The sequence below is a fragment of the Dipodomys merriami genome, unplaced genomic scaffold (assembly GCF_024711535.1).
Source record: "Dipodomys merriami isolate MVZ:Mamm:240054 unplaced genomic scaffold, mDipMer1.0.p SCAF_4, whole genome shotgun sequence".
Taxonomy (NCBI): domain Eukaryota; kingdom Metazoa; phylum Chordata; class Mammalia; order Rodentia; family Heteromyidae; genus Dipodomys; species Dipodomys merriami.
Window position 1 is genome coordinate 11,402,409 of NW_027205603.1, and position 52,590 is coordinate 11,454,998.

A 52,590-nucleotide genomic window follows, 5' to 3' on the forward strand; every position below is an offset into this window, starting at 1 on the left:
CTTTTTAAGAGCCATTGATGTAGAACTTGAATATGCCCCAGGTAGGCTAGTCTGCCTTTTTTTGAACTCAGAGCTTTATGCTTTTGCTTGCCTTTTGTTTTTCACTCAGGGATGACTATGATCATAATTGTTGTTTTTTTTTTATACCATTTGAGCCACACCTCTACTTCTTTGTTGTTTAATTCAACATAAGAATGTCCTGGACTTTTCTGCGTGGGCTGATTTTGAACCACGATTGTATCAGCGTCAGGAGTAGCTCTAGGGTTACATGTGTGAGCCACCAATGCTGGCCAGCCTGAATCTTTCTCAATTACTTATGTGCCACAAGTCACTGCCAGTGCTACTCAGAAAAGTTTTGTCATTGGACTTGTAACTAAACAAAGTGTGCAGATTTAAGAATTTCTGAATTAAAATCTCCTTGTTAGCCATCTAAGTGCCTATCTTACAATACCAGAGATTGAACTCAAGGACTCACTCTTGTAAGAAAGGCCTTTATCAGACAATAACTCCATCCCCTCTTGCATTGGTTATTTTTGAGGTAGGGTTTTGCTTGGTGCCTGGGTGGGCCTTGGCTGGGATTCTTCCTTCTTGTGCTTCCCAGTGTCCTAGCATCGCAGGGTATGACAGGCACACACCACCATGCCCAGTCATTGGTTGAAATGAAGCCTCAGGAGCTTTTTTTTTTTTTTTTTTTTTTTTGCCCAAACTAGCCTCAAATTGTGATCCCTCAATCTTAACCTCCCAAGTAGTTAGAATGATAAGGTTGAGTATCTCCAGTCTCTGCCATTTTAGCCTTTTTAATGCCCTGGAGAGATTATCACTAGATATAAGGAAAATGTAAAATTGCAAAATGGACCATCTTCCAAAGATAACGGCTAGCACGCCAGACCTTTTAGCCAATAACATACACTCAACTACTTTTTCTCTTACTCTGTACACTGAATATATCCCAAGTCAGCGAAATTTCTGCGATATCTGGCACCAAGGATGAAAAGCAAAGAGTTAAGATCTAAATGCAACAATTCAAAGGCGAGGAAAGAGACTTGGAAGCACATGATAGCTTTATTATTCTAAATTGCCCATTTTAGCACAGGATTGTGAAATTGGAAATGAGATAGCAAATTCTACCTCTATCTGTACCAAAATGGCTCTTCCTGCCCTGCAGATCTGTAAATTGATGGGACAGATGAGTGAATGTGTGATTCTGCCCATGCTTAGCTGTATCCTCTCACCCAGGAAATAACCCTCAACCATGAGTTCTTAGGTCAGGTCTTAGAGGTTGAGCTCTTCAGTGAAATGCTGAGTGACAGGCCATGTTCATTCAGTGATTATTTTCTGTTGTCATAATGAATCATGGTGATAATAAGCCAAGAACCATCTCTGCAATGTCTAGTGGTAACTCTTAGTGATTGGACTGTATTTTTGTTTTTGCAGTGTGTGTGTGTGTGTGTGTGTGTGTGTGTGTGTGTGTGTGTGTGTACGTGTGTGCACATACACACACACCAGCTTTGGGGGTTGAACTCAGTGCCTGGGTGCTATCCCTGAGTGTTTGTGCTCAAAATTAGCTCCACTTCTGGTTTTTCTGGTTAATTGGAAATGAGTCTCATGGACTTTCCTACAGCAGCTGGCTTTGAACCATAATCCTAGGATCTCAGCCTCCTGAGTAGCTATAGGTATGCGCCACTAGTGCCAGGCTTGTTTTTGTATTTTTTTAATGACAGGATGAACACATCCAAATTCAGTTGTAGGTTAATTTCTTGTGTCTGTCAAAAATTCTGCCACACTATTTCACTGTTATAGTTTTTGTTGTGTAAATTTCTATCATGTGTGTTTAATATACATTATGATGAGATTGAGTTCAGAGAGAGAGTAATGGCCTCATTTTCATTCAGTGGCAAAGCTGGAGATATTATCACCCAAATATATACATACAGTCTATAATCCCAGCTACTCAGGAAGCTGAGGTTGGAGGATCACTTAAGCCTACAAGTTGGAGATCAGCTTGTGCAACATAATGGGAGCCCATCTCATTAAAAAAGAGAAGAATAAAGGGAAAGCTGCTTCTTCTGTGGCTTTGGTATTTATTTTTGAAATTGATGTTTGCATGAGTTTTAATATGCTCCTTCAGTGTATCTGGGCAAGTCCTTCTAGCTGGGAGGAAAACTACTGGGGACTTTTCTCTAGAGAAAAAAACAAAATTAGTGGTTAGATTCTAAAGGAGAAATAAAAGTTAGCGTTAGGTATTTTAAGTTTTCCTTTTAAAGAAAATCATGGAGGAACCAACATTGTACTATAAATTTAAAATAATTGAATTCAGTGCTCTTTAGTTATGTGCTAGTGCTTTATGAATTTACACAAGCTTACTCTTGGCTAATTCCAATTCTCAAGAGAGGATCATTCGTTAGAAGCATTCATCCAAAAGTACCTTAGCCTTTTCACTGAATATATATATTCATTGCTTTAAAAGAAAATAAATGAGTGACTTTGTATTGGTCACATGTCTTTGCAAAGAAAAGCATTTAATTTTTTTAAATAAACTTTTGGGCGGCTGAATATTCATTGTGAAATAAAACACCTTCCCAGTGCACCAAATATGCTTACAGGCTCACACATGTAATCCTAGCTACTCAGGAGGCTGAGATCTGTTAAGTATGGTTTAAAGCCAGTCAGGGCAGGAAAATCTGAGGGCCTCTCATCACCAATTAACCACGAGAAAGCTAGACATGGAGCTGTTGCTCAAGTGGTAGAATGCTAGTCTTGAGCCAAAACCTAAGGGACTGTGTTCAAGCCGTAGTACCAATACAATTTTTTTTTAAATACAAAAAAAGTAAAAGTCTAGATAAAAAGTTTAAAAGTCAAGGTGATCGATAATATACGTAAAATGGAAAATAAATGATGAGAAGATTATATGCAATTTCCTAACTTGGAGACTAGGCCAGAAATCAGGTCCTGGGCTTTTCAGGAGCCAAAGGAAAATGAGGGAAATGCTAAATCCATATTGTTTATGAAAAAACAAAAGCACATTTCATTAGAAGAAAAGCTGTCCTTCATTCCTCGGTTGGTCGGTCATGTAAGTTTCACACATGCATATCCTAAGTGAGACACCTTGGTCATGTGGGGTTTAGAGTTGATCAGAAAATATGTAGATATTTGCCTTCTGTCATATCTGATCCTCCTCCCAGGAGCAATTTTAGAGCTCAGTGATTAAGAGCACAGGAAGTGGAGCCCATTGGATCATCAAATAGTGAACCCTCAGCTATTGGCTGTGGAACCTAAGGCAAGTGGTTTGCCCCACTGGATCTCAACTTGTCCATCTGTGAAAATGTTTAGTTTGGCTCATGACTTCAGAAGGTTAATTAGCTCTGTAGCTTTTGGCCTTGGTGTGAAATAGCACACCAGGACAGTAGTGCCTGACACAGTAAAATAATTCATCCCACAGCCAGGTTACAAAAGAGCCAGAGAAGAAAATGGCAGAAACTTAGAATCTATTTTAAGGACTGGAAGACCTACCACTAGGCCCTACCTCTTAAAGGTTGGGCCACCTCCCCACAGCTCCAATCTAAGCTCCAATCTTCCACACATGGGTCTTTGGAGGGGTATCCTACACTCAAGCTACAGAAGACAGTCATAATTGAAGTTGGATGATTAATCCTTGACTCATACATAGGAGCTTAAATAAAGTCAAAGATGTGCAGAGATGAATAGAATACCTGGAATTCCAGGAATGTTGGATTCTGGCTGTTACTTAACCACCGAGCCTCACTCCTACAAGTAGCCTGCTGGCTAGGTATCTTTCCTATGCCTGTTTTACCACTCTTGCTTTGACTGTCTTCCATCCAACTTCACACATTGTCTAGCTCTTTTCATGCCTCTGAGCTGAAACTTACTTCGATGAAACTCTCGCCAATGTTTCCAACTTATTTATGCTCTTGTTTCCATTATGGAAATCTACATCTTGAGGACAGACTAAAACTGGATGTCTGTTGTATGACATTTCACACAAGCCCTTAATAAATATTTGTAGCCCTAAGTCCTTAAGTGATGTAGCAGTTACAGGGTTGAGAATTTACAGAGGAAGCTCTTTTCATTCATCATTTGAAAGCCTAAAGTTCTACAAAGCAATACATAATAAGGAATCAAGAAGTAAATGTTTTTTGTTCAAAGGAAGATTATTTATTTATGAAGGACAGGAAACAGAAGATACTTTGCTTAGGGTATCACCTGCTTAGATAATTGCCACATCCTTGTCAGCTTGACTTGCAGATAGATGGCATGTGTTGTTTCGTTTCTCAGTTTGTAAGTCAATCATTCAAACCCCAGGTAGATCTAGGTAAGTAACAAGAGGCAAGCTGAAAGGTAATCAAAACAGGCTATCATCGCCTGCTTAGTCAGCTATGAAGACATGCAGAGAAATGGATAGTTTTAAATAAAGTATATGTATTCATTATAACAGAAAATGAATATTTTTAATTAAAACACAGGCCTTTGGAGCAATAAACCAAGCATTAGGAAATAGAATGCACTGGTGTAATTAAGATAAAATAGATATGATCCTTTTAGTCATCTCTAGTTCTCTGTGGCCCTCCTGTAGAGTTCTATGGCTCATAGAACTTGTTGAATGAATAGATCTGCCTCTAATAAAATAACCAAATTGGAAGGAGTGAATCTTTATTTTGCACATGAAGCATAAAGCATACACACTAGTGATGGGTACTGAGATCTGAGAACCAAGGTTATAACTAGTCTGGGCAGACAAATAACAAACTGTTACCTTCAGTTAACCAGCCAAAAGCCAGAACTGGATGTACAAGTCAAGTAGTAGCATACCATCCATGAGTGAACAAGCCAAGTGACCAGGTAAGGCCATGAGTACAAGCCCCAGTACCAATATGGAGAGAGAAAGGGAGACAGAGAGGAGAGAGAGTCACAGGGGTGCTAGAGCATTTGCCTAGCATACACAAAGCCCTAGGTTTGAAAAAAAGAAAGAAAGTCCGCACTAAAGGTCAGAAAACACAAGCCATCAATCTGCTTCTGATCCTGTAGGGGAATTTGGGGACAGCATCAACCTTTATGAATCTCATTTGACCAAAATGCAAATAAGTTGAGCGACGAAGGAAAATGATGGAAGGGGGGTGACGTTGATCAAGATGCACAGAATTCATAAGTTGAATTGAAACACCTTTGTACAACTATTCAAAGAGTTTTTTTAACATAAAAAAATTTAAAAATAGAAAACACTAAAACCAAAACAAACCTTAGGCTGATCTTTGTGGTCCTGATCAGGTAGCAACTACGAGACTCCCAACAGATAAACTCCAGGACAAAGAAAATATGTGTAGTAATTCTTTAAAAGCAATAGACAGCAGACAGCAGAAGCCTGTGATCCTGGAAAGACAGGAAACATGGAAAGTGTAACACATGACAATGAAGTGCAGGTATCAGTCATCTCACTGAGCTGAGGAAAAAGAAACTGGATTCCAAGATTTTAAACCAGCTAGATTTGGGAGATCTCAAATATTATAAATTAGAGCATTTCTCAAAGAAGGAGCTGTGCTGAAATCATGTGTTGTCAACGAGTTCCTTAAATTCTTCAGTCTTTCTCTGAAGTCTCAGCTATCCATATGCAAGTTGAGACCCGGTGGGAGTGGGAGGAACAGCTACCAGGGGTCTCTGAGCCAAGAGCAAGATTCTAGAGCTGCTGAAGGTTGGAAGAGGGAGCTCCCCAGTCCTCAACGTTTTTTCTGATTCTGTAGCTGGGAATCTTACTATGATTGCTTGAGGCAAATGCTCTGGGTATCACCTTTGATTTATGCTGTCTAGCCCAGGGCTTTTGAGTATCTGATGCCCTGGTTAACTAGGGAAAGTGAGAGAGCCAAATAACCTGTAGTTCGTAATGAACATTTCCCTGCATGAACTCAGAGGTTACCTAAAGAGAAAGATACTGAGGAAGGTTCATGTCCTCGGAGAGGGTAGGAGTGTTATCTGAAGGTTTGACAGATGACCAGGCTGAGAAACTGGTCATGAGAACTGCAGGCAGAAGGAACCAGAGCCTCTAAGCAAGAGTTTGTTTGTGGTAAAATTGGAGTTCCAAAAGGCATTGTGAGGAAGGTTACATGGAAGGGAAGCTGTGGGAAAAAGGGTGAATGTGAGGTCCTACAAATTACAGGACAGGATTGATGAATGAATCAGGTTTGATTCTCCATTCATTTCCTTCTGATTTTCCTCCTGCTTTCATTCATTTTTTAGAATTCTCAGTCTTCCTGGGCTGTGCAAAGTAGAACCACTATGGTGTTGCTTTCATTGTTGATAACGACAGATTGGGACACTTGCTGTTTGTTTTTCTAAAGAAAAAGATAATGACATCCCATAGGGCTGATGGGGGACTCCTCTCAGTTTGAGAGATGCCATTTCTAAAACCCTTCTCTGCAAAGAATACTTGAAGGGGTCTGGGTTTCTTGTGAGGCTACAGATTCTTCCTTTAGAATTAATGTCTCGATTGAATTCCAACGCTGCTGTTATAATGTGAACATAAGCAACTTAACCTCCACGTGGCTGGGTTTTTTTCTATCTATAAACTGTGGAATAGGATATTTACAATATACCCAGCGGATGAGGAGTCTCATAAAACAGAGTAATTACACAGACTTTTATGTCGTGTGTGTGATAAAATAAAATTGACTCCATTTCTGCAGCCTTTAAAACAATGTGTAATGAAGTCAACGCACCATTTTACAATGACTAATGAAATCTCATTTAAATACCAACTTTAGCAATTTATAAAACGGAAAAAGAAAAATGCCAAGGACTTAACTAATATTTCTTTCTTTTAGTCACAATAAATGAACGCTATTTTCTTTTCCTCTAATGACCTCTTGATAGTCATAAAAGCCAACATAGTACCTTCACCAAAAATGTGTAAGTCTATTTAAGGTTCTGAGAGGTGAGTTTTCACTCCACTATCTGCGTAGCATGGCACCAAATACAAATGCTAACCTCTTTTTCATCTGCCATACAAAACTGATTGCCTTGGATTTCCAGTGGAATTTAGAAGCTTCACTTTTCAAACTTTGCAATTGCCATCTGATTAATGAAAAACGTTAGTTTGAATTTTTATATTTTGCACTTGCCTAATTTGCTAAAGATGTGTTGAAGGCTGGACTATTGCCATTTCCCCTGTATAGTTGGCCCTTTATAAATATCCTGCTTCACTATTGCCTCAGTTCAATCAAGTAGGCTATGATAAAAGCAGTTCTATGATTATTCCCTAAACCCAATGTTTATGTTTTTCCTCTGAATTCTTTAAATTATCATTAAGTAGTTGTACAAAAGAGTTTCAGCTCAACGTGTCATTTTGTGAGTCCAAGGCATCTTGGTTAATGTTGCCCTTCCATTATCTCCACCATCTCTTCCAGCCCCACCTATCCCCTCAATTTACCTCAATTCCCATTTTCACATGTGCACATTGAATAGTACGACTGCATTCTCCCATTCTTCTCTCCCCATTCACCCACCCCACTCCCCTCGACCCCATCTCACCCCCAACAACATATGTTCTGTCTTCCTGGTATGAGTTGTGTTCAACTGTTAGTTGTGCAAAGGAGTTACACCACTGGAATCCTCCCCAGCCATGCCATTCTTAAGTTAATATGTTTGGTATATATGCATATAATCCTATATATGTTTACATATATTTATAATTTTCATCTAACTTCCACATATAAGCGAAGACAAGAAGCCTTTGTCTCTCTAAGACTGATTTGCTTCAATTAACATCACCTTTTCCAGGTCTATTTGTTTCCTTGTAAATGACACAATATCATAAAATTCTGCTATAGATGTGAGTAAAATTCCATGATATGTATGTATATGTATATATGTATGTATACACATGTAGTATCTATACATACATATATACATATACAAAGAAGAGAGCATCTTTTCTTGATTGAAGGGTACAGCTGGGCTGTTTCCATAACTTGGTAATGGTAAATATGAATGTTCAATGTTTTGCTGCTTCATTTTGTTTTTCCACATGACCAGCCCCACACATCTTAGCCCAGGAACAGCATAACAATAAGTCCACCATTTACTCAGAGCCTAGCTCACAAACACAACTCAATCTGTCTCAGCTGTATATGTGACAAAGGTCCTTTAAAAAAAAAAGGCTTTGCCCCAAACTTTTGAGGTCAAGAACCTCAAGGCAATGCTATCATTTGCTCTTATTCCTCCCCATTCCCACCATGGTTCTAATGTTTAAGTATCAGGGATTACTCATTGCCTGCAGCTCATTAATCATGGTAGCTTTTGATTATGAAAAATGCAATCCAAAAAAGAGGACTCTGAGGACTTGGCAGGGAGACTGCCCATCTCTCGAACATGCCAGAATACCCTGAACTCTGCCAACTATGATTGCACTTGGCATTAGTTGAAGATGCTGAGAGATACGAACCTTCCTGAGTTCAGCCACCTGGAGCAGATTAAAATCTGGGTCTTGCGGGTAAGGAGGTCTGAGGGACTGGGAATACAAGGCTGTTTTAATCTTTTCCAAGTCAGGCTGTTTAGAAATATCCATACATCAACTGTTCATGGATCTCATACAATTTGCTTCTCAGGGGAGAATTCAATTACCAGTAACATGAAGTGGGATTAACTGGTAGTAGCGAGCCATCTGGACAGAGAAGATCCACCATCCCCTGAAAATATGTTCAGAGATTTGCCACCATGATTTTAGAAGAAGTTGCTGAAGGTACTTGAAGCCACAAATGATGTTTCCTTTGAAAGCCTTGATCAGGGCTGAGGATGTAGCTCAGTGGTAAAGCACTTGCCCAACACACAGGAGGTCCAACACTGCAAATAAATAAATGAAATGGAAATAAGCAAAACTTAAGAATCTTACCTTAATTTTGGGAAACAAACTAAAAGAAACATCTGGTGTTTCAAAGTCATATAGAATTATGAAAGCCTTGATCATCTGGTTCATCTGGTGAATTTAAAACACAACTTAAGAAGAATCTATACCTTTCATTCTGTACTGCAGGAGGGTGATATTGGGATTGTAGGGACCAGTTTGAATTCTGAATATACTGCAAAGAGCTCTTGGGAAGGTCCTGAAACTGTCTTGTATAAATTGGTGAAGAGGCCAGTAGCCAGGCAGGTGGGGGTAGGAAAGGGCTGTTACTAACAGGGAAACTACTAGAATTGCTTTCTAGATCTGATTTACCTTGAAGAATAAAGAAACCAATTTAGATCAGCCTCAGGAAGCAAAAGGGCTAAATAGTAGAGACAGCAAAAGCTATCATATTTTAATGGAAGGAAATCAATTGACAGAGTCTGGAGACAACATGAGATATACTAGACAAGAGAGACAGAAAGCCAGCAGCCACAGCCAGAGATCCTTGGACTGACCGAACACAGGTCACCTGCAAAGCAGCCAGTCTTCAGAGTCATCAAGATGTCTGTCGTCTGGACAGAGGACAAACCTCTATTAAGCAGCAAGTGCCAGCCAAATAACAATTAGGCCAAGACATCTCTGTGATACAGGAGCAGAACCAGACAAACCAGAAAAATGACAGATGATTTTTAAGTTGGTCGCATTAAATATTTACCATCTTTACAATTAAACAACAAACTATATACAAGGTATCTTCTTTAACTTGTAAATCAATGATGATATAACCAAACAATATTAATGCCATTAAAATAGATGCTATGCATGTTAAAATTTGAGCATCTAAAGCTTTCAGTCAAATTTTGGTAAGGCTAGCACAAGCATGATATTAAAACCAGACAGTAGTCCTTTATGAAAGAAAAATCACAAACTAAACTCAGTTTTCAACATAATTTCAGAAAATAAGATTGGCAAACTCAATTTAAAAATTGAAAATAACCAAGTAGAGTTGGTCTCAAGATTTAATGGTGGTTTATCAGTAATAGAAAATCAATTAATTAATAGGGCTGGGAAGGTGGCTCAGTGGTAGAGCGCTTGCCTTGCATGCCTGAGGTCCTAGGTTCGATTCCTCAGCACCACATAAGCAGAAAAAGCCAGAAGTGAGACTGAGGCTCAAGTGGTAGAGTGCTAGCCTTCAGCTGAAGAGCTGAGGGACAGCATCCAGACCCAGAGGTCAGGCCCTACAACTGACCCCCCCCCCAAAAAAAAGAAGATCAATTAATATACTACAATGTAATAAAAGAAAAAATATGGCAGTGGCTTTAGCTGCAGGAAAAGGCAACAAATAAAATTCAACACTCCTTCATTACAAGAACTCTTAGTAAACTAGGAATAATTCTAGTAAAAATTAATTATAGATATCAATAACAAATATTGTAAGTACTGGGGAAATCGTTAAAGACATGACTTTTAGAGTCAGGAAGGAAAACAAAGGACTCTGCTATCACTACTCTAGCCAACATTTATCAAATGACTAAGCCAGCATAATAAAAAATTAAAGATATAAGACAGGAAAAGAAGAACGGTAATGTGACAAGAAGATTGCTTTCTATAGAAAACTTAAGGAAGTCTTAGATTGTTGAATCTGCTAAGAGAATTTGGTGGGATTAATAAGTAAAACTTTGACATACTAAAATTGCATTGAAACACACAAACAACAAACAAGTTAGAATACACAATTAAATGCCAACATGACAGCAACAAGACTTAACAAATCTAGCAAAAGATGGATAATAGCATCTTAATGGTAATAGCATGAAGCTCTGAACAAGCATAAAAGAAAATCTATATAAACAGAGAGGTACAGCGTTCACTTAGTTATTATTTTCATAACAAAATTATTTTAAAAATAGCAAAAGAGCCAGGCAATAGTGGCTCATGCCTGTAATCCTAGCTACTCAGGAGGCTGCAGCTTAGATGATCACAGTTCAAAACCAGTCAAGGCAGAAAAGTTCAAGAGACTCCATCTCCAATTAACCAAAAGCTGGGAGGAAAGCATAACTCAATGGGTAGATCACCATCTCTACCACAAAACAATTGAGAGACAGCATGAAGCTCAGAGTTCAAACCCTGTTTTTTTTAATAAAAGTAATAATCTAACATATAGACTATCATAGTCTTTAATATATAAATTCAAGTAATATCCAATAGGAGGCTGAGTTCTGACTATCACAGTTCAAAGACAGGCCATGCAGAGAAGTCTGTGTGACTCTTATATCTATAAGTGGTCGTATGGCTCAAGTAGTAAAGCATCAGCCTTGAAAGAGACAAAAAAGCCAAGCAAGTGTGGAAGGCCCTAAGTTCAAGTCCCAGTACCGGCACACATATACACACTAAGGATTCCCAGGTACATATCCTTCCTCTCCCAATCATGTCAGTATGTATGCAGCTAAGAAAAGTGGCTTTGTCTCAAGAAAATTGTTAGAATAGTTCAAGGAGAAGGGGAAGGAATTGAAATATTAATTATGTTACATATGATAGAAAATGTTAAAAAAATAAAGCATGCACCCTAATATCAATAATGATTACTAAGATGGTATTAAGAATTTTTGCATACTCTTTTTTTTATCTAAAATAATTATGAAGTATTTGTAAGATGAAAAAAATCTTTTGAAATGAAAAGTATAAAAAATATTTCTTCTCACTAAATGACAGTCTTCCCAATTTTTATGCCTTAGAACAAACCATTTCCTAGTGTGTGCATTCACAGGTTTTATATAAAATCTTCCGTCTCTGCCTCTTTCCTCCCTACATTCTTTCATGAGACAATTTCATAAATCTAGCTAAGTCTTCATACTTGACATTTTAGTGGCTATAAAATGTTTCATTACATGACTGTGTCAAGATTTACTTAGCCATTAACTGGCTGCTAATGATTTTGGATTCATCTGACATTATGGAAAATGTAGTTGTAAAAATCTTTGCAAAAATAATATTTCCTTGGATATCAAGTCTGTTCTTCAGGATCGGCTTCCCAAAACAGATTTGCCAAATTGAGGGATGTAATGAGCTCTGTAGTCTAGGAAAAAAACAAAACAAAACAATGCTACTATTTTTTATAAGCAATGTAAAAAATATACTCCAAGTCCCCAAAGCTTTGCTAGCTTTGGCTTCTCAAGTATCTATTATTAATAAGTTAATATATGTGAAGTAATATGCAGAACTATCTTAACTTGAAATCCTTTAATTATTATAAAAATAAAACATTTCCCTACTACTTGTATTTCCCTTGTACAAACCATCTGTTCAGACCCCTTAAACCATCTGTCCAGCAGACTTGAAGCTTGCCCACATAGATAATAATAACTCTTTTTCTATAGAATATTAAATGTTTATCTGTGTGTTTATTTCAGAGCTCCCCTGTTCTTATCCTTTTTATTCTTCCCATTTGGAACTAGTCATTTGTTTTTGTTCTTTATTTTGTGATCTGTGTATATTTAAATTTGCATGTACCTTAACTTGTCAACCACATCATTTGTTAACATCACTTATTGTTTTCATTGTTAAAAATTCTTTTTACCCAAAACTACATATGTGTAGCATTGTTATTTCATGTATACATTTGCAAATACACACATATATACATACACATGCTACATTTAACTCAGATATTCTTTTGTTCAAAGGGAGTTATCAACCTGAGTCTTAGACTCTAAGATGAGCTTCTCTATATCAGTAATCACTTTCTCCAAATTTTGGATTTCACCGAAAGGAACAGTGAGCTGAGACAAACTAGGGTTTTCTGCACTGAGTCTTGTTTTAGACCAGACTCTCTTTTTTTCACAAGGTCGCAGTCTTAAATTCATTTTTTAATGCTACTTGGGATTTTACTTGAGAATGTAGCTAGATAGGTTAAGCTTCTACTATTTCTGAATATTTTCTTAATTCTAAACTTTAGGAGAGTTCACTAACCCTTCAGCCCATTAACAGGTACTTCAACCAGGTACTTAACCTCCTAGGATTTGGATCTGTTTCTTTATTACTCAGATATGAAATTAGACGAATATTGCAAGAAAAAAAAACACTACAGAACTAACACTCCTCATGAAAACAGATGCAAAGTTCTCATCTTCCATGGGATCCAATAATATAGAAAAATAATAATAAAGTGAGTGTTGTTGCAGGAGGACTAAACAAATAAATTGATTTAACATTTAAATCAACTTGGCATAATATTTTAAAATAAATCAAACTAGGGGCTGGGAAGGTGGCTCAGTGGTAGAGTGCTTGTCTTGCATGCATGAGGCCCTGGGTTCGATTCCTCAGCACCACATAAGCAGAAAAAGCCGGAAGTAGCCCTGTGGCTAAAGTGGTAGAGTGCTAGCCTTGAGCTGAAGACCTGAGGGACAGTGCCCAGGCCCACAGTTCAGGCCCCACAACCAGCAAAATAAAATAAAATAAATAAATAAATAAATCAAACTAAAATCAAAAGGAAACAAAGAAAAAGGTGTGTCTATACCAATAATGACATTATCACTGAGCATGGTGGTACTCTCCTGTAATACTAACACTCAGGAGGCTAAGGCAACAGAACCTCAAATTCAAGGCCAACCTGGGCTACACTGGAAGATTCTATTTCCAAAAATATAGGTTGGGGTAGTGGTTCAAGTGTTAAGTGCTTTCCCAGCATGCTTGAGGCCCTGAGTTCAATTTCTGATACCATAAATCAAGCCAGCAAACAAACAAAACAAAACGACAACCAAACAACCCCTCAACATCTTTTTCCAATCAGAAACAAAGCTAGGCCCCGCTTGGTATACATCTGTAATCCCAGCTACAAGATGTACTAGCAGAGACAGGATGATCCCAGCCAGCCCAGGAAAATTTAGCACCAGATTTCATCTCAAAATTACAACCAAACACAAAGAGCTGGGTATGGCTCAAGTAGAAGAGTTTGCTTAGCCTTCTCTAGGCCCTGGCCGGGTTCAGCCTTCTATACTAGGGGCAAAGAAAAACTTGTCAGCAAACTACAAATAGATGAGAATTTCCTCAGTCTGATACACAGTATCTATGGAGAACTTTCAGCTATTACCACACTTAATCATGACATGTCAGGCTTTTCCTCCTAAGGTCAAGCACAAGACAAGGATTTCTCTATCTCTATTTTTTTTCTCTTTTTTTTTTAAATTTTATTTTATTTTATTTGTGAACATACTGTACAGAGGAGTTACAATTACGTGGGCAGGATAATGCGTACATTTCTTACCAAGCATTGCAGCCTCCTCCTTTGTTTGTCCTTCACATCCCTTCCCAGCCTCCCCCCTCCCCCCAATCCCAATCCTTCTCCTTCCCCCCCTCCCCCCCCCCCCCCCCGCACCTACGTTGTAAAGCTAGTTTTGGACATGACAACTTGTACTTCTCATTGTTGCAACAGGTCCACCTGTATCCTTAAACAACTGGTTTTTCCCCATCTACTCCACAAGTTATACTGACATCAAATATAGTGAAAGCAGGGGTTATACTGTGGGGGAAGGATATACAAAGCAACAAAGAGATAATCTTATAAATGCGTTAGAAACACATGCATGAAAGAAAAAAACATTAAAATACACATCTAAGGGTTCATTTTCCTGACATCACATTATCTGACCTTTTCCGCTTGACTAATACATATACTAGATATTACAAATAAGGGAAACCGTGGGACCTATGTTTCTTTGGGCCTGGCTTACTTCACTTAATATAATTTTTTCCAAGTTTTTCCATTTCCTAACAAATGGGGCAATGCCATTCTTTCTGTTGGACGCATAGAATTCCATTGTGTATATATACCACATTTTCTTGATCCATTCATCTACTGAGGGGCATCTGGGTTGGTTCCATATCTTAGCTATGGTAAATAATGCTGCAATAAACATAGTTGTGCTGGTAGGTTTAGTGTGGTCTTGTTTGTAAACATTTGGGTAAATGCCCAAAAGTGGGATTGCTGGGTCATAGGGGAGTTTTATGTGAAGTCTTTTGAGGAACCTCCATACTGCTTTCCAAAGTGGTTGGACAAGTTTACATTCCCACCAACAATGAAGTAAGGTTCCTTTCTGTCCACATCCCCTCCAGCATCTGTTGTTGTTAGAGTTCTTGATTTTTGCCATTCTAACTGGAGTGAGGTGATATCTCAATGTTGTTTTGATTTGCATTTCTTTTATGGCTAGGGATGTTGAACATTTCTTCATGTGTCTATTGGCCATCCTTCTTTCTTCTTCAGAGAAGTTTCTCTTTAAGTCTTTAGCCCACTTATTTATTGGGCAGTTGTTTCTTTGAGGATTTGTTATTGGGTGGTTTAATTTTTTGAGTTCCAAGTATATTTTAGATATGAGACCCTTGTCCGTTGTATGGCTAGTAAAGATCTTCTCCCAATCTGTGGGCTTTCTATTGATCTTGGTAGCTATGTCATTTGCCCTGCAGAAGCTCTGCAACTTTATGCAATCCCATTTGTCCAACCTTTCTTTGATTTGTTGTGTTTCCGGGTCTCTATTCAGAAAATTTTGGCCTGAGCCAAGGAGACCTAGGGTTTCTCCTATTCCATCCTGTAATGTTTTCAGAGTGTCTGCTTTGAGTTCAAGGTCTTTGATCCATTTGGAGTTGATTCTGCTGCAGGGTGATATATAAGGGTCTAGCTTAAGTTTTCTACATGAAGTTAACCAATTTTGCCAGCACCATTTACTGAAGAGGCTGTCTTTCTTCCATTCTATTGTTTTAGCCCCCTTATCGAAGATTAGATGGCTATAGGTCTGTAGGTTCATTTCTGGGTTTTCAATTCTATTCCATTGGTCCTGAGGTCTGTTCTTATGCCAATACCAAGCTGTTTTGATTACTATGGCTTTATAGTAGAGTTTGAAGTTTGGTATTGATATTCCTCCAGCAGTGTTCTTTCCATTGAGGAGCGTTTTTGCTATTCGGGGTCTTTTATTGTTCCATATGAATTTTTGGATTACCTCTTCTATTTCCTTGAAGAATGAGGTTGGAATTTTGATAGGTATTGCGTTGAATTTGTAGATAGCCTCGGGAAGTATTGCCATTTTCACGATGTTAATCTTTCCAATCCAGGAGCATGGGAGGTTTTGCCATTTTTTAAGTTCTGTGTTGATTTCCTTTTTTAAGATTTTAGTTTTCATCATAGAGGTCCTTCACTTCTTTAGTTAAGTTAATTCCTAGGTATTTTATTTTTTGTGGGGCTATTACAAATGGAGTTGCTTTCCTAATGTCAGCCACACTTCTCTCATTGTTGGCATACAGAAAAGCCATTGATTTTGGGGGGTTAATTTTATAACCTGCTACTTTGCCAAAGTTTTGAATCAGCTTGAGTAATTTGGGAGTGGATTGTATGGGATTCTTTAAATACAAGATCATGTCATCTGCAAAGAGGGAGAGTTTTATTTCTTCTTTCCCTATTTGGATCCCCTTTATGTCTGCATCTTGTCTTATTGCTGTAGCTAGGCATTCTAATACTAGATTGAAGAGAAGTGGAGAGAGTGGGCATCCTTGTCTTGTTCCTGAGTTAAGAGGAAATGGCTTTAGTTTTTCACCATTGAGTATAATGCTGGCTGTAGGTTTGTCATATACAGCCTTTATTGTATTGAGGAATGTTCCATGGATTCCTAATTTTTCCAAAACCTTCATCATAAAGGGGTGTTGGATCTTGTCGAATGCTTTTTCTGCATCTATTGAGATAACCATGTGGTTCTTATTCTTGCTCCTCTTGATGTGATGAATAATATTAATTGATTTGCGTATATTGAACCAGCTTTGCATCCCTGAAATGAATCCTGTTTGATCATGGTGTATGATTTTTTGGATGAATTGTTGAAGTCGATTGGCCAAAATTTTGTTGAGAAGTTTTGCATCAATGTTCATCAAAGAAATGGGTCTATAGTTCTCTTTCTTTGATGAGTCCCTGCCTGGTTTTGGGATGACGGTTATGATGGCTTCATAGAATGTGTTCGGTAGTGAGCTTTCTCTTTCAATTTCATTGAAGAGTTGGAGGAGTATTGGTGTGAGCTCTGCTTTGAAGGCCTTGTAAAATTCCGCTGTAAAACCATCTGGTCCTGGACTTTTCTTAGCTGGGAGGTCTCTTATTGCTGTTTCTATTTCAATGCTTGATATGGGCCTGTTAAGCTGGTTTAACTCCTCTTGGTTTAGTTTTGGCATGTCAATATTTGCTAGGAAAAGGTCCATTTCTGTCAAGTTCTCAAACTTATTAGCATAAAGTTTTGAGAAGTATTCCCTTATAACGTTCTGAATCTTGGTTGTTTCCGTGGTGATGTTTCCATTCTCATCTCTGAGTTTATTAATTTGGGTGTGTTCTCTTCTTTTTCTGATAAGATTTGCTAAGGGTCTGTCAATTTTGTTAAGTTTTTCAAAGAACCAACTCTTTGTTTTGTTGATTCTTTCTATAGTTTTTTTGGATTCTAATTCATTTAATTCTGATTTAATTTTGATTATTTCTTTCTGTCTACTGGATTGAGGTTTATCTTGCTGCTCTTTTTCAAGGAGGTTTAGATGTGTCATTAAATTGCTAGTTTCAGATCTCTCCAATTTGTTGATGTCGGAGCTCAGAGCTATAAACTTGCCTCTGAGTACTGCCTTTGCTGTGTCCCAGAGGAGCTGGTAATTTGTGTGTTCATTTTTGTTGAATAGCATGAACATTTGAATTTCCTTTCTAATCTCTTCCATGACCCACTCTTGATTCAGCAGTGTGTTGTTCAGCCTCCATGTGATACCGGACTTTCTTTGGTGGCTTTTGGTGTTGAGTTCTAATTTTATTCCCTTGTGGTCAGAGAGAAGGCAAGGTATAACTTCAATGTTTCTGAATTTAGACAAGTTTGCTTTGTGGCCTAAAATGTGGTCTATTTTAGAAAACGTTCCATGTGCTGCTGAGAAAAGTGTGTATTCTGATGCTGCTGGGTGAAATGTTCGGTAGATGTCTGTTAAGTCTAGTTGATCTATGCAGCTGTTTAGATCTGCGGTTTCTCTGTTGAGTTTTTGCCGAGTTGATCTATCTAGTGGGGAGAGTGGTGTGTTAAAAGCCCCAACAATTAATGTCTTTGGATCTATATGGGATTTGAGGGAAAGTAGTGTTTCTTTGATAAATTTGGGTGCTCCATTGTTTGGCAAATAGATATTTAGAATTGTAATATCCTCCTGAAGGAGAGATCCTTTAATTAGTATGTAGGGACCTTCTTTATCTCATCTCACGATTTTTAATTTGAAGTCTATTTTATCTGATATTAGGATTGCAACTCCCGCCTGTTTATGGGGGCCGTTTGCTTGGTAGATTTTGTTCCAGCCTTTAACATTGAAAATGTGTTTGTTTTTACGGGCAAGATGTGACTCCTGCAGGCAGCAGATAGAAGGGTCTTGTTTTTTAATCCAACTAGACAGTCTATGTCGCTTAATTGGAGAGTTCAGTCCGTTAACGTTAAGAGATAGGACTGAGAGGTATTTGGGAGTTCCTGCCATGTTATCCACCTTCTTGGGGGCTGCGAAAACTGGGTTCTTCCTATGGTTTTTGGATTCTCAGTTTGGGTGCAGTTTCTTGGCCTTTGTTGCGGTCTTGTTGGTTTTCTATGTGTAGGACATCTTTAAGAATCTTTTGTAGGGCTGGTTTTGTGGAGATGTATTGTTTCAATTTTTCTTTGCTATCTCTCCCTATTTTTATTCAACAACATACCGGGTAGAAGGCATCTGCCTTGAAAAGGAAAACAAAGCTTGGGCAGGTGGTTCATGCCTGTAATCCTAGCTGCATGGAAGGCTGAGATTTAAGGATCATGGTTCAAAGCCAGCAGAAAAGTCCAAGAGACTCTTGTCTCCAATAAACTATTAAAAAAGTGCCAGAAGTGGTGCTATGGCTTGAATGGTAGAGCATTAGTCTTGAGCACCAAGAGGCTCAGGATAGCACCCAGGCCTTCAGTTCAAGCCCCAGAACCAGCAAAAAAAAAAGAAAGGAAGGAAGAAAAAAGGGAGGAAGGAAGGAAGGAAGGAAAGAAGGAAGGAAGGAAGGAAGGAAGGAAGGAAGGAAGGAAGGAAGGAAGGAAGGAAGGAAGGAAAAAGAAAAAAAGAAAGGAGAAAGAAAGAAAGAAAGGAAAAGGAAAACATAAAACACTTCACAGATCACCTGATTGTTTATGCAGAAAATCAGATTGTCCATTAAGATGTTATTAGAACTGAGTATAGCAAGATTGCAGAATGCAAGATCAATACAGAAAATCTACATATTAGCAATACACAAGTGTAAGTTGAAATCAATAAAAGATACAATATCAGAAACATGAAATACTTCAGGATAAATCTGTAAAAACAATGTGAAAGATCAATAAACTGAAAACTCTTGAACACTGTTTATAAAGACCACAATAAATTGAGACATATACCTTACTCACAGGGCAGAAGATTTATTATTGTTTTGATGACAATTTCCCCCAAATTTGTGAATAGAGGCAAAACAATTGCAATCAAAATTCAAGCCAATTAAAAATTCATGCTGAAATACAAAGACTTAAAACAAGCACAAAACATCTTTGAGAAAGAACAGCATTATATAGCTGGTCGCAGTCCAGTGACAATGCTATAGTAGTATTAATGTAAAATAGACAAATTGAGTAACAAGCAGAACAGGAAGTTCAGAAACATCTTCCCACATTGATACAAATTTGATTTTTGTTTTTGTTTTTCAATGCTGGTTTGAACCCAGAACCTTGCCCTTGTGTGGCAAGCATCTACCACTGAGCTATATTGCTAGCCAAAATCTAATTTTTGAGAAAGATTTAAGAAGAGTTGGGTGGAAAAAAGTGATTTTTTAATAACATATGGTCTGAACAGTTCGATGTTATATATATATTATAAATATGTATATATTATAATGTTATATATACATATTTATATAGCATATTATAATACAATATCTTATAATAACGTTGTATTTTTTTCTTATGTTCTTTGTTAAAAAATAAAAGTATTAACTAAAAGTGGGTGGTAGGCCTGAATATATACATGAAACTATAAAAAGTATAAAACTATAAAACCTTCAGAATAAGACTCAGAAAAGCTCTGTGATCTTGTGATCTTGAATTAGGCAAAGAATTCTTAAATATGATACTACAAAAGCTCCATCCTTAAAAAAGATCAATTGGATTTCATGCTAATTAAAAACTCCTGCTTTTCCTAAGACCATGTTAGGAGATAGAAAACACAAGCCTCTGGCTGGGGGGAAAACACTTAAATATTTGTAAAGCAAATCTTTAAAAAAGATTTGTCCTCAGAATAGATAAGAACATCCAAAAACTCGATAATAAATCACTTAATGATAAATGGATAAAAGAAATTTCGCACATATCCTCTGAATATAAGCACATGAAAAAATTCTCAATACCACTAGCCGTACAGAGCACCCACATCTACAGAGATTTGCGCAGCCATGTTCCTGCGAGCTCTAACTTTAATATGGAAATATTTGAAACAGCCTAACGTCCAGAGTGGCTGTGAATAAATACAGCTTGGTATATCCATACATGGAATACTACCCAACACGAAGGAGGAATGAACCATTGTTTCGTGCAAAACCACTCAGGGTTGTCAAAATAACCAGGCTGGGTGAAAGAAGCCAGACCGAGCCAAGGACACATTGCACGATTCCAAGTATAAACACCCTGGAAAATGCAAACAAACCAACGCAGCTCCAGGTTGGCGCGGGGCAGGAGTCACGTGGGGGTGGGTGGAGCCAGGAATTGAGAAGGGCTTGGAGAATTAGGGGGAGGGGTTGTCCTGGAGGAACCAGGAAAAGCTCCGGGAAGGTCAAGGTCTAGCAGGCTGGGGTGGGGCGAGACAAGTGCGGAGTCCTGCAAGTCGGAGATGGAGGGGGCGGGAAGTAAGAGGAAGGGAGGAGGAGGGGGCGGGGTCTAGATGGGCAGGGAGAGGGAGGAAAAGCCGGGAGTGGTGGAGTTCCAGGCCAGGGCGGGGCAGGACGAGTGAAGGGCGGGGCAAGGAACGTGAGAGGGCGTGGCTTTTGAGGAGGCGTGGTGATATGTTATGGGGCGGGGCAAAGACAGGGAACGGGGGAATCAGCAGAGCTACAGGCTAGGGGGCATGACGACACGAAAGGGGCGGAGCAGCGAAAGGGGCGGGGCTAGGCGTGAGGGCTGTACCGGGGGCGGAGCTAGAGAAGAGAGGCGGGACGCGGGCCTAGGATCGGCATGGAGGTCCTCCTCCGAGCTCTCCGCGTCCTTCCTTTCCGAGAGGTCCCTGGGCGCAGGGTTCGGGGCCTGTCGGGGACGCGCCGCGGGGACGCAGGTAGGACAGGGCCTCTCCCGTCCCTCCTCGCGGTTTCTGGTTTCACTGCCCTGATTGGGGGATGTCCTGACCGCCGCGATCCTGGCCTGGCCTTCAAGGTGATGGGGTCCCCCCGCCCCAGCGCAGCGAGAAAGGCCGGAGAGGCGCAGCGTCTGTCCAGGACGGGCTCGCGATTCTGTAAAGCTGTTGTGTGCTTTATTTATTGTATAAAATGTGAGGCTCCGAAGGCACCACGTTGGCCCGCGGGCTTCGGGGGTGGGGGACCCCGAGATCCCGCCGGGCCGCGCGTCGCCCCCAGCTTTCCGGCCGCCAGGGGGAGCGGCCCGCGCCCCCGGAGCCCGGCGGGGTTTCCCGATTGGGCCCGGGAGACCTGTTGGTTAGACAGCTCCCTTAGGAAACCGGCCTTTCGTTCTTCATGGCCAAAGGGACCAGGTGTGTGTTTGTGTGTTTCCTGAGAAGCACCTTTGGCCCCCATATTTTGGGGGGGGGGAGCAACTGGGGCATATCTGCCGTTCTCTGTTAGGAAGGGGTGTAGTAGAGACCTCAACTGACCCACTTCCTGATCCAGTTTTCTGTGTGTCCATTGAAGACACAGGGATACCTGAGAATGTGCCATCTGAAAGTGTACTACCTCATGTGTGACTCTTTTGTGTTTTAATCTCGGGAGGGTTTTGTGGTGGTGGTGGTGATGGTGGTGGTGGTTGTTTTACTGCTTGCTTGATTTTAGTCTTGTGTTTGTCAAACTGGGTTTTGAACTCAGGGACTGGTGGAAAAGCACGCCACCACTTGAGCCCTTTTTTGCTTTTTTGTGTGTCAGTTAATTTTCGGGTAGACTCACCATCGTTTTGCCTTGTGGCAGGCCCCAGGCAGATCCACGCTTCACCTCTGTGGGATCACCAGCCTGGCCTTCTGTTGAAGGTTACAAAATGTAATGGTAAATAAATAAAAGACTTGGCAATGTGGAGCTGTGGCTGATGCAACATGACTCCAAGTGATGACTTTCCCAGTCCCTCAGGGTCTCAGGCAGCCTGTCTGCTATCTGTCCCAAGCCCTCAGGTATGCCAGGAACGGTTTGCTGAGAGCCACAAGTAATGGAAATATCACAGTTGTGAGCTGGGTTTCTCTTCATCACCCTTCATAGGGTTTTACCAGAAACTGCTTCATGCATGTGCTTGGTGCTGTCATAAGCAGCCTGATAAATGGGCCTGACATCTGAAGTTCTAAAGCCATATTAAAATCTGGCCAGACACCAGTACATACCAGGAGCTGTATAACTCATCAGACACCCCCTTTCTGGAATGTATTCTAAGGAAATAATTCAAAAGATCAAAGCTCTATATGCAAAGACATTTTTAATAGTATTACTCTTAGGAACCACAAACTGACTTCCCTCCAAATCAGTGTTGGAATGCATAAGTAAATCATGCAAGTTCAATTCAACCAGGAAGTAGGCATCCACCAAAAATGACAAGCAAGTAGTGGTTCTGTGGTCAAAGGCTTGGTTCTGCCGTTAAAAGGCTTGGTGGTCAATAGTTTGAGCCTTGGCTTGCTGTCCCTTCCTGAGTTTGTGTCTGACCTTGAGCTTCCATATGAGAATACTATGGAGTGGGAGGCTTAAACAATACATACTCATTTCTCATAGTTCTGGAGGCTGAAAAGTCCGAAACCAAGATGGTGACATATTTGGTTGCCTGACAAGGACCCACTTTCTGGCTTGGAGATGGCCATGTTTTTGCTGAGTGTTGAATTAGCCTCCTGGCTGGGGGAGGGGAGCAAGGGGGTAGGACAGGCTTTCAAGTCTCTCTTCTCCCCTCATGTCTTTTTTTTTCTCTCTCTCCTACTTTCTCTTTGTGATGGGCTCAAATTCAAGGCCTTCCCTTGCCCGTACTAGGCAAGCACTCTGCCATTAAGCTACATTCCCAGTCTATCAGATAGCCCCATAAGAATCCCACTTGTGCTGTGGCCCATGGTTCACACCTATAATCTGAGCTACTGAGGAGGCTGAGATTCCGAAGGTCAAAGAATTACAGGCATGAATCAAGAGGCAGAGGTGTTAACTAAGCAAGCAAGCCGGATGAGCCTGAGACCTGGAGTTCAAACCCCAGTACTACAAAAATAAATAAATAATAAAATGAACACACTCATAATTAGTTTACTATAAACACATAGACTAAAAGTAAAGGAATATACCACCTAATGCTTAAAAACCGTAGCTATACATAGAACTCATAAATGTTTTAGACTGTAATAGACAATTTGCTCCAGGAAAGTTAGAATGTGTTTGTGACTTTAACTGAGCATCACTATCCCACAATACTGTGAAATTTGGGAAATTATGTAACCACTTAATCACAATAAAAAATTTGAAAAAAAACCGTAGCTACATTAATTTGAGAAGACTTTAGAGAAAGGAATCAGTGATTAAAGGTAGACATTACATAATAAATAAGGCCAGTTCTCCAAGACAAAACAGTCCTTCATGTATATGCACGTAACAACAGAGCACCAAACCATGTTAAGTGAAAATAACTCCAGGAAGAGAAAAATCTGCTATCATAGTTGGAGACTTCAATGGCCTCTCTCAGAAATGGACAGACAGCAGGCAGAAATTAGTATAGGTGTCATTGAACTCAAAAGTTTCATCAATCCACAGGCTTTAATTGACATTTATAGACTACTTCATCCAGAAGGCCGAGTAGTAGTTAGCCAGGAAACCTAAAGGGAAAGAGGTATGATGGCAGAGGGTGCTAGCAGAACATGGAAATTTTAAGCAAGAGTAATGATATGTTTTGGCCTAGACTTTTGAGATCCTCCTCTTTGCCTCCTGAGTAGCTGGGATTGCAGGCATGAGCTGCCATGCCTAACTTCAAGTTTTAAGCATTGCTCATTACAGCATGTGAAGGGAGGATCTAGTTCCACACAAAATGGTAGGCTCAAAAGTATGCTTGTTAAACTACTACAGATAACTTGAGGGGCTAGCATACAACTGAAATCTAATTCCTAGTGAAATGGAGGCCTAGTGTTATGGCCTTGTGTTTACAATTACAATAACTCTTCCTAGCTTGTAGATGTTGCTCCTGAACTTATTTCATACTCCCTAGCAAGGACAGAAACCCCACAGTGTGAAAAGGAATTAAGTCCTGAATCAGTAGCTTCACCCCACCCATCCCCATTCCTGAAAATGGCTCAGAAGACTCAGCTACCACACTGGGCAGGCTACTTTTGGTGTAAAAGAGGCGATGATGAACTAGGGTGGAAACAAGTCTTGGAGATCTTAAGATTGTCCTTTGTGCAACATCGAGTGAGTTTTCATCCATTAGGCTTAGGAAACCAAAGTTCAATGTTCAGGAAGTCAGGGTGACACTCATTTATCACTGTTCTGGCTGTGACAACAGTTTGTCTTTCCTTGTTTTTCAAGATCTTGACAATTTTGAGTACTGGTCACATACCATATAGAGTGCTTCTCAGTCTGTCATCATTTGATGTTTGCCTTCATGACTAAACTGAGATTATAGGTTACTGGGGAAAATTCTACAGAAATGAAGTTCCCTCCTAATTCTGTGACCTCTTCCCCATGCTTTGCCACCATTGACACACATACCATTGAGACACACATATGTATGTGCACACACACTTGTGTTACTTGCTAAACCATTTTAGAGATAGTTGTAGGTGTTGACAATACTTTATGCCTAAATCTTTCTGCATTTGTCTCCTATGACCAAAGATTTTTTTCCTGCGAACTAAGAGGACAGTTATCATACTCTTGAGATTGAACCTCATTATAACACTGTTATCTAATGTATCTGTCATACTGACATTTCTATGTTCCATTTAGTGTCTCTACTGCTTAATTTTCCTTGGATCTAGAAATCAGTGAAAGGAAACTCATTGCACTTCGTTGTTTTCCAGGATTTCCTTTCCTTTATGTTTGTGTATTTCTTCATGATCAGATTAAACATTTTTGTGGAGCAGGTCCTGGTGGCTCACACCTATAATCCTAGCTATTCAGAAGGCTGAGATCTGAGGATTTCAATTTGAAGCCAGCCAGGACAGAAAAGTCTTATCTCCTATAAGACAGCAAAAGACAGGAAGTGGAGGTTTGGCTCAAATAGTAGAGCACCAGCCTAATAAATAAACCTAAATAAAAAGAATTGAAAGATAACGGTACTAGGTACACTGTTCTTCCCAGTACGGTAACTATGAGTCTCCTATGCCACAGATCCACTTTAATGATACTAACTTTGCTCACTTAGTTAAGGTGGCTTCCAGATTCCTCCATTTTAAAGGTGTCTTTTCTTCTTTGTAATTGGTCATCTCAGGGCCATATTTGGGGCTTTTTCCCAAAGGTATTTCACCCAAGAGATTGAGAATTTTCTGATGGTTGACTCCCTGGCATGTTGCTGCCTAACTGTAATCCCAGCACTGGTGGAGCTGAGAGAGGTCAGTTACAGTCAGAGGCCACAATGATCTACGTACCAAAACCTTTGCTCAAACAAAGAAACAAAAAGCTTTCTCAGAGTAGGGCATCAGTGGCTTGTGCTTACATTCTAGCTCCTGAGGATCCTGAGAATGGGACCTCTTTGCTCAAGGCCAGCCAGGACAGAAAGACATTAGAGATTCCTTGTTTGTGGAAAGGGAAGCTAGTCATGGGGGAAGCCTAAAAATAGAAGTCAGGGAAGCAAGACCTTATCTGAAAAGTAACCACCAAAAAGCAGGCCTGGAGGCATAGTACCAATGGTGGAGGCCAGCCTTGCTAGATTGAGGTCCTTAGTTTAAACCCAGCACTGCTATTTTTTTTAAAGCCTTTAAATAAATTATACGCATAAGCAGTCAACAATATACAATACTAAAAGTATATTATCATGCAATTTCATAAAGGTGTCTTTCTTGCTAAAAGATTATTTAGGACTTTTTGTGTGTGTATCCAAAAATTAATTTTAAACACAGTTGCATGTTTGATATGTGAGTGCACACATCACAGACATTTAGTATTTCATCTTCAGTGCAAGAATGGCTTGCTAACCTCTTCTGGGCCTCTTCTCATTGAAAATTGAAATGTTGTAGAGATTATAAAATACTTTCAAATTCTTAATATTAGATAATTAGGAAATTTATTGGGAGACTGACAATTGAGTTTTCTTTTGGCGTTGGCCACAGAGTGGCTTGTTCTAATTATTTGTTTATAGTCAACCATATAAAAGTAATACAGGCTGAGCGTGGTGGTCCACACTGGTAATCCCAGCTGCTCCAGCGGTCAATAGAGGGCAGGAAACTGTCCATTTGAAGTCAGCTTGTGCAAAAAAATGATTGAGACTGTATCTCAAAAACAAACCAAGTGTGGTGGTAATGCCTTTACCAGCTACTTGGAGGTGGAGGTAGGAGGGTACCTCTGTTGGTCTTAGGGGAAAGTATGAGACCCTATCTAAAGTACCAAACTAAAAAAAAATGGGCTGGAGGTGTGGCTCAATGCAGAGTACTGGTGCTCTACTTGAGTTCAAAAGCCAAGTACCAACACCACACACAGAGTCCAAAAGTAATTGAGAAGTGGACAGACCAGGAAGCATAGTAGTATGGTGTTTCCAGCTGTGTGACAGGAAATGCTGGTCTGAAAGCAGTATAGAAGGGCCAATCAGTTTCCACTTTGAATAGAACCTACTCTGCATGAACTTACTCCTAGTTCAACTACTTCAGCTTCTGTGTTCCCAGGAAGACTAGAAAACCAACTGTTCTGGTTATTCAAAGCATTTTGTAATCCAGCCTTCCTGTCCCTGTGAGCATGGAGAAATGGAGAGAGAGGAAGGGGCGGGGCTATCACCGGGTGACAGGATACTGTGGTTGAAAGGGAAGTTCATTGCGCATTTCAATTTTAATAAACAAATTCCTTATATAACACTGCAGGGTCTCTTACGAAGTGTGAGTCCCCGTCTCTCACCAAGGCTGAGTGGCAGAAGAAACTGACCCCTGAGCAGTTCTACGTCACCAGAGAAAAAGGAACTGAGCCTGTGAGTGGCCTGATGTACAGTGTCTGGTTAAGGGTTTGGAGAGGGGCCAGAAGACCATCTACAAACTCCAAGTAGGCCTTGTCCACTGTGCAAATCTGCTCCTCTTCCATTGGTCCCTTCTCTGGGCATTGGAATCTGTCCCGTTGTAGAATCCTGAATCTAGCCCTGGACACATCCACCACCAGCACCCCCACTGCCATGCTGCACATCTCTCACCCTATGTGGCTACCAAAACCAAAGAAGGATCTTCCCCACCTTTGTCAGTACTGAGTTTTGAACACAGGCCTTTATGATTGCTTATGCTGGTACTCTACCACTTGAGCCATACCTCCAGTCCAGCTTTTTGCTGCTTATTTTCTAAACTGAAGGCTCATAGTCTTTTCTGCTCAGGCTGACCTCAAACTATACTCCTTTGGATCTCAGTCTTTAAAGTAACTAGGATTATAGGAATGAGCCCCCAGGTATTAGCTTAAAGACACCTTTTGAAAACACTACCCAGCTTTGATCCCTCAGTGGCTTCTACCACTTTCAAGGAAAGAGAAAAGTAGTGAAGAGTTACTTAGTTCCTAAAGGCAGTGGCTCATGTATCCTACCCAACCCCAAGTCTCCGAGCTGTAGCTGGAGAGCTGGGAGCTCACAAGTACTCTGGGTTCCCATTCCTTGAAGGCCCTTGTGTACCATGTTCCTTTTCCTAGCTCCTCCTGATTAATTCATACCCACCAATTAATTCTGAGCCTAAAGTTCACCTCAGGGAGCCCTTCTCTCAGTCCCAAGTCAGGTTTAATTCTACAGTACTTGCCCTTCATAACATTTTCTGCTGTGTTTTGTCCCCTTGTGTCTACCGTAATGTCTGGCTGTGATACTGGATAACCGTTTATGGATACAGAATGACTGAGGGCATAGAGGAGAAAACGTTATTTAAACTGAAGTCAGCAATCTCAGCTTTCGTTCAGCCTTCACTGGTTCCTCTTTATAAAGCTATTCTTTTCAGCACTGTGATTCTTAACAAGTGATCCAACTAGAGGCACTGCAATTGAGCTATTGAACTTCCACTCCATATTTTCATTTGTGAAGCAGGTCCCACAGATAGACCACAGTACAGCAACATTGCAAAAAAATATTTACATTTTTCCTTTTTCAGTACCTGGAAAACTCTACAGCTGGTGGCTCACATATGGCCTTGTCATTATGATCAAACCCTCCAGTTCCCTGATGCTAAAGCATTCAGACTTTTTGCTAGTATTTTTCACAGCTTTCTGCAGGTGGGATTTTAATAAAGTCTTCACTGGGAAAGAGACTTCATTTGAATTATTGTTGATAGCATAGGAGAGCTATATGTGATGCTCTGACCTGTGTGTGTGTGTGTGTGTGTGTGTGTGTGTGTGTGTGTGTGTGTGTGTGTGTGTGTGTGTGTGTGTGTGTGAGTGTGTCTACACAGGCATGCACACACAAGAATATTCTAAACCTGCTCTTATGCTCAGGTGAAGAGCCAGACAAGGCTTGGTGCCTGGAGATTCTCTGCCAGATGTTTCAGAGAATAAATCTGTAGGCTTCTGAAACAGATGGTACATTCTATTTTGCATTTGGCCCTTGTACAAAATGAGCAGCGTCACTTACAACTAATGTTATAAATCCCTTTCAGTGGCTCCATTTCCACATTTTACATTTCAGAACTCAGCAGAACTGTAAGCCTCTGTCAGCTTCGTTAGGCCAAGGGATTCAGATTGAATTCAGTTACACATGGTTTTTTACTGGGCAACAGAACTAAGTTGGGTCTCTGCTGTCTCTGCTGTCACCCAGCCAAAGAAAGCTGCAGCCCAACTTGAGCAGTACTAAAGTCAGTGTTCAGAAGAGAAGGTGCAGGTCCTTTTGTGGGGGCCCTTCTGTGGGTACCTTCCTCATCTACTCTCCACAGGCTTCTCTCTTCCCTGGCTTTCTTGTCTCCTGGCCATTGACTCAATTCAGGCAGAAAGAGATGTCAGAGCTTAGTGGGAAGGATAGAGAAATTAGCAGGGATCTGAGGTTCCCTTAGCCCTGGAAGTGTGGCTGTAGCTGTGTTCCTGTTCTGCTGGTGGCAGCTCCTATACCATACCATACCATGGGATCTGGTGACTGCTTCTTCCCTTACCCCATAGGCCCATAGGGAATGGTAACTTCTCTCAGATACTAACCCCTTCATTGGTGTCTGCTGACCCTGTCCCCCAGCCTTTGAGAATATGACTTGTCTGAAGTTACCGCTTTTGACAGGGTCCACTGTTTTCAGCAAGTGTTGCTTTTTACTACTGGTTGTTGGTGTGTGTGTGGTATCTGTGTGTGTATGTGTGTGCGTAGGCTGATACTCAGGGTCTGGAGCTCTTGCTTAGCTTTTTTGCTCAAGGTTGGGGCTCTGCTACTTGAACCACACCTCCACTTCCATCTTTTTGCTGGTTAATTAGAAATGAGAGTCAACAGCTTTGATCTTTACTTTTTTTTTTCTTTTTGGTCAGTCATGGGCTTGAACTCTAGGCTTGGGCGCTGTCCCTGCTCTACCGCTTGAGCCACAGCGCCACTTCCAGTTTTCTAGTGGTTTATTGGAGATAAGAGTCTCACAAATATTTCTGCCCGAGCTGGCTTTGAACCGTGATCCTCAGATCTCAGCCTCCTGAGTAGCTAGGATTACAGACGTGAGCCACCGGTGCCTGGCTAAACAGCTTTTTTTTTTTTTTTTGTCGGTCGTGGGGCTTGAACTCTGGGCCTGGGCGCTGTCCCTCAGCTCTTCAGCTCAAGGCGAGCACTCTACCACTTGAGCTACAGCGCCACTTCCGGTTTTCTGGTGGTTTTATTGGAGATAGGAGTCTCACGGTCTCTCCTGCCCGGGCTGGCTTTGAACCGCGATCCTCAGATCTCAGCCTCCTGAGTAGCTAGGATTACAGGCGTGAGCCACCAGCGCCCGGCTTGGCTAAACAGCTTTGATCCTTAAACCTCAGCCTCCTGAGTATCTAGGATTATAGGTGTGAGCCACCAATGTCTGGTCTAAAGTGTACTGTTTTGACAGCATCAAAGAACAGAGCAGGCAGACTGAATTCCAGCAGGTGCCTTGAGCTTTATTTTCTCTCTGACCCTGGCCCCTATCCCTGACAGCTAGCCAGCCATTTCATTCTCTCCTCTGGTTTTTAATTTCCAGCCAGAGCAGGAGCCCAGCAAGCCTGCATTAGTGACTCGCTTAGCTGATTGTTCTTTGCTTCTGGTGTATTTTTCCCTCTACTCCAATCTGTTTGGTTTTTGTTCTTTTTGTTTGTTAATTGCAGTGTCCAGAGTGGATCCAGAACTCCGTGCATGCCCAGTGCTGTACCACGGGGCCCTTCCAGTCCATTCTCGACTTGGATATCAAGGGATCATTTCTGAAAGCCAGCTCTGGTCATGTTCTTGGCCATTGCAGTTCCCAGTGGCTCCCCTCGCTCAGCAGGCCAGGGTGTCCATTTCTTAGCCTGCTCTACAGCTCTATGGTGGCCAGGCCTTGCCTGTCCTCCCTCTCCACCTCACCTTATCTGGACTGTTCTACTTGTCTGAAGTCCTTCTGCCGTCTCATCCTTCAAAGCTTGCCCTAAGGTCTTGGAATTTTTAGATAATAAATACCAATCAGCTGTGCAGGGTAAAAATACACAAACAAAAACAGACTCTACACAATGACAGACAATATTTGGTGAGAATACCTTCTTGGCAGTGGTCGGGCAGTACCCAGCTCCATACACTCCTCTGTCCTGGCTGTCATGGTCTGGTATAACTTCCTACCTAAGCCACCAGCACATTCTTTGGGAACAAGGACTGAATGTGCCATGTCATCCTAGCCACTCAGGAGGCTGAGATCAGTTGGATCAATGGTTTGAAGCTAATCTGGGCAGAAGTCTGTGAGACTTCATATCTGAATTAAACAGCAAAAAGCCAGGCTAGAGGAGTGGCTCAAGTGGTAGAATGCCAGCCATGAGTAATCATGCAGAGCAAGTACCAGGCTCTGAGTTCAAACCCCTTTACCACCCCAGAGAGAGAGGGAGAGAGAATACCATGGATTTTAATCCCAGTATGTACTCATACTTTAGTGTGTACTCAGCCCTGCACCAAGTAGACACAGTTTCCATGAATACTAAAATGAACAGATAAATGAGAAGCAGAATTTTGGTCCTAAGTACATGATAAGATCTGTCAAATGAGGGAGTGGGGAGGGAAACATTAGAAGTCAGACAAGGAGGTAGTGAGTAGCTGTCATCCCCTAAAATACATTGGCTGAACAATTCCTCTTTATATGAATTATTTGCTCTTATTTTACTTAACTGTGATAGCAATGCTCTATCACTTCTCTACCATCTGTCCCCTGCCACGCTGAAATTGCATTTCTGACCCTTACCAGGTATCTTGTTTGTATGAACAGAGTTCTGTAGCTCAGCCTTGAGGCTGGCAGCCCTCGGGCACATATGTACCATAGGCCAGCGGGGAGGGCTATGAAGCCCTCATCCACAGATGCCATGCTGCCAGAGCTGGCCGCCCGGCTCTGGAGGACTAGCTCACAGCATTCACAATTCTGCGTCTAATATAGGGGTTTTAAAGAGGGAAAATGTCCAAGGGCTCCCATCTGGTTGGCTCAGAAGTTTGATCTGAAATGGCCCATCACGCTACTCTTTGAAAATATGTGCTTAATACCACAGGGAACTGGAGGTTTCACTTGCAAGTTCTTTTGTTTTTGTTTTTGTCAGTCCTGGGGCTTGAACTCTGGGCCTGGGCCCTGTCCCTCAGCTCTTCAGCTCAAGCTGAGTGTTCTACCAGTTAAGCTATAGTGCCACTTCCAGTTTTCTGAGTGGCTTATTGGAGATAAGAGTCTCATGGAGTTTCCTGCCTGGGCTGGCTTTGAATCGCAATCCTCAGATCTCAGCCTCCTGAGTAGGTAGGATTACAAGCGTGAGCCACCGGCGCCCAGCTTGTTTTTGTTTTTATAATACTTACTAGAGATTGAACTCAGGATTTCACACCTGCTAGGCAGGCACCCTACTTCCGAATCATGCTCCCTACCCCCTCCATTCCCCCAAAGGTTATTTTGAGATGGAATTTCATTTTTATCCTATTCATTTTATCCTATTATTTTATGACTGGTATTGCCCACCACACCCACCTTCTCTCATTGACGTGGTAACTTCAGTTTTTTTTGGGGGGTGCAGAGGTGTCTGGGCTGGCCTAAGACTGCAGTCCTCCCAACCTAACCTCCCATGCATTTGGGATGCTACAATGCGTTCAGTGCTCAGTAGGCATTTGAATTCTTCCTCCCTCTTCTTCCCTCCTCCCTGTCTTAAGGATCAAACTCTGGGCCTTGTGCATGCTGGGAAAATACTGTACTACTGACCACCACACCCTCAGTGCCTTTATGATCTGCTTTAATTGGGGATTTCAACATATTTGAGACAAGGATTCCAGTTCCTCATTTAGCTCTTTTGAAAAGAGACTGAAAACGTCCACAAATTACATCTTTCTTCATGGAAATTGATGAAAACTTCTGTGTAAATACAGAGCATTATTTATGTCCTAACTTAAATATTGGGTACAATCAAGACCAAGTTGTAAATAAGGCCTTCAGGCTTCTTCTTTGGGTGGTTGTAATTTCCTCTCTGGTGGTATTTGTGTTTTGTCAAATTCATACAATTCATTGATTTGGAAACATCATGGTGGTGGTGTTTACTTTTGTTTTCATTTTCTAGTGGTACTAAGGATGGAACCCAGGGTTTCACATGTGCTAGACAAGTGCTTTACCTCTGAGCTACACCTTCATCCTCTCTGTCTTTGGGCTTAAATCTGCTACATTGCCTCCTTCTGGTGATGTGGGAAACATGCACCCATGTGTCATTTACTTTCAGCCTTTCAGTGGGACCTACCTGAACAACAAGGACCCGGGAATGTACCATTGTGTGTGCTGCGATGCTCCACTCTTCAGGTGAGATGAGGAAGCCAGAGCTAACGAAGAGCAATTCCCCCTCTGTTGAGACAGCTCAGTCTCATTTGAGGTTTTGGATAAATACCGTTTCTTGTTTACGTTTTGGTGCTGAGGCTTCATGCATGGTGAGTACTTTCTCTGCCATTGAGCGACTCCCCTAACTCCCAGGTAGCCTTTAGTTTCCTCCTTAATTTGTTTAAGAGGAACTATTCTTAGAAGCTATCAGTCTTAATTTTTCCCGGTAGCTTTTGAGCAATTAACAAGACTTAGCTTATATTCTTAGCTTATATTTTTCTTTATATAAACATAGGAAATAGCAAACGAAAACATGGCAGATTCTTTACCATAATGCTATTAGAATGTTTTAAAGGGAAGCATGTAAAAGACAGTTAAACCCTAATAGTATTTGCTTGGTCATGTGATTTAAAAAAATAACTATACCTCTCTCAGGGAAAATGGGTTTATAATTTAATTTAGGGTTTTATGAGGGTGGATTCCCCACTGTGCTTGATGGTGAATACCAGACCCTCATTCACTAACTGGAAGTAAATTTAATTGTCCCCTGATTTCAAAGCCTTCTCTAAGTCAATCTGGATCTAAAATCTTTCAACAAAAGCTTTTTGTTTAGATATACAGGAAACAGTCTTTAAAAAAAATAGATTCGATGAAGAAGAAAGGAAATATCTTTGAAGTCTTGTTTTTTAGAACTTCAAAGATGTTTTCCTTTCTTTGGCATCATCCCTAAATTGGTTTAGAATAAAATATAAATCAAGCCAGCCTTGCGAATCTTCCATTAGGCAGAATTTCCTTCTGTCCTTTGGGCTTTGAGCAGACAGACTTTTCCTGGCGAGCCAGCTGCATTAGGGAAGCCAGACCACACCTGCAAGGATGAGAAACAAGTAGAATCCATTTTCTCTGGTGCCCACACGGGACCAGACTGGCCCACATTCATGCACAATTGTCTGCCAGCCAGTGGGGAGATAGCTGCGGGGGTGGGGGGGCGGAGAGGCAACTCAGGAGGCTCTGGGGAAACAAGGAGAAAGTTAGTGTTTGCACCCTGGACTGGCTAGGAAACAAACCATTTTCTCCAAACTATCATAGCACAACAGAGACTTTTGTGACCTAGGTGGAGTGAGATCACATGACCAGACACCAGCAGGGGCATCAGATGCCAGGGGTGCCCCCTGACTCAGATGCTGATCACCAGCCCAGGGCTGTGGCCAGTGCTTCTGATCAACTGCTACAGATTGAGGTTCCCACACCCCCTCTTTGGGTTCAGTTACTTTACCTGCGGAGCTCACAGAACTCTGGAAAACACATAGGTTTACTGGGTTATGATAGAGGATAGTATAATGCAGAGGTGAATAGAATGACACAGGAGAGGGGTGCCACACTTCCTGTGCCCTCTCAGGGATCATTCTCTAGATATCTCCATGTTTTCAGCTATCTGGACCCTGATGTTTAGGCTTATGGCAGCTCCATGGTTGAGTCAGTCACTGGCCATGGCCTTTGGTGATCAACTTAACCTTCAGCCTGTCTTCCTTCCTTAAAAAAAAAAATCAACTATCTGGTCATGCTTTGGTGACCAGTGCCCATCCAGTAGCTACCACAGGACTGCCAGCCATCAGCCAGCTCATTGGCACATACAAAGACATGATCACTGGGCAGATTCCAATTGTGATTTGCCAGGAAATAGGAAGAAGAGCAAATAGATATTTCACAATATCACAGCAGTAAAATGGAGATGCAGGCCAGGGACTGGTGTCTCATGCCCACAATCCTAACTACTGAGGAGGCTGAGTTCTGAAGATCATAGTTAGAAGCCAGCCTGAGCAGGAAAGTCCTTAAACCTCTTCTCTCCAGTGAACTACTTAGAAAAAGCTGAACGTGGTGCTGTGGCTTAAGTGGTAGCATGTTAACATTGAGCCCAAAGTGGCTTAGGAACAGTACCTATGCCCTGAGTTCAAGCTCCAGGACCAGCACACACACAAAAATGGAGACACAGGTTCAGAAATCTTAGTTACCCCTTGATCATTGGTTCTGTGAAAGAGAAGTGGACCTTCAGTGGACAGCTTTCCAAGAAAGAGCCATGTTGCCAGAGTTCAGAGGGCTGCCTTGTTGCTGGCGGGTCAGTAGGCATGCACTCTCTTTCTACATTTGGATTGTAATGACAGAGACAAGATGTCATCCAGTGAGAGCATTGATTTGTTAGTATCTTCTCACTATTCAGCATCTGATGTCCCCTTCCCACACAGGCCAGGCCTGTGGGCACGGAACAACCTGAGAGCTAGGGCAGACAGCTGTGGCCAGCAGAACTCACTCCTGCCATGGAAATGCCCTTCCTCTGCACTGGGTGCAGCCGAGCATTCAACTGAGGCTGGCGTGGCTGGGAAGTTGACATTTTCATTTCATGTTATTTTATTTAAGGAACATTGCACGGGACTAGGGGCTGCTAGTGTGTTAGCACAGTGTTAGTTCAAACAGCTCTGGATCTGCAAGGTCACAAAGTAGCTCCAAGTGACAGGATTACCAGCCGATTCTCCAAAAGCCTGAATGTGTGGAGCTGTTCACCACACTAACAAGACAGGACCCTTGGTTGTTTCTTGGATGCAAAGTTGATATTTCTTATTTAAAAACAAAAAAAAAGTTTGAGTTTGTTTCAGTTCTCTTTTTCCTGCTGCTTTAGCTTAGAATGAGGGAAATAAGAGTAGTCTCTTCATCAGCTTTCTGCTACTATAAATAAATAAATAAAGCTCATATAGAGTTAAAGCAAAACAATGGCCAAACCAAAACTAAACATTAAATTAAAAAAGCAAACACAGGAAGTATAACCTCCTGACTTCCTGCACCTGCAGCCTGTCCCTCACTCTGTGTGGCCTCTGGGGTTTACTCACCCCTCCTGTCCACTCACTGAAGTTCTATGTGTTCTTGGGGCCTGGAGTTCATGAAGTTGCCTGCCTTGGAAAGCACATGTTAGGTTTAGACTATTTTTTTCCTCTCCAGATTCTTGTTACTCAGTAGCACACTGTTGAGGACTTACTTTTATAATGGCTTAACTCGTTTGTTTAGTTAAGGAGATAAAACTGACAGGCTGCTGGGGTTCCTTGACCATTTGACTTCTTTTACAGACCTCATGGGTTGAACTGTGTTTCTCAGTCTTAATCCCTGGAACCAATGGTTGTGACTTCGGGTGGAAAAGGATTATTGCGGATATAATGGGTTAAGATCAGATGAGCAGAAAAAAGCAATCAGGGCGAAGACCTCCTTCCACAGAGGGTCTGCAGCTTTCACCCCGGCCTTGAGCAGTCTGTATGAGGATCCCTAGGCATCATATCATGGCCCATTGCCCCTGGAAGCTTGCATGTGACCAGAGGACTGACTGCACCCCAGAGTTGAGCACTGGAGTAGGCATCCAGGCAGAGGGCTCACTGACACACGGGAAAGCTTGTGCAGGCTGCAGGGAGCCTCTGATTGGCTCTGGGGACTAATATGGCCACAGGCTGTACACTGCTTTTAAGAATTCTGTAGCTGTGTCCTAAAGACGCCATATTACCTGTCCTCTGCACAACAGACCCCAGGCATTGCTCTCCGTTGAGACCCCTCTTGTCAGCAGGAGCTCTCTTCATCTTGGGGGCAGGGGGGGGTCTTGAACTCAGGGCTGGATGCTGTCCTTGAGTTATTTTGTTAAAGGTTAGCAAACTACCACTTGAGCCCACAGCACTACTTATGGCTTTTTTTTTTTTTTTTTTTTTTTGGTAGGTAATTAGAGATGAAAGTCTCTTGGACTTTCCTGCCTGGGCTAGCTTTAAACTGTGATCTTCATATCTCAGCCCCCTGAGTCACCAAAATTGCAGGTGTGAACCATCAGCACCCTGCTCTTTGCTTATCTTTATCTTCAGTAACTCTTTGCCAGTTTTCTTCTCCCTCTGTGTCCATGGACTCAGTGTTGAAGTCATAGAGACAAAGGTGTGGCAGTGTTTCAGTGTCTTGGAAGAAGAGAAGAAACACAGTCACCAACAGTACCACATGAAAATGGCGCAGCAACTGAGTCCAGGGACTGCTAGCTCTTTGCAGAAACCTGGGAGGGGCATAGAGGGGTTCCTGAAGTTTCCAGAGGAGTTTGGCCCTACCCACACCTCGATTTGGTACTTCTAACTTTACAACTGTGACATGTAATCTGTCGCCTCCACCCTGGGAAACTAAAATGGAGGTGCCCAGTAAGTGCTTCCTGACTGTAGATGAGTAGTGTCTCCCATTGTTTCGCAGCTGCAGCAATATGAAAACTTTACACTGGGCACTGGTGGCTCACTCCTGTCAACCTAGCTACTCAAGAGGTTGGGATCTGCGGATTGTGGTTGGAAGCCAGCCCAGGCCTTAAGATCAGTGAGACTCTTATGTCCAATAAACTACAAGAAGACCAGAAGTGAAGCTGTGACTCAAGTGGCAGAAAGCTACCCTTAAGCACAAAAGCTCAGGGACAGCACCCAGGCCCAGAGTTCAAGCCCTAGGATAAGAAAGAAAGAGAGAAAGAGAAAGAAAGAAAGAAAGAAAGAAAGAAAGAAAGAAAGAAAGAAAGAAAGAAAGAAAGAAAGAGAGAGAGAGAGAGTGAGAGAAAGGAAAGAAAAAGAAAGAGAGAAAGAAAGAAAGGGGGGAAGGAAAGAAGGAAGGAAGGAAGAAAGGAAGGAAAGAAGGAAGGAAGGAAGAAGGAAAGAGAGAAAGAAGAGAGAGGAAAGAAAGAAAGAACAAAAGAAAGGAAAGAGACGGAAGGAAGGAAGGAAGGGAAGGAAAGAGAGAAAGAAAACGAGGAAGAGAAGAAGAAAGGAAGAAAGGAAGGAAGGAAGGAAAGCAAGCTTTCTATGGACATTAGTTATGAAGGGAGTTACCGTGGGAGGTGAGATGAGAAACACAACTTCTTGAGCACTTAGCATGAGCACTGGGCTTGGAACCTTGCCAGCAGTGCTCCTGGGATGCCTACCCAACAGACATGAAAATGAATGTTCCAGATCCTTAAGGCCCTTACTCAAGGTCTTAGTCTGTTTTATGTTGTAACAGAACACCAGACAGGGGGTGATTTATAAGGAAGTGAGGTTTGTTTTGGCTCATGGCTCCGAGGCTGGGAAGTCCCACTGCTTGGCGCCAGTGTCTGCTCCGGTTCTGTGCTGTGTCAACCCATGCTAGAAAAGCCACAGGCAACAGTTGCATCGGAATGAAACTTCATGAGGGTAGCATTGTTTTCTGACAACCAGCTCTTTGCATAACCCAGTCCTGGGAGAACTGCAGTATTCCCCCTTAAGCATGGAATCACTTCCTAGAGACTTCACCTTCAAACCCCTCCACTGTGGGGACCAAATGCAATGTGAACGAAGCCATCTGCAAATCACAGCAGTGACCCAGAGTGAAGAAAGACTCTGGCTTCTCCATCTACAGGAGCCCTGGGGTGTGTCCTGCGCCCCTTTCATCCCCAAAGCTCCTTTTCCAGACCCTGTCTCCAGCCACTACTGCCACACTTACCACAGTCCCCCTCATGCCCTGTGGTGTCAGAATGAATGGTGTCCATTTGTGAGGAGCTTCTGCCTCTAGTAATGTGTTATGAGATCACATATCATGGTCCTATCATCTTAAAATAGGAAGTTACTGGGCACCTCAGCACACACCTGTAATTCTAGCTACTCAGAAGCTAAGAGCTGTGAATCACTGAAACTGATACAAGCAGACAAAAGTAAGCGACTTATCTCCAGTTAGCCAGGAAAAAGCCAGAAGTGGAGCTATGGCTCAAGTGGTATAGCATCAGCCTTGAGTCCCGAGTTCAAGCCCCAGTATCAACATATAAGTGTACGCATACACATAGGCACACACACACACAGAGGAATCTGAAAGAGCCTGGTACTAGTCCATTTTCTGCACAGCATATCCCATCTATCTGAATAATACTATTTATAAATCTCTTGTGTCCCCAAGTCCTTCAAATGAATGGGAATTCTACAAGCTAGGGTTAGGTTGTCATTGTCTCTAGATGCCTCTGTTCTTCCTGAGTAGCTATAGAATATCTAGAAATGGTGGGAAAGCAAATGAAACAAAAGGAAAACCCTGGGATATGTGAACCAGAATTGTGTGGGGTTTTTTTTTTCAAGTAATGAGTTAAACTCAGCCTCTTAAATATGTAGTTTGGAATGTCTTAGGTTTTCCATCATAAGTTGGTCCTTGTATTGCTTGGTAAAATCTCTAGATTCTGCTGAATTTGCTTCCAGTAAAGTGTTTCCATGACTTTTTATTAGTTTTAGAGTCACTCATTTTGGAAAGCTTTATCATATTCATAATTCTCTATCAAACTTCCCTTAATAATCAGTAGTTTATCTGATGCTGAGGGTAGAAAGGCTGTGGTTAAAGCTGCTGTGAGTCCCTGGAACAAAGGCCAAGTGAACTTTTCAATCCTTCCTTCCTTCCTTCCTTCCTTCCTTCCTTTTTTGGCAATACAAGGGATTAAGCTCAGGGCTTTCTTCAGGCTAGGTCACTGACTTACATGAGATCTGAACATATACACACTTGTAGTTGGACCCAGGGCTGCTCAGAGGTCTGGAATATTTATCATAGCAATGATATTACAAAATAATTGCTCTTGATAGATGTACCATGTGTCAGGCACTTTCTCAACATGCTGTGTACGCTCCACGGTGGCCCTGTCAGCAGTTGTCTGAGGTAATGATGCTGTTGGTATTCTGTGACCTCAGTAGCCTAATGCCAGAAGAATAAATAGCTTACCTGGGACACACAGATATATCACATGAGAGTGTGAAACCCATACTCAATCTTCTTTTGGGGGGAGGGGGCACACTTGGATTTGAACTCAGGGCATTGCCTTTACCAGCCAGGGACTCCACCATTTCAGTCATGCCTCCAAGCTTCTTGGATTTATTTACTTTTCAGATAGGACCTCAATTTTTTTTGCCCGGCACTGGCCACAGGCTATGATCTTCCTACCTATACTCCTGGAGTAGCTGGATTACAGATGTGAGCCATGGTGCCTAGCTTCATACCCAGATCTGGTGGGAGTCAAGTCCTTATTTCTAAGGTTTTTAAAGAGAACCCCTGAGATCCCTGAGGCCTTTCTAGGAGACCAACCAGGTGATGTTTTCCCCAACTGTGTATCCATCCATGTTAGACAATAGCTTTTCTATATATATATATATATATATATATATATATATATATATATATATATAGCTATCTCTATCTATCTATCTATCTATCTATCTATCTATCTATCTATCTATCTATCTATCTATCTCTCTCTATCTATCTATCTATATATATATATATTTGGTGCTCTGGGTTGAACCCAGCACCTCACCTCATGCATGCTAAGTACGCAAATACTACTGGCCACACCCCCTCCCGTCCTCTTCCGGTGGCTCAATCAGAACTTCTTGGCATTAGAGTGAGTGCAGAGGCACATAGAAAAGGTTTATTTGTCTTCAAAACAGACAATTAAAAGGTTTACAAAATTGTAAACAATGCAGCCCTTCTCTCAAAGTGCCTGGTATATTTCAGGAAATACAATCGTCCTGAAAATGTTCTGTTAAACTGAGTACAGGCGTTTTACTCCGGTAATTGTAGCTTCTCAGGAGATTGAGACCTATGGATCATAGTTCAGAGCCAGCTCAGGCAGAAATGTCTGTGAGACTCCATCTTCAATGAATCAGCAAAATGCCAGACTAGAAGTGTGGCTCAAAGGGTAGAACACCAGCCATGAACAAGCAAGATGAGAGGCCCTGAATTCAAGCCCCAATACTAGCAAAAGCCAACAACTAACAGTTCTATTCAAGCCTGGCATGGGGGTGTGTGCCTATAATCCCAGTTCTGAGAAGGCTGGGATAGGAGGCCCTCAGGTGCAGGCTAGTTTGGACTTCAGAGCCAGACTGTCTCGAACAATGAAAATGTAGTGCACACCTATAATTTCCGACCTGTTAAACATTGACATCGATCATATAGACAGAAGCTGTCAAGGATCCTCAATAATTTGGGTGTGACAGACTCAGTGTCCCTGCCCGCTTTGGCTCATTTTGTTCTCTGCTGAGCTTTCTGTGCTCATGGCCTAGTGATCCCATTATTCGCCATTCTTTGTTTCACTTGGGGGCAGAGCTTAATGGTCAATTCTTTCTTTTTTAGGTAGAGAGAGCCATCTCCCTGCCACCTAAAATCTTTCAACTATTTTCCAGTGACATTTATGGGAGCTTCTCTATGCAGGCTCTTAGAGAATGGATTGAAGTCTTTTTTTCTTTTTAATGCTGACAGAACACTGGCTCTACCACTGAACTTTACCACCGCCCCCCACCCCAGCCCTGAATGAGGGGTCTTCAGTAGCAAGTTACACGTTGTCCTCTTTCTCTTGCCAGCTGTTCCAGCTGTTCTGTCTGCTCTAGCCTGAAGCATCAGTGTGTTCATGAGACCTCCCTGCAGGCAGAGGCTCCCCTGCAAGCTCCCAGAAACACCTGTGAATAAAACTAATCCTAGCCGGGGACCGCAGCTCACACCCGTCATCTTAGCTACTCAGGAGATTGAGATCTGAGGAGCATGGTTCAAAGTTAGCCCTGGCAGGAAAGTCTGTGAGACTTATCTCCAATTAATCAGCAAAATGTTTGAAGAGCTGTGGTTCAAGTGGTGGAGCACCGGTCTTGAACTAAAAAGATAGTGTCCAGTCCTTAAATTCAGACACCAAAAACAAATCATAGTAGGAGCTTCATTTTCATTAGCATACATTAGTTATACGAGGAAAGTGGGGGGCTCATTGTGCCTTCTTGCTAACCCAAACCCCTTAGGCTGGTTGCCGCCCTGCCAACAGAGCCTGTTTTTAATCTCATGGCCCATGCATTCAATTGTTTGGTTTGGGCTTGCATCATGAGAAGCTGTAAAGCACACCCCAGCAGCATCTCCTCGAATCCTCAAAATGTCCTTGAGCAGTAGATGCATCACAGGCAAGAGAGTCCAGCCTGCAGGACATCACCCAGCTCCCCTGCTTTTCATGCTTCAGAATCATAGGGGCAGCTTTGAATCCCCAAGGCAGCCAGGCACTGCGTTCAGAGACCTGGAAATTTCCACTGCTGAGTCTTACCACTTCCCCTGATGTGGCAGGATTATGCCAGCTGTGGCTCCTCCCCCCTCCCTTTTATGCATTTGGAACACAGAGGTTCTTGTTTCGTTTTGCCAGTATCAGGACTTGAACTCAGGTCCTCATGCTTGCTCAGGTGATGTTCTACCATTTGAGCCTCACCTCCAGCTTTTTGCTAGTTAATTAGAGAGAGAGTCTTGAAGGCTTTTCTCTCCAGGCTGGCTTTGAACCGCGATCCTTCAGACCTCAGCCTCCTGAGTAGCTAGGATTATAGATGAGAGTCACCAGACTAGAACACATGAATTTGATCTGCAGTTCCTAGTAGGAAAGTTTCCAAAGCTCTTGTTTTTTAGATTAGACATAGAGAAGGAAGTTCTTCACATCACCGCTCAGGGTGACCAGTCAGTGTCTCACCTAGAAAGGCAGGAGGAACTCTGCGGATCTGCTCCCTCTTTCAGCTGAGTTTGGTGTCCGCAGGAATCAGGTCTGCTCACAGGAGCAGTCAGTTAAGGCATGAAGCACATCTAGTAACAGCCATGTTTAATCACTGCCGGGTGGGGACTGTCTTCCACAGCTCCGAGAAGAAGTTCTGCTCCGGGACTGGCTGGCCTTCGTTTTCAGAGGCTCACGGTACTTCCGGCTCCGATGAAAGCCACACGGGGATACTGAGACGTCTGGACACCTCCCTGGGATCTGCACGCACCGAGGTGGTCTGCAAGCAGGTGCTTTGCGTTGTTATGTTTTCTCTGATTCCACCAAGCGTGCTACAGGGAGTTTTCCGGTCCTGGGCACCCCAGCTGCTCATCCCCAAGGCACTCTGTCATCAGAACAATTGGACGGGTACTCTCACCCTTGAAGGGCCCTTGCTCCATCCCCTAACCCTGGGCCCTCAGATAAGAGTGAAAGGCTTTCCTCTAAGCCCTGGCTGAGAATGGAACAGAAAGTAGAAGGAGCTGACCTTTGACATTCCTGTGATTGGCCCCTCCCCACCGCCTAAGGCTGCTGCTTTGACTCGCTAAGGGGCAGAACATCCTTCCTGGAACCCAGTATGGCCGATGGCTTAAATCAAGACAGCAAACTCAGCTTCATATCCTTGGCCACTTACATTTCCTGGTGCGTGGATTTTTTTGTTTTTGTTTCTTTCTTTCTTTTCATTTTTTTTCTGAATCTGAACCCAAGGCCTTACAGTAGGCTTTTTTCACTCAAAGTTGGCGCTCTACCACTTAAGCCACATCTCCATTTCTGGCTTTTTGCTGGCTATTTGGAGTAAGAGTCTCTCAGACTTTTCTGGTGGCCTGGCTCACAACTGTAATGCTTAGAGCTCAGCTTCTTGGATAGCTAGGATTACAGGCGTGAGCCGCTGCTGCCTGGTGGAGTCATGGGTTTTATGAGGCAGCAGAGGGAAGCAGATAAAAGTAGCATAGTTAGTTTTGCCTTCAGTAGAGAAAAAAATGCACACTGTCAACCACACATACTGGAGACTTAACCAGGAATTGTGTTAATATTAACCTGATTTGTATTGTTTCCATTCATAAGTAGGTAAAATTATTGCCTCCATTTTATATATGAGCAAGTCAAGGTCTAAATTGAATAATTCACCCCCATTCACACTGATAATACTGGCATACTCACCAGTACTGTGTTGTTTATTCTTTAATTTTGTAATCAATTTTAGTCTTTTTTGGTGCAGGTACCGGGACCTGCACTCAGAGCTGAGTTCTGTCCCTTAACTTTTTCCACTCAAGGCTGGTGCTCTACCACTTGAGCCTCACCTCCACTTCTGGCTTTTTACTGGTTACTAGAAGATAAGAATCTCATAGACTTTCCTGCCTGGGCTGGTTTCTAACCATGGTCTCAAATCTTAACCTCCTGAGTAGCTAGGATTATAGGTGTCACCAGCACCCAGCTACAACCAAATTCTGATGAAAGAGACTTTGCTTCCTGTGTGGATTAGACTCTGGCGTGGGGTGCCCAGGCAGGCTGTCCATCTGGTTTTATTAGAAACAGCTTTGTCTGAGAGTAACAGAACCCTCTCTCCTCTGCAGTGTGATGCTCATCTTGGCCATGTGTTCCCCGACGGACCTGCGCCCAGCGGCCAGAGGTTTTGCATCAACAGTGTGGCGCTGAAATTCAAAGCAGGCAAACACTGACCCTCTCCAAGAGACACTCCTTTGCCCCTCCCTCCCTTCCTTCGTTCCTTCCGTCCTCTTTCTTTCTTTCTTTCTTTCTCTCTCTCTCTCCCTTCCTTCCTTCCTTCCTTCCTTCCTTCCTTCCTTCCTTCCTTTCTTTCTTTCTTTCTTTCTTTCTTTCTTTCTTTCTTTCTTTCTTTCTTTCTTTCTTTCTTTCTTTCTTTCTTTCTTTCTTTCTTTCTTTCTTTCTTTCTTTCTTTCTTTCTTTCTTTCTGTTGGTTATGGAGCTTGAACTCTGGGCTTAGGCACTGTCCCTCAGCACTCTTCAGCTCAAGGCGAGCACTCTACCACTTGAGCCACAGCACTACTTCCAGTTTTCTAGTGGTTTATTGGAGATAAAAGAGTCTCACGGACTTTCTGGCCTGGGTTGTCTTTGAACCATGATCCTCAGATCTCAGCCTCCTGAGTAGCTAGGATTACAGGTGTGAGCCACTGGCGCCTGGCTCCTCTGCCCTTTTCTTGTGGGCAGCCCAGAGATTTTCAGAATTCAGATGTATGACTCTTTTTAATTTTTTTAAGGATGAAATGAGACTCACCTTGTTTAGTGAGCCGCTCTCACTGGGGCTGTGGAATTCCCCAGTCCTGACTATGGAGGGAAATGACAGCCAGGTCCTTCTACTGCTTTGAGAGGACCATACGGTTCAACTCTTGGGTGGCACCAGGAAGCTCTGGGGCAGAGTTAAAGCATTTCTACAAAATAACTCTGACTTCGACATTGTCCTGGAGTCCTTTGCGAGCACATAGAACATGAGGGAAATACGTGATTTGTTTTCAAAATTTTAAATCTCTCAAAGGACTTCAAATGGTGGCATGCAAATCAGCTACTCGAGTTTGCTAAACATTACCCTCTCACCGTCTGGCTATGGAACAAAACATTAAAGTGTTCAAATAAAATATTTATCAAAATTGATGTTTGCTTTTTGTCTGCCTGTGAATTTCCTTTCTATAAACCTAACTCTAAATTGAAATAACACAGAAGAATCAATATTAGTGTGTAGAGTTGATATTATTTACCTACAGTCTGGTCCATTTTGTTGTTATTTTTCCCAGAAATGCCACATTTTCCCTTCTGTGCTTATTTTTCTTCTGCCTGAAGAAAACTTTATTTTCCTTTTAGTACCTGTTTCCTAGTGATGAATTTCTTCATTGTTGTGGATGAGAAAAGGTATTTATTATCTTTTTTTTAAGAACTGGGGATTTTTTTTTGGGGGGGGGTCCAGTCATGGGGCCTGAACTCTGGGCCTGGGCGCTGTCCCCCAGCTCTTCAGCTCAAGGCTAGCGCTCTACCCCTTGAGCCACAGTGCCACTTCCGGCTTTTTTCTTTATGTGGTGCTGAGGAATCAAACCCAGAGCCTCATGCATGCAAGGCAAGCACTCTACCACTGAGCCACCTTCCCAGCCCCCTAAAGAACTGGGGATTTTAACTCAAGACCTCACACCACTAGGCAGGTGAATACCATTTGAGCCATGACCCAGTGCTTTTGCTTTTCATTTGTTTTTCAGGACCAGTATCACACCTTGGCCCACATAGGCCTCTGACTAATCCTTCTACCTATGTCTCCTGGGTAGCTGAGATTATAGGTGTGTATCACCTTACCCTGCCTATTCTCCTTTCATTTTTGAAGTATTTTTAATTTGGGGATTTTAATTTGGAGAATGGGAATTTTTTTCCTACAGCTAGCCAGTTTCACAGGACTCTTTGTCAAAAACTTAATTTCCATATGAATAAAGGTCTGTTTCTAGATTCTCTCTAAAATTGAATATTTTGAAAAATTCCTTGGCAGTCCCTTGTAGAATTAGTTCTGTATCTAGAATTTCATATGAAAATATTAACTAAATCAATTTGGAGACAGTTGACAGTATAGTGAATCTCCCAATCCATGCACCTAGTATATGTCTCCATTTATTTACATCTTTAGTTTTGATATAAATATTTCATCATTTTAGAATATGGATATTATACATATTTCCTTAAATCTAACTAAGATATTTTAATTTTCTGGGAAATGCCAGTTGATTTAGGTTGATGCTAGAGAAAACAATGCAGAGTGGATGGCCAACCTCCCAGGAGGGGGCGCCACACACAAGGTTTCAGAGAGACAGTTCCACACAGAGTCCAATAGGGCCAGAGAGAAGGAAGGGAAAGAATATAGGAGGTCAGAATACATATCTACAGTGACCTAGCTGCTGTCTCCATATGGAAATGTGTCTGGGCATTACTCAACATCCTTTCAGTCTTTGGGAGTGGTATTAATTCCTTTATTTGTTCCTCCATGGGAGACCTTTATTTACTTCAGTAATTAACGGTATGCTAAGAGCAGAGAACCATCTAGAAGTTTTAAGAGTGTGTTGGATTTAAGCTCTAGTTATCATTGGTTGGAAGGGCCCCATCTCACTGGACTTGTCCTAAACAGGGACAAGCCAGTCTGGATCAGAGTCGTCTCTCAGGGGAGCTCCAGAGTCCTTGAGCCACCGTGGAGTCCTTTTACCAGTCCCTGAGGACATATCTAGGCCTCCCTCATGAGACAGCACATGCTTTTCCTGAGCTGTGCTCGGCAGAAATCCCCCACACTGTCCCTCCCCCCCCCCAAAAAAAAATAACTGCTTCCTTCAGCCTACAGAAAGAACTTGAAGCATGTGACGTCCCAGGAAGCAGGGTGGAGATTAGCTAGATCTGCAAAAACTTCATTAGGATTAAAAGAAAAGGAAGGCTGGGGTGCACAGCTGCCTTTTTGTGTGGAATCACTTTCCTTCAGCTCAGCTTACACACTTTTGACCTTGAAAATGTGACCAGTGACACTCACTTGCACGCATGAGACAGTGGAGAACTTCCAGGCTGTTGCTGTGTCAAGGCAGAGGCCAGATGGATCAAGATTTTGACATCTGCTTGGGTGAAGACCTCATTTCAACCTACCAAAATCTGGGCTTCGTGTCTTGCACCTGTTATATTAGCTGAGTTAGAAGCATAAAGAGGAACAAGGCCTTAAGCTGGTCTCAGGATACATTTGAGAGCATGCTTGAAAAATAATCAAAGTCAAAAGGGATGGGGGTATGATGGGAGAAGGAAAACACCTGCCTAACAAACACAAGGCTCCAAGTTCAAGTCCAGGAAGCCGTGTGTGTGTGTGTGTGTGTGTGTGTGTGTGTGTGTGTGTGTGTGTGTGTGTGTGTGTGTGTGTGTGTGTGTGTGTGATGGGGCTTGGACACAGGGCCTGGTGTGTGTGTGTGTGTGTGTGTGTGTGTGTGTGTGTGTGTGTGTGTGTGTGTGATGGGGCTTGGACACAGGGCCTGGCCACTGTCCCTGAGCTCTTTTTGCTGAAGGCTAGCACTCTACTTTGAGCCATAGCACCACTTCCGGTTTTCAGGTGGTTAATTGAAGATTCCCATGGACTTTCCTGCAATCCTCAGATCTCAGCCTCCTGAGGAGCTAGGATTACAGGCGTGAGCCACTGGCGCTGGCAGGAAGCCTGTTTTTAAGGAGCTCCAAATATGGCCATCACGTAGCGGTGACTGTGGCCTAACTCTGCCTTGGCAGAGGCCTTCCACGATGTTATCTATCCCATAATGCAATGACCACTGTCCTCAAGATTTTCATCTATCCCATAGTGACACCACAAGATGTCCCATGAGTCACCACTGGAGCTTCTGGACTCTAGAAAAGGCCCTGATTCCCTGATTTGAAGACTCCAGCCAGGGAGGGACTCTACCAGGAGTCTACACGGGTCAAACTCTGCTTCCTCTGGTCTTCCCTCCCGCCCCCCACCCCAAAAGCTTGCTCACCGAGGCCCCTGCTCCACTTCTGAGAGCCGGGAAGGAAGCTAATTGGCCTGAGATATTTGGTCCACTCAGCCTCCTTGTTTCTGAGCCTCTCTGCTCATTTCCTTTTGATGGAGGATCTGTGTGGATGCCCTCCTGTCACTGTGTTGTGATAGATTTGGGTCTGGGAAGTTCTCCTGAGCCTCAGAGTTCAGGATGTCCTGAAATCAGACTCAGAAATAAAAAAGAGTCATGCCTGTTGCCTTTAGATGCTGACTGTAGGATGTGGGATTGTGCTGAGATTGGGGGTGGGAGGGATAGTTAGTAATGGAAGTAGTAGACTGATTTGGCAATGCTTTATGCTCTGATTTTTTTTTTTTTTTTTAGCATGAAGCCCTTGAAAGAATTTTCTTTGGAAATGTTAAAAAAAAAAAAAAAAAAAAAAAAAAAAACCTGAGCCAGACACCGGTGGCTCATGCCTATAATCCTAGCTACTCAGGAGGCTGAGATCTGAGGATCACAGCTCAAAGCCAGCCTGGGCAGGAAAGACCGTGAAACTCTTATCTCCAATGAACCACCAGAAAACTGGAAGTGGTGCTGTGGCTTAAGTGTTAGAGTGCTCACCTTGAGCTGAAGAGTTGAGGGACAGCACCCAGGCCCAGAGTTCAAGCCCCATGACTGACAAAACATCTGAAATGAACCTAGCACCTTAATTACTCCTCTTTGTCATTCTGTCAGCACTGTCATCCACTGAGTAATTCCGTCACTGTGCCTGAGGAGAAGAACTTTAGGCCATATTTAAAACATCTAGCTTGTTGGGGTTGGGGGAGGGGGTCTCAAGAACAATGAGCAATTCAAATAACCTGTTTTCTGTTTCCCTGTACAAACATGGCGGTGTGGTCTGAGGCCCACTCACTCAGCGCTGGGTGTTCGTTCATGAGTGCATCATTAACTTGAGAACTGGATGCCCTCTCTGAGGAGGTACATCTGGGGACCATAGGTAATCCCAGGGCACCATCACCATCACTGGGGCCAGATGGCTTAGTAAGAAACCACCTGTCCAAAGAGAATACAGAAAAACGTGTGTGTTTGTGTGTGTGTGTGTGTGTGTGTGTGTGTGTGTGTGTGTGTGTGTGTGTGTGTGTGTGTGTGTGTGGATTTTCATCACTGGGATAGAATAGCTGAGAGAAGCAATTGTAAGTGGAGGCCTCGTTCTCCTTTGCTCATGGATTCAGAGGTGACAGTCCGTGGTCAATTGGCTGCATTTTATTTTTTCTGTCACTTTTGTTTTAGTGATCTGACTTGTACAAAGGGATTTCACAATGGTATTTCTCACATGCTGTATTGTATTTCAGTCCAATAACCCCTTCTATTGCTCTCTATCCCTGTCCCTCAGCCTCATTGTCAGCCTTTAGTGCTTCTTCATGCCATCTTTATATAGAGACATAAAAAATCTCCATGTTATTTGTTCTCCGTCAGCCTTAGTCCCTCTCCTCCCCCATCCAGTTCAAATATGTGTAAGTTCATAAATTTCTAATAACAAAAGTAAAATATCTATTGACCCACTTTTGAGAGTATCAGGAACCCGAGATTGGTGAAGAACAGATCTCAATATTACTCTTTTCTTTTTTACATGGCTATACTTGAAGTTCCTTTTTGTTTGGTTGGTTTTGGTGCCAGTACTGGAGCTTGAACTCAGAACCTGGGTTTTGAGCTTTTGTGCTCAAAACTAGCATTCTATCACTTAAGCCATAGCTCTACTTCTGGCTTTTTTTTTTTTTTTTTTTTTTTTTTTTGGTGGTTGATTGAAGATAAGAGTCTCATGGACTTTCCTGCTCTGGCTGGCTTTTAACTGCAATCCTCAGATCTCAGCCTCTGGAGTAGCTGGAATGACAGGCATAAGCCACTGGCACCCAGCCCTGGAGAAGTTCCTTTTTGTAAAAGTAATGTAGATACTACATGGAATGAAAGATAATCTGGATTACTGTTACGAAATAATGGACTTGGTATGCGAATGACCAGGACCTTGTTCTCTGGAACACTAGAGAAATAAAGGCAGGAACAGTAAAACAAAAATTCAAGCAGAAGACAGTTTGTTGAAAAGCATATGCAAAAGCTACCCGGCAGAACAGACAGGGAGCAGATTGGAAGGAAGATAATCTTTAGACTGGAGGGGTGCGAGTGTGGGATAGAGAGTATGGCATTAGAGCATATCAGGAGGAGAGAGTTTCACTCCTTGCTGACTGAATGAGTGGGAAGGGTGAAGGGAGGAGGGGGGAGGATGGAAGGCTGAGATCCAGGTTTCAGAAACGGCCACTGATGGAGGCACTTATTCTAAGGGGAAATGATGATCTTTTTTTTTTTTTTTAAGTTGCTTGGGAGACACCCAAGGGAAGCTGTTCAACAGACTGGGGCTTGTGGGTCTGATGGTCAGGAGAGAGGTTAAGGTGGGATGCAGTGATGATGACCGGTGTCAGGCTTACAGAAGCCTAGAGCCATGGCAAAGCCCGGGGTCCTGGAGGTTTAAAGTGGAGGGGGAGGGAGAGGGGGAGGGGGAGTCCTACCAGAGAGAACCGAGACCGGCCAAAGAGAGAGGCGAAACACAGAGGGCTGGGCTGTAAACACCGAAGGAGAGAGTAAAGGGGGAAACTCTTAGTCCTGTGAAATACAAGGAGAAGTCAAAGGGCTAGACAGGAAACACCGATTGAATGTGGTAACTTCATAATGTGAAAAAAAAGACAAAACAGGGCAAAAATGTACAACAAATAAGAACTGATTATATGATTTTATATTTTATAACTTACAAGTGTAAGCCATCAGATCCCTTTTAAAAATATATAAATAGATATTAATTAATAATCATCTATAATTAAATATAGTTATTTAAATGTATATAATTAAATATATATTTAAAAGGGATTTAATTAAATATATATTTATTTATATATTTAAAAAGGGATCCGGTGGATCACACTTGTAATTCTAGCTGGAATCTGAATATCATCAAAAATACAGAAGTGGAGCTATGACTCAAGAGGTAAAAAACTAGGAGAGCACACAGGCCCCACATTCAAAACCCAGGACTGAACATATATATATATATATATATATATATATATACACATATACATATACATATACATATACATATATCTGTGTTCTCTAACATATTTATATATATATATATATATATATATATATATATATATATATATATATTCCTATTGTGGAAAAGTGTAGATAAATGGGCAACAGACCTTAGCAAGTAATTTTCAGAGCACATCCTGCAGCCCATCCTGGCCCTGGGCAGAGTCTGATGCAGGTAAGGTCAGGTGACAGAAGATCTGTTCAGCTGTGCAATTACCCAGGGCATGAGTGTGCATGGGTTTACTACTCTAGTATCTGAGAGCGGACACTTGGAGCTATGTGCAGCTCTGATGGCCCCTGTCCCCATCCATTTATGTTGTGAACCAAATAGCTCCTGCACCTTCTCCACACACAGGGAAACTGCTCGCCCAGGAACAATGCCAGAGCCAGCCATGCAGAGGCTAGAAACCTCCCCCCTCCCCATCCTGGGGCTAGAACTCTGTGGTTGGGCACTGTCCCTGAGCTGCTTTCTACTCAAGGCTAACACTCTCCCACTTGAGCCACAGCACCACTCCCTGCTTATTCTGTGATTAATTGGTGATAAGAACCTCACAGACTTTCCTGCCTGGGTTAGCTTTGAACCAACTACAAGCCTCAGATCTCAGCCTCCTGAGCAACCTATTTGTAAGACAGAATTTTGCCCTGTAGCCCAAGCTGGCCTCAAACATATGATCCATCTTCCTCAGCCTCCTGAGTGCTGGGATTACAGGTTTGAACTGCCCTGTTTGGCTAAGGAGCTTAACGTTTTAAGTCAGCAGATGATATCTGATTTTAAAATGGGACATGCGGGAGGAGGCCCATTGATTCTCCTCAGTGTGGAGAAGACTGGGGGGAGCAGGTGACTCCAGTGTCACCCTGGAGGGACTAAAGCAGATCTTGTGAGAAGCAGGGAAGGCAGCTCTGCGGGTCTTCCATACGGTGGGAGACGCACTGAGGGCTTAGAAGTCACCTCGGATGCCTCAGTTGCTTGGCCACATTCAGCCAAGCTGAAGGCTGAGTGGACTGAAGGCCGAGTCTATGTCCAGCTACACACATCCAAGAACTGTCTCCTCCCAACACGCCAGGACTCTGGCCATGAGCCATGAACTTAAGACACAACACAGCCCCTTCTACTTAGTGATAAAATGTGATGGTTTTTTTAGGGACCAGTCCTTGGGGCTGGGCACTGTTCCTGAGCTTTTTTATTTTCCCCTTGAAGCTAGAGC

General features: G+C 42.3%; 1 protein-coding gene across 1 annotated transcript; it reads left to right on the plus strand.

Annotated features, from left to right (window-relative positions):
* The first annotated feature begins 21,107 nt into the window (after positions 1-21,107).
* On the plus strand, positions 21,108-45,392 carry Msrb2 (methionine sulfoxide reductase B2). Its single transcript, XM_069990511.1, has 5 exons — positions 21,108-21,229; positions 27,131-27,234; positions 33,111-33,187; positions 42,868-43,015; positions 44,339-45,392. Exons 1-5 carry the CDS (start codon positions 21,133-21,135, stop codon positions 44,441-44,443), a joined length of 531 nt encoding a protein of 176 aa, XP_069846612.1. The 5' UTR covers positions 21,108-21,132; the 3' UTR covers positions 44,444-45,392.
* The last annotated feature ends 7,198 nt before the right edge of the window (positions 45,393-52,590 follow it).

Excerpts from the sequence above, each read along its gene's own strand:
- Msrb2 (XM_069990511.1), top strand. The coding sequence starts at position 21,133 with ATGGAGGTCCTCCTCCGAGCTCTCCGCGTCCTTCCTTTCCGAGAGGTC. Across the intron at positions 21,230-27,130 it reads GACGCGCCGCGGGGACGCAG|GGTCTCTTACGAAGTGTGAG; the intron begins GTAGGACAGGGC and ends ATAACACTGCAG. Across the intron at positions 27,235-33,110 it reads GAGAAAAAGGAACTGAGCCT|CCTTTCAGTGGGACCTACCT; the intron begins GTGAGTGGCCTG and ends ATTTACTTTCAG.